The sequence below is a fragment of the Dermacentor albipictus genome, chromosome 1, assembly GCF_038994185.2.
Source record: "Dermacentor albipictus isolate Rhodes 1998 colony chromosome 1, USDA_Dalb.pri_finalv2, whole genome shotgun sequence".
NCBI classification, from domain to species: domain Eukaryota; kingdom Metazoa; phylum Arthropoda; class Arachnida; order Ixodida; family Ixodidae; genus Dermacentor; species Dermacentor albipictus.
The window spans coordinates 209,968,060-210,028,551 of record NC_091821.1 but is presented as its reverse complement, the minus strand read 5'-3'; the positions used below and the strand labels follow the sequence as shown (position 1 = coordinate 210,028,551).

Below are 60,492 nucleotides of genomic sequence, written 5' to 3'. Positions count from 1 at the left end.
CCTAGTCTCTGATCTCACTAAAGCGCATGTGTCCCTTCGGCGTGTACGAAGCGACAAAAAAAGCGCCATGGTATAATACGAATCTGAAACGTTTGTGTAATAAAAAAGAAATGTGTTTTCCGCATGTCCAAGTTGCAAAACACTTCAGACCGCTGGGAAGCGTATCACAATGCCGAAGCAGAGTATACGGAAGCTGTATATACTGCTAAGAATCATTTTCATAACCATACATTACCTGAGCTTTTATCAAGGAACCCAAAGCAATTTTGGAACGTAATCAATTCCAACGAAAGCACCGAATCGAAAATGAGTCTGGTGAGCCGCTACCAGCATCTGAATGTGCACTTTTATTTAGCAATATTTTTTCCGCCAATTTCTCGGGATACACCGCCGTGCCTGTTGACACAGTTGTGTGCCATGAATATTACCCAATGTTTCCTATGATTTTTGAATCTGCTGGAATTGAGAATTTAATTAATTCCTTAAAAACACCCTCATCATGTGGTACTGATAACATTAACTCAAAGTTTCTAAAACAGCCATGCGCATATTCTTCTCTCTTTTTGCACAAGATCTTTCAGCAGTCTCTTGATCAAGGATACTTGCCGCTCGATTGGAAAATCGGTAAGGTGGTTCCAATACATAAGTCTGGCAATAAACAATGCACTCTCATCTACCAGCCCATTTTATTAAAAAGCATTCCGTGTAAACTTATGGAACATATATTGTACCAGCATATAGCTAAATTTTTAGAATCTAATTCATTCTTCGCATCGGCCCAAGATGGTTTCAAGCGTACATTTTCCCGTGAAACCCAGTTACTTCTGTTCGCTCATCATCTGCATACTATACTTGACAAACACTCAAAGATAGACTGAATTTTTTCTGACTTTGCGAAGGTCTTTGAAAAAGTTAGTCACGCCTTGCTAATGTTTAAACTCCTCGCTCAATCTCGACTGTAACATACTGTCTTTGCTCGAATGCTTTCTAACAAACCACCTACAGTACGTCACAATTAGTGGTCATAACTCGCCTGAAATAAGTGCAACATCGGGAGTACCACAGGGTTCAGTTTTAGGCCCCACTTTTATTTTTGATATATATATTACCGATTTGCCTAACTGCATTTCTTCTTCTGTGAATTTGCATGCCGACGACTGTGTACTTTACAGGGAAATCCGTGACGATGATGATAAATATATCTTGCAGACAGATTTAAATAACATTGCAACTTGGTGCAATAACTGGCTAATGAATTTAAATCCTAACAAATGCAAACTGATGACTGTTTCTCGGCAGCACGATAGCTCCTCAACGTGCAAACTAGATGACATCGAACTCGACCATGTATCATCACGCCGGTACTTAGGAGTTACTATTACCTACAATATAACATGGAATACTCATATTAATATGATCGGTAACAGTGCTAACCACACGTTAGGATACTTATGAGGTAACTTCAATAAAGCCCCACCTCCCCTCAAAATGCTTCTATACAAAACTCTTGTGAGCTCGAAGTTAGAATACGCCACTGTAATATGAAACCCTCATCACGCAAATTTAATTAGATCTCTAAAATTATTTCAGAATAACGCCGCGCGTTTCATTCATTCTAATTACCATCGTACAAAAAGTGCAACAGCAATGAAACAAGCTCTATCACTGCCATTTCAATCACTGCGTCGTAAGTATTTCCGCCTTTGCTTATTTCACAAGGTCTTCCATCATTCATCACTACATACCGAGCTTATCGTGTCTAGCCCACTTAGTACTCATCGCGGATTGACCACAAACACATTATATTTTTTCTTCATACCGCACACATCAAACAATTGCAACCACCTACCTGACGATATTGTTTCCATTTCTGATCATTCTCTTTTTTCCCATTCTTTATCTGCGCGCCTGCATTGTGATAGCCCTGCTTAATCATCTCATGTATCTCTCCTCGATCCCACTCCTTTCTTTTTCTTTTTACATGTGTCACCATGTCTGCAATTTCTTTTGCTTTTTCACGCTTTCTTTTATTTATCCTGCTTTTTCTTCACCCTTTCCCGAATTTCTCTTACGCTTATATTTGCCACTAGCATTTTATAACATGCTGCGTTTACTTGTGTTCAGTTCAGCTGTATTTATTTTGGTACCTTTCTACCTTTCTGTTATATTTTATTTCAGATTTACAATTTGTCCCTAATATTGTATAACGCTGCACGTTTCATTCTGTTCTTTTCTTTGTTTGTATGTTGTCACCCACTCCCCTCTGCGCAGTGCCTCGGCGATTGAGGGTATCGAAAATAAATAAAAGTGTCGTCCCAACACGTGACCAGGTATACAGGCAGAGCAGCCGAGGAGCTGCCGGCCGAGCGCGTATCGACGAAAAACTACCCATAGAATAAAGAACCAACTATTGGGCACCAAACGTCTTCTTACTTCGTGATCCTGACATGCGAGGGGGCACGTGTTTCGCCTTCGCCGCGAATTTGACCTTCATTTGACCGCAGCTGCGCCGTAGCCTTGGCAACGCATCAACGCCGCCGCGTGCGCTGGCCGCCGCAGCCGTCGCCGGCTTGGCGCATGCGCTCTCCGCAGCTGGGTCGCCGCCTGACCATGCGACTCGCCGCTTGCCTGGGAGGAGCGCCGCGCTCGCCTAGTCAGTGCGAGCTTGGCCATGGATGAGAGCGATGCCAGGCCGTCGTTTCTGGGCGTTGCGCGAGAGCGGGAGGCTTTGAGCCGTCCTCTCCAAGCGGCATCTGACCACTCCGCGGATATCGCCGCCACCCGGCGAGCTGCATCATTGGAGAAGGTCCGTTATGCAACAGACATCGCACCGTCAAGATCAATGCAGTGACCGCGTTCGCGCCCTGTCCGTTTGTGCTTCGACGCTGCGCATGTTCGGCGTTTCCTTGCATGTCTAGCACTTTCATTTTCCCTGTGGCACAACAGGCGTCGCACCGTCGAACGATGCGTGCCTGCCCAAGCCTAATCACAGTCATGTCTAGCCACTGACCTAGGCACTGCCGTCATACCTGGCTTAACGATGTTGTATCATCATCATCAGCCTGGTTACGCCCACTGCAGTGCAAAGGCCTCTCCCCTACTTCTCCAACTACCCCGGTCATGTACTAATTGTGGCCATGTTGTCCTTGCAAACTTCTTAATCTCATCCGCCCAACCTAACTTTCTGCCGTCCCCTGCTACGCTTCTCTACCCTTGGAATCCAGTCCGTAACCCTTAATGACCATCGGTTATCTTCCCTCCTCATTACATGTCCTGTCCATGCCCATTTCTTCTTCTTGATTTCAAGTAAGATGACATTAACGCGCGTTTGTTCCCTCACCCAATCTGCTTTTTTCTTATCCCTTAACGTTACACCTATCATTCTTCTTTCCATAGCTCGTTGCGTCGTCCTCAATTTCAGTAGAACCCTTTTTTTAAGCCTCCAGGTTTCTGCCCCGTACGTGGGTACTGCTAAGACACAGCTGTTATGCACTTATCTATTGAGGGATAATGGCAACCTGCTGTTCATGATCTGAGAATGCCTGCCAAACGCACCCCAGCCCATTCTTATTCTTCTGATTATTTCAGTCTCATGATCCGGATCTGCGGTCACTACCTGTCCTAAGTAGATTTATTCCCTTACCACTTCCAGTGCCTCGCTACCTATCGTAAACTGCTGTTCTCTTCCGAGACTGTTAAACATTACTTTAGTTTCCTGCAGATTAATCTTTAGAACCACCCTTCTGCTTTGCCTCTCCAGGTCAGTGAGTATGCATTGCAATTGGTCCCCTGAGTTACTAAGCAAGGCGATATCATCAGCGAATCGCAAGTTATAAGGTATTCTCCATTAACTTTTATCCCCAATTCTTTCCAATCCAGGTATCTGAATACCTACTGTAAACACGCTGTGAATAGCATTGGAGAGATCGTATCTCCCTGCCTGACGTCTTTCTTTATTGGGATTTTGTTGCTTTCTTTATGGAGGACTACGGTGGCAGTGGAGCCGCTATAGATATATTTCAGTATATTTACATACGGCTAGTCTACACCCTGATTCCGTAATACCTCCATGACTGCTGAGGTTTCGACTGAATCAAACGCTTTCTCGTAATCAATGAAAGCTATATATAAGGGCTGGTTATATTCCGCACATTTCTCTATCACCTGATTGATAGTGTGAATATGGTCTATTGTTGAGTAGCCTTTACGGAATCCTGCCTGGTCCTTTGGTTGACAGAAGTCTAAGGTGTTCCTGATTCTATTTGCGATTACCTTAGTAAATACTTTGTAGACAACGGACAGTAAGCTGATCGGTCTATAATTTTTCAAGTCTTTGGCGTCCCCTTTCTTATGGATTAGGATTATGTTAGCGTTCTTCCAAGATTCCGGTCCGCTCGAAGTCATGAGGCATTGTGCATACAGGGTGGCCAACACAGAACAATGTGCCCACCATGCTTCAACAAATCTCCCCCGCTGCCTTCCCCCTTTGCATAGCTCCCGAGGCGTTATTTACTTCTTCCGGCGTTACTTGTGGGATTTCAAATTCCTCTAGACTATTCTCACTCACATTATCGTCGTGGGTGCTACTGGTACTGTATACAGATCTATAGAACTCCTCAGCCACTTGAACTATCTCATCCATATTAGTAATGATCTTGCCGGCTTTGTCTCTTGACGCATACATCTGATTCTTGCCTATTCCTGGTTTCTTCTTCACTGCTTTTAGGCTTCCTCCGTTCCTGAGAGCATGTTCAATTCTATCCATATTATACTTCCTTATGTCAGCTGTCTTACGCTTGTTGATTAACTTTGAAAGTTCTGCCCGTTCTATTCTAGCTGTAGGGTTAGAGGCTTTCATACATTTTAGTTTCATACGCCTCGCCATTCCGTAGACGCTTCTCGAGCAAAAACGGCGCTGATGCACGGCGCGAGGGCCCACGTGATGCAATTAGGCCAATAGCGACGCGGCGTCGGCCTCGGCCAGAGGGCGCGAGAAGGAGGCGGCATTCTTCAAAGCGAGGCAGTACTTTACGAAGTTTAAGGGGTTTTACTCCCCGAACCCCCGGGTGTAGTTAGGAAGGCAAGGATATCGAAAATTTTCGTAGAAGGGGGGTCATGTTTCAGCACCGGCACAGCCGCCTTAGATACCGTGCATGTACTCCCCTCCCCCCACCCCTCCCTTCGCTTTCGTTCCCAGAGATCGCGAATGTAGCAGGTATACACGCTGTTTTATTTTCTGCACCACATAACACAGAGTGCTGTACAGATAACTTGTGATAAGCGCATTTGCGCATCTGCTGTCAGACAGTAATGCTTCGCAGCCAATACAGATTCGGCATTGTGCAAGATATGGCTTACAAGTAACAAAAATATTTTAATAAAGTTTGAATTAGTGATTTTAGAGGCACTATTGCATTTGCAAAATTGAAGTCCGACAGTCATATGTTGCCGAACAACAACTTCACAGAATTCGTCGTAGGTATACTATGGCGCGCAGTATTTTGGCTGTGGGCAGCCCTGAACCCAAACAAAATATTGAATAACGTGTCAGTGACGATGATCTCCCCATCTTATTAGAAGAGGCCACATGTTTTCCTGCTGCGCGGTCGACAATGCTATGACATCATCAGTCCTCTTCATTCTGAACCATAAAGCTTTTCTTTGCCTTTCTTTATTTGCTGCTACTGGCAAACGTCGTTATCCGAGCTACAGTACCGCCACAAGGTTGGGAAGGGAATAGAGCACGCTTCGCGTCGATTCCTGGCGTCACAATGCAAAAAAAAAAAAAGAAGAAGGCCGCGATGAAGCCCGCAGTATAGAAAACTTACACTACTGTTGGTCTGCACTCGCAATGGACAGGATAGAGAGATCGACGACTCTGGTGCACTAATTCATATTTCTTTCGGTACTGCCATACTGGGCCGTCCACAGTGCCAAAGTACTGCAGGCTGTAGCACCCAAGACGATTTTGTTTAGGGAAAAACATTTGTTCAGTCAATAATTTGACTTAGGGTCCTCAATTTCCGAATTGCAATGTTTCCTCTATAATATCTATTTAAGCACTTATTTCAGATACCAATTTAATATAGCGTGGACTGAACGGAAAAGGGACCCAAGAGCCACATCGCCAGACTGCATGTTTAGCGACGTCAGCTCCGATCATGAGCTCACCGCACGAGCACACGGCGAGTGGTTTAGCGACCACTGAGCGAATTAAAAATTTTAGCCCGCACATTCGTGCAATTATTACGTAGGATGTTGATAAAGCTGCAGCCGACAATTCTGCGGCACTACACATCTGGTAGTTGGCGTACATGAGCTCTAGCTGCTGGTTACCGGAGCATTCTTTACCATTTGCGCACAGTCAAGCCGGCGGAAAGAGGGGGCTCTTCAGACATATATGACACCCCACACCCCTAAATGGCGCCTGGCATCCAGGGCCCACGGCTCTCAACTCCCCCCCCCCCCCCCCCCCCGTTACTACGCTACTGCGTATAATTACATTCCCATAATATGCGTTTGAGTCAGGCACGTACCCAGAATGTTCTTTCGGGAGTGGGGGGGAGGCAAACCAAGGTAACTTTTCTATGCAAATAAGGGGGGTTACTTTACTAGTAAACATATGAATAACGCCCACCGTTCCCCATAAATACGCGTAAACCCGCAAAAGAGAAATGAAATAGGGTGTATCTCACAGATACGCCTGTGAGATACACCTCTACTTTACTTGGCAAACAAGGAACCACTTCAAATGGACTCGCGCAGGAAAGAAGCGCAGGAAGAACAGTGCCAAGAACAAGTAAACAAGCGAAATTGTAAAATAAAGATTGCTGTAGTAGAATACAACTACAGCAATCAAACCTCATGGTTTGATTGCTGCTGCTGGCTTGATTTGCAACAAAGTGAACCTCATGGTTCACTTTGTCAAACGCTTTAGAGAAGTCGAGAAATATACAGTCTGTTCAAAAACCAGAATCTAAATTGGCATGTAGGGCATTAGTGAAGAGGATAAGCTGAGTGTCACAGGAGAAGTTTTTACGGAATCCATGCTGCATAGCTGTGAAGAAGTATCTATTTTCAAGAAAATTAACCAGATGCGTGTATATTATATGCTCCATAACTTTGCATGGTACAGATGTAAGTGAAGTAAGTCTATAGTTCTGTGGATCATGGGTTGGTCCAGTTTTGTGAATGGGGATTACTTTGCCAATTTTCCAATCATACGGTAAGGTGCCAGAGTTGTAAGATTGTGAGTAAATGCATTCTAGTAGGATTGAACAGTACTCCGCTGTGTTTTGTAAGAATATAGTGTTAATTTCATCTACCCCACATGATGCTTTAGGTTTTAAGTTTTGTACTATGGCTTTGATACCAGTTGAGTCGAAAACGATGGGATCCATAACATGGTAGTTAGTTGATTTTATCTCGGGCATCGGATCAGGGGTCTGAGGTGAAGAGAATGACTGAGTGAAGGTATTGTTAAGCACAGTAGAACACAATAGGTCAGGTACTGGGTCCCCAGAAGTTGTTAGCAATGATATTCCAGTTTTATGGTTGTTTCCTCTTATGGCTTCCCAGAAGCGCTTTGGATTAGTCTTCAATAAATTTGGAAGTGTACAATTAAGGAATGAAAATTTGGCTGACCTTAGGGCTTTTCCTGTCGATAGCATTTCCTGTCAGCAATGCTATCATGCTGATAACACGCGTGCCGTTCGTTACTGGAAAGTACCGGGCTCGCAGCGTTAAAGAAAGGAAACGCATCAAGGCAGATGACGATTATCGTTGTGTGGCAGAAGGGGCACTCCAAAGGGTGTAAACTGTTCTTAGAGTGCAGGTTGAGCTAACTTGAGGGGAACTACCGTGAGCTTCGTCTCAGGCGTTGGTTTGCCGTCTCTTACGTCAACTAGTAACTGGCCGCTCAGACGCGGCTGGGTGGCCCAGGCGATACTGGACGGCACTAGCTCCTCGACGCTTCTCAGCAGATAATATAGGCTCAGCTCCTAGACAGCTTAGCACGGTCTAAAACCTGCGTTTAAATAACTTCTCCTTTCCCTAGTTCCCTGTCTCGGGAAACGGCAGATATTGGGGACGATCCAATCAAGTTCACCCAATTCTATCGCGGCTCCTCCTAAGGCATTGGCCGCGCCCCTTTTAATCGCACGCGTAATGCGAAGACGTGGGATCGTTCCCCACCTACGGCAACTTGTTTTTTTTTTCATCCACTTTCATTTAGATTAATTTATCATTTATTTAATTAAATTAGCAAGTACAAGCAATTTCTCCTACGTTTGCCTTGGTGTCTTTGCTTGTTGGAAGTGGTTCTTGAAGGGGAAACGAAAGGTTCACGCTATTTTCTGCAGCCCTTGCGAGAGCATCGCCAACAGGGGTGGAGGGAGATAGTTGGAACAAAGGAGATAGGATAGTAGGGGGCTAAAGTGGGGCCCCTCGGTTAGCCTCCCCCCCCCCCCTTCTTCTAGTACATACACTGTCCGCAATTCGTGGACACGGGATTGCACAGAGGCACCACATATTAGGCAGTTTTAGTGTTGGGGACGCAAGCGGCTTGCGTACGCAAGAACTAGGGGCGACGTTACTGCGCATGCGCAGACCGCTACGTCTACTTGCGTCCTTGGGTGGTTGGAGCGGCCGAAAACATCGCTGCCCCTAAGAGGTCACGTTACCCACGTGACTCTTGCGGTGTAGGAGAACTTGCGAGCAGCTAGCGGGTAGATAATGTAATAAATCTTTCGCCAAGTGTCGACAGACGTCGTTTTTTATATACATTGGAGAGGTTTAGCATGTCCGGTATGCGGATAAACGCAGTTGGGGCGTTAGGGCGGAGCTATAAAGGGGAGCGTCTTGCAGGGTGCATCCACCTGGCGGCGTAGAGCTAAAACTGACAAAATCAGCTAATATTGCTGTAACCAAGTCTATTCTACTTCGCTGCTGGTGTAAGTTATCGGCACTGGCTTAACTGTGTTGCTGCCAAAAATTTACACCCGCAGCAAAGTAAAATACACTTGGTTACTGCAATATGAGCTCTTTTTGTCTGTTTGAGCTTTGCGCCACCAGGTGGCAGCACTATGCAGGCCGCTCTAGTTCATGGCTCCGCCCCAACGCCCCAGCCTACGTTTACCCGATTCCCGGACGCTGTACACCTCTCTATTAACTGCTTCTAATAAAAAGAGTTTAATGTACTTTACTTCATATGCTTCATTTCATATTTTATAACATGATAACGCAGCAACGACCAGACGTTGGTGGTGCTTCGAGCGCATGCGACCTCATTGCGGTTTGCGTTTGGGGCCGCTAACCTATAACACGTTTCTGCTTGCGTACGCAAACGCAAACGCACCCAGGCGCTTGGGGCCCCAACGCCTTGCGTCCCCAATACTAAAACTCTCTATTTCGGGGTATTCGCACCCCTGCCGTCTTAGCAAGCTTCTCAATGCACGCGCGGGGCACAGGTGTTCCTACAAAAAGCTGTCGGGGCGTCACGGTCGCGCCAACAACAAAAAACAATCTCTAAACCTGCCTTCGACTTTTTTTTCGGCCGCTTGCCCAAGTGGCCGGCAATAACCGTCTTGCTCGCCGGTTCCTCTTTCCACGACCTTTTGGCGCCCGTTGATCGGTGCTTCGCCGAGTTGTTGCGGCTTAGGGTAACGTTAGGGCAAGAAATCCGCAAAGCCCATCGACTACCTAATTCAGGTTGTAGAAAATGAAGGAACAAAAGGGTTATTGGCTTAGTTACACTGCTCCAGTACGGAAGCCCACTACCCGCTGCGGTTACTTAGTGGCTGTGGTGTTGGGCTGCTGAGCATGGGGTCACGGGATCGAATCCCGGCCACGGCGGCCGCATTTCCATGGAGGCGAAATGCGAAAGCACATGTGCACTTAGATTTAGGTGCACGTTAAGAAACCCCAAATGGTCCAAATTTCCGGAGTCCCCCCACTACGGCGTGCCTCATAATCAGGTCGTGGTTTCGGCACGTAAAGCCCCATAGTTTTTCTTCTTGTTTTTAACGGAAGCCCACTTCATGCAGGAGCCAGTTAAACGTCCAAGTGCTCATCAGGACCCTCTGTCCTCACTCTCGAAAGGTATCCGCTTTTAATACCGTCGTCTTCCCTAGGTGAGTCGACTAGGGAATCTGAAGACTGTACAGTATACAGATCACTATCGTCGACTCCGTTGCGATACCGCGCCCATGCTCGCAATAACCCGCAGTAACTCCGCCTCCGAAGAGACTGGTTTGAGATATGTGGCAAGAAAGCAACCTGCGCCTGTTACGTCGTCGACATTGTTACCCTCTTTTTCATCCTTCGCTCAGGCTGCAAGGTAAAGGGCGGGGTTAGGCTTGAAGGCCTTTTGTGGGATCCGTCAAGAGTCGGTGTCCACGCTGCGTTGACCTCTGGATAGGCGCTGATGGATGGGTGGTGGTTTGAATCGTGGCAGTCATCCGCTTAACGCCTTTGTGGTGTTGAGATGTAACAGAGTATATAGAAGACCTCATAGTAGGAGGCAGTTAATTTTCACAGCGTGTGTCTCCTCGCCCCATCAAGAATCTGGCGTCTGTCGGTGGTGTAATCTTCCTTCATGAAATAGTTTTATACTTCGCTATCACTAATACTCCTTCGCCTTTCCGGAGAAACTGCAGCATCTCTCTCTCTCTCTCTCTCTTATTTTTTCCCCCTGTGAGTGCGAATATAACCCTATTGCAAAACCCAATACCCAGTGTCCAGTGCCATGCCAGATTATGGGCCCAGTGTCGTGCGCGCTAGATGCTGGGGTGCTGGGCAGGCACTGCATCTGGGAGGCGCTGGTGCAAAACACAGCTGTAGAGCGTGAAATACGCGGTGCCTGGCCACCGCATATATACATATATATATCTTCTTTAAATACAGGAAGCAACAGAGAGCGTTTTAATGCAATAATAAAAAAAAAGCAGATCCCACGCACTGTGGGAATCGATGTAAGCGAAGCTTTCCGTGCTGGATGCTTTGATTGACTATAATTAGCGGTGATGTTGACGGCTAAAGCTTAATTTCTTCAACATTTTGTCTAACACGAGAGTGGCAAGTTGATGTTTAACGTTACCTTGCGGGCACCACTGCTGTTTGTCTGCGTAGTACACAGAACACACAGGGAGAGGTGATGGCTTGAGGCGTTGTTGTGCGCCATATTTTCTAGCCTCTTGAGAGGGATGAGCGTTGTCATTGCCTCACATGGTACATTGCATCGGGGCATATAATTGTGCTTTTGGCATGTGCAGCCTCATAATCCAATTCAAGTTTAATACTTATGCAAGTATGAAACTTGAATTGGATTATGGGGCTGCACGTGCCAAAAGCACAATTGGATTATGAGGCACGCCGTAGTGGCGGACTCCGTATTAATTTTGACACCGTGATGTCCTTTAACGTGTCCCGAAATCTAAGCGCACGTGCGTTTTCTATTTCATCCTCGTCGAAATGCGGCTGCCGCGGTTGGGATCAAATCCGCGACCTCTATCAATGCCGCAAAGCTAACGCGGCGGGCACAGAAGTGTTGACTTGACGGTCGACAGCTTCCGTCGTGTTGTCCTGCACCCTGCGGTGCGCTTTAATCCGCCATGTTCATGGCGCGACGGCGCATACGCCCTGTCACGAATCGTTTTGGAAGGGTCGCGCACGTGGCCGCGCGCCGTATAGTTCCCCCGAAAAAAAAAAAAAAGCGCTCGGACGCGCGCTGCTGCCAACACTCGTGCTGTGTACCGCGTTTAACCTATTGGTAGCTGGACGTCGGTGCGGTGCCGAAAACGTGTGTAGCGTAAGACTGCAACTTCGCTTTAAAACAGAAAGCGGCCAGGGCTTCGTCCGAGTTGTCCGGACTGCACCGTGAGCCAGGTAGTTGCCGCCTTTCACTGATGGCTACCAAATTCCACGAAAAACCGGTGCGTTACACTTGGGCGACACTTAAGTACATCGCGTTCTTGACGAAGTCATCTTGCAGCGTCAGTCTTCACTTGCCGGTGGCAGCGCGTGCCTTACACGTGGGTCGATACGAGACCGACAAGGCGCTCGTGCCAACGATTGACCGACTATTGTGCGTCACTGAAACGATTTTATCACACCAGGTCGACAACGACGCAACCGACGAACGCGAGTTGTAATGCGACGGGCTTTCTTGTCGACGGCACCGGCAAAATCAGCGTGCCGACCATCATTCGACCGAACCCCGCGCGATCGGCCGTCGAGCCGACAACACGATAGCGACAGCGTTTTCGCCTGTATTTGTAATTAATCGTACTCAAGATGAGTAAAACACGCCTAACAAGTTGAAATGCGCAGGCTTCAACCCCCTCAAGCCGTGCCCATGAAGTTTGAGCCAATGGCGATCATGTTCAGCGAAGGTTAAGCCTGGCGCCGTCGAGTTCGTGTACCCGCTACCGGCGCACCTGAACTGGAATGTAAGCAGTTAGGTCAAACGAAACTGCTTTAGTAGCTCAGTTCTGGCCTTAGCAATTTGAAATCACCTACACTTCATGCAGACGAGCTACAACAAATGATTGAGGACCTTAACAGAGAGAGTGTAAGAGTGGAGTTGAAGACAGAAGACAAAGAGAGTGATGAATTAATGAACAGAGATTCCACAGCCACCTTAATTCTAAACAAGGAAAGTAGGAAGATACCTACAAAGAAAGGAGTCAGTCAAGGAGACACAATCTCTCCAATGCTATTCACTGCGTGCTTGGAAGAAATATTCAAGCTATTGAACTGGGGATGCTTAGGAGTAAGTATCAACGGCAAATATCAGCAACCTTTGGTTTGCTGATGACACTGTTATATTCAGCAACAATGCAGAGGAGTTACAAAAAATGATTGAGGACCTTAACAGAGAGTGTAAGAGTGGTGTTGAAGATTAATATGCAGAAGACAAAGATAATGATGAATAGCCGGGTAAAGGAACAAGAGTTCAGGACCGCCAGTGGGTCTCTAATGTCTGTGAAGGAGTACGTTTACCTAGGTCAATTAATCACAGGGAACCCTGATCATGAGAAGGAAATTCATAGAAGAATAAAAATGGGTTGGATTGCATACGGCAGACATTGTCAGCTCCTGACTGGAAGCTTACCATTATCATTGAAAAGGAAGGTGCACAATCAGTGCATTTTACCAGTGCTGACATATGGGGCAGAGACTTGGAGACTGACAAAGATGCCTGAGATACCGCGCAAAAAGCGATGGAACGAAGATTGCTAGGCATAACGTTGAGAGACAGAAAGAGAGCAGTTTGGATCAGACAGCAAACGGGTATAGACGATATTCTATTTGACATCAAGAGAAAAAAATGGAGCTGGGCAAGTCATCTAATGCACGTGTTAGATAACCGTTGGACCATTAAGGTTACAGAATGGGTACCAAGAGAAGGGAAACGCAGTCGAGGACGGCAGAAGACTAGGTGGAGCGATGAATTTAGGAAACTCGCGGGCTCTAGTTGGAATCAGTTGGCGCAGGAGTAATTGAAGATCGCAGGAAGAGGCCCTCGTCATGCAGGGGACATAAAACAGGCTGATGATGATGATGATGACACTTCATTTTGCACGGCGCGTACACCCTGTGTACGTCACCGTATCTGTAGGCTGTCGATAGCACTCGCTACGTACATGGGGGGGGTCTGTACGTGTTGCTTTGCCGACACATTTCTCAATTTCAGAGATGCGCTGTTTGCCTCTGCGTCAAACGGCAAACAAGAAACGGTGCATTCGGTATGCAGTAGCATGAACAACCACCTCGCTCAGTTATACCAACGCCGTGTGAGCGATGGCATCCACGCGTTTTCGCGAGAGAACACGGCCCATAAATGAGCACTTATGCGAGCACGGTGTTCTCTAATAATGCTCCATGGCACACGCAAACTGTAAGTACGATGAAGTTAAAGAAAAGAGAGAATCAGTAATTAATTAACACCCCTTAATATATGTATCTGGATCGCAGTTGCCGTCGTGTAAGTGGTTCGGTCGCTCATACTGACTCGTTTCAGGGTGGAACACGACACATATGCGCAGGTATGTATGTTTTGCTATGTTTTGACATTATTTTATATCAGCGGTGCACCTTTTCTACTATATTTGACGATAACAACGATCTGCGGCTGTACATGTCGATGTAAACAAATGCAGCGCTTTCGTAAATCCGACGAAGACTTCTTGAATATGCGAAATGTCTTCTTCTTCGCGATTTGGGAGAGGGAAAATACGCTCAATTCTGCAGCCCATATGGGAGCATGGCGCAGCGTACTGGGAAGGGGGGCGGGGAATGAAAGATGAGAGGATAGAGGAGGAAAGGGAGAGTAGGTTTCAGGCAGCAGACGTCAGCATGTGTAAAAAGAATTCAAGGAGCGAGCACCAAGTGCACAAGTCAGCGACAAATTCCAAGGCAGCCGTGTTGGCAAACGGAACTCGACATGCCTTTATCGCTCCGCACTGTTTGCAGAAAAGCGCACTCAGGCTTGCTGACCCAGGAGTCGGTGAGTGCTACATTGCTTCCAGGAACGACATGCTGTCCCGGAGAAGCCATTAGTTATGATTCGCGATCCACGAAACGCACAATCGACGCGCACTCAACGTGGGCGCAGGTACACAAATCAAACCAGCCAAAGCCCCGGCACCCTTCCTAAACGTTTTCAGCGGCGTGCGGCAGAGAGCAGCACAAGAAAATGAAAAAAAGGCGGATTAATGCTGCTCTGCTTCTGCACGGCCTGCGTAAGTTGCCCGCTTGACATATTTGCATGGCGTTAATTTTTTTAGAAATAGCAGCAAAGTACTGTAGCGTACCTTGAACTTAAGCTTATCCTGTTACCCCGTAACCACTGTCGTATAGTAGTGGGGTTTCCTTCTCAAGTCACTTCCCCCTCCCCTCTCTTGTATGGGAACTGACTCTTCTCACTCTCCTTCTGCTCTTCTCTACAATTCTATCTGCGTCCCCTCTGGCCTCGCACGTTAGTAGAAAGGGAAGCGCTGCAGTTTCTGCAAGGCTTCTGAGAGGAGTCACGGATAAGTACAACTGTCAAGCGGCTAATGTGGGGATGGCCAGGGAGCTCCAGAGGGCATTGTGCTCATTCGACACGGTGGGATTAAAACGCGTTTCTAGTATCGTCTCTCCTCTCTACTGGCGCCTTTTCATCGGGTGAGGAGGAAAGGGCGCGTGGCGAGCCTTTCCTCCTCTCTGGCTTGTGCTATCCGGCGCGAAGCTGCTTTAACTCCCCCTCTCCCCTCCCCTACGACGCTGCGCCGTGCTCCCTAAAGGGCTGCAGAATATAGCGTCTTTTCCCCTTCTTATAATCACGCACGTGGTGTCACGCACGTGGTGAGCGTCACCGTCACACACTCAAATACTACGCACACGGTGGTTGTAATTCGAACGCGCACAAACGCAACACCGGCGAATTTTGCATAGTTCATCTTAATTGACCAATTAAGCGGAATGTAAAAAGATGCTCTAAGGATCGACACATGAAGACAACCCATATGCCATTAGTTTCAGTCAGCTTCGGCTAAACACTTTAAAATACTTGGCAAAAGTTACGTGAAAGATCCTGTATATTTGTGGCCAGTCTGTATATTTGCAGCTACCAAGGCAAGGATCATATTTTTCTTCTGCTCATTAGAGAAAGACGTACATGGCCACTGGGACCAAACAATACACACTTTTAATCCTTTTCACTGACTTTGTCAATTCGGTTTTGTGGTGATAGGTTTTGTGGCAAAAAAAAGATTTAAAAAATAAAGATCCGTGCGCTTTACGCTAGGACAACATATATCACGGCTTCTTTCAATCTAACACCAAACGCGACGTGTTACTGCAGCCGGGGTGCGGCAGATAAGGAACTAGTTCGATCACGATGTTTTTCTTTATTTCCCTTATTTCGTTCTGGCTAACTCAGAGGAAGCTTGTTCGAGGGCGCTGCATTATGATGCGGTTGGGAGCGCAGTCACGTGGGAATTTTCATATTTCGCGGGGTTTATTTATTAGGCGGAAAAATATTAGTAAGCAATTAATGCGTCGCTGAATGTACCGCAATTAGATGCCCTTGGCTGCAGTGGCGTAGCTAAGTCGTCTGGCACCCGGGGTTTGCATGACAAAGTTTGTGCGCCCAAAGATACGATTGAAGCTGCGGTTGTTGTGTAAACGGCAAGGCGTTCGTAACGGTTGGGAGAGAGGGAAAGCGGTTTGGTGCTGACGGTTTGTTATTTTACGAAATAAGCGGATTAGAGCAATCTTTCTGCGTGACGCCAGTGGCGTAGCTAGGTCGTCTGGCACCCGGGGCCCTTAGCTCTTCTGTCACCCCCCCCCCCCCCCCCATCCGGGTGTAGTTGAGGAAGGCGAGGGTATCGACAATTTTCGGGTGTCTTCAGACGTATATGACTACCCCCCCCCCCCCCCCCCCCCGTTGCTACGCCACTGCGTGACGCTAATGAGTATAAGGACAGAGAAGATTAAATATTGGTACTACTGGAATGACGGCTGTAGTCTTTGGCGATGAAACGGGCAACACGATTTTGAACACGTTCAAGAGCGGTGATTAGATAAGTTTGATGAGGTAACCAAATTGATGACGCGTATTCAAGTTGAGGACGGAGGAATGTTAGATGTGCTGGTGATTTGGTCGAAGTAGAAGCCCCGTAAAGGTTTCGTTTAAGGTAGCCGAAGGCGCGTAACGCCTGTGCTGTGAAGGTACTTGTAAGACGTTGTACGTGGCGTAGTTAGATGCTGGATCTGATTTCTTGCGGGTAGTCAGTTTGAGATTAGGGACTTGACCTTGCTGTTATTTTGTGGCCCAGTTTAGGCTACTACAGCAAAGCGCAGTACGAGCTCACACCTGCTGTATCGGACAATAAGCGGAAACGAAGCACGCAGGTGGATTCCGCGAAGAGGGGACGCGGGAAGCACCCACGCGTGGAGAGAAAACGGATTAGTGGCTGCGCTGTAGAAAAGGCACTAGATCTGCACCCTCGCTCGGAACAAAGGGGCAGACGGCGCGAGCTGAAGGGGAGCGTTTGGGGAGACGGGCGTGAAGTGAAAAGGTAGGGGCGCTTGCGAAATGTCCCGTCGACCTTGTCGGTCACGGAAATTGGGCGACGCGACACTGCCCAGCCGGTTTGATGTTTGGTATCCGCGTGCGCCTTGTGAGAATGCCCGTGAAAACAGCGGTAGCTTTAAAATCACTTAGCCGGCTACGACCGATCGATGCTTTTGTGTGCGATCGCCATCGGGTCCATTTCAAGCGAACCGGCACACAGCTGCACGGGAGACAGTTTTCTCAGTACTGGCAGGGCAGCCCGCTGTCCGGCAGATATGCAGTCGTGGTTTCATGAAAACATTCTCGGGGGGGGGGGGGGGGGGGGCAGCTTGCATGGCGGCCGCTTGCAGGTGAAAACTGGAGGACATCACGGGCCGATATTCGCAGCCCAACGTAGGGGAGAGGGAGACGGCACGCGTCTTTGAGAAATCCTATCCCTTGGCGTGTTGTAAAGAGTGCCACTGTTTCCACCAATGCCATGTTCGGCACGAAAGAGGTTGTGCTATTTTTTACAATGATGTGAACTCGCATGTCCCTCTCAAAGGTCAAGGTCCAGTTGACCGCAGAAATGTCAAGATGGAGTGCTGAAAACCGGAGACATCTCTGGCAACCCTTCTAGGAATTTGGCAGTTTGTTGAAATCCCGTTCTCCGAACCTGATCGGAGTCGAAGCATGGAGACTGCCAGTGAGTGGCCCTAAATGTAATGTCCCCCGTATCGTTTTCGGTTTCTGAAGGGAGGGAGTTACGGTGCTGGGCGCCGGTGGTCGCATTTCAAAGCTGCTGGTTTGGCGGTGAAGCATCCTTGTCCAGAAGGACCATCTGGCACAACAGCGCCCAATGAGGTACTACAGTTATCTTCAACGACCACACCAGATCTACAAATATATCTTCGTGTATTTGAGGCATACCCTTAATTTAGTTGCTTTATTTTTGTCCTTATAACAGTGCACTGGATAACTTAAAGAAGTCGTTTATAATACAGAAGCTGCTTAGTTGAGCGGACGTACAGTTGGTAACGGCATTATATTAAGGTATATGACGTGCAAGATTAGCGCAACATGCTTTGAAGTGAAGCTTTCTTTGCCTCTTCGACTTTCCCGCCACTACTGCTGCTGCTGCTGTCAGGCACACCGCGTCGGGGGCGGGGGGGCGAAATAGAAAACGCACGTGCACTTAGATTTCGGGACACCTTAAAGAACATCACGGTGTCAAAATTAATGCGGAGTCCGCCACTACGCTGTCCTTGATAATCCAGTTGTGGTTTTGGCACGTACAGCCCCATAATCCAATTCAAGTTTAATACTTCTGCCATGATGCGATGTGCCATGTGAGGCAATGACTATGCTCAACCCACTCAGACGTTATGAAATATGGCGCACAACAACGCCTCAAGCAAACGCCTCTCCCTGTGTATTCTATGTACTACGCAGACAAACAACGCACGTGCACTTAAATTTCGGGACACATTAAAGAACATCACGGTGTCAAAATTAATGCGGAGTCCGCCACTACGTTCTCCTTGATAATCCAGTTGTGGTTTTGGCACGTACAGCCCCATAATCCAATTCAAGTTTAATACTTCTGCCATGATGCGATGTGCCATGTGAGGCAATGACTATGCTCAACCCACTCAGACGTTATGAAATATGGCGCACAACAACGGCCCCATCCCCAATACGCTGCGCCGTGCTTCCATATATGGGCTGCAGAATTAAGCGTACTTTCCCTCTCCCAAATCACGAAGAAGAAGAGTCTGCCTAGGCACAACAGAGGAGGTTTCTTAACTCGTGTTGTATGCGTTTGTTTCCTATGCCGGCATTTCGGAGCTAGTGCGGTCTAGTTTGTTTACGCTCCGCCGCTGATTGCCCGCGCGGTGTGGCAGTGGACACCGACGCCCCATTTGGTGATCGCTGTGTCTGATGGGGCAAGGTTCTTACTAGTGTTATAAGTCGCGGGCCGCTTTTTTAGCCGCGACGATAGATTGTATTTTTACAAGCACTGCTCCAGGAGGGCACATGTAACCGGCAAACGGAAGCCTCAGGAGAGCACCTGAGGCTATATTAAAGCAGGTGGCGCAGGATCTCCGGGGCACCCAAGCGATAGCGGGGGGATCAAAGCTGGAAGCAAGGTGGCCCGTGGGTTGGGGCCGCGGTGGCCAGTGCCAGGGGGCGGTCGCATAAAAAATTGGCTCTTCGCGACAGCGGAGCCAATTTTATATACTCCCCTATCTTATACTCCCCTGGCACGCGCAGGCCTCTGCGAGCCACAACTCACAGACCAGTCCGCGTTCTAGCTTTGATGTCCCTGTTGCCGCTTTTGTGTCCTGGAGGCGCCGCCAATAATGCAAAATAATTACTCATTGTTTTAATTAGTAAAAAAACACGAATGAATAAATATAATTGCGTCGAGCCGCTAACTTGCGATGCTGAGTTCAGCACTACCGCGCCCCGCGACTTATGCCGGCACGCCTATGGACAAGCGCATACAACACACGCTATGAAACTCCTCCGTAGTGCCAGGCAGAGTCGTATATTCAGGAAGCAAAAGTCCCCACATTTCCTCTCTCGCACCCACTCTTACTCGCGCATGCGCGCCAACGTCCGTCGTTTCCGCACATATTTCCGCAAGTGCAGCGCCTCGCTGTACTAATCACTCTTAGGCAAAGTTACACCCTTTGGCTTGCCCCTTCTGCCACACAACAATAATCGTTATCTGCCTTGATGCGTTTCCTTTCTTTAACGCTGCGAGCCCGGAACTTTCCAGTAACGAACGGCACGCGCGTTATCAGAAGGGGCACTCCAAAGGGTGTAAACTGCCCTATGCTGATAACGCGCCTGCCGCTCGTTACTGGAAAGTACCGGGCTCGCAGCGTTGAAGCACGGAAACGCATCAAGGCAGATAACGATTATTGTTGTGTGGCAGAAGGGGCAAGCCAAAGGGTGTAACTTTGCCTAAGAGTGTACTAGCAATGGGAAGAAGGCTTCCTCAAAGTGTAAAGTAACAAAAACAAATCTCGAAGGCCATGCTTTTGCGTACTGCCGGAAGTGCCAGTAGCATAAAATTAGTAAAATGACTAAAGGCGGTGTTGAACCGCCTTGTCCTTCTTATTGTCATACTTATATAACTGGAAGCAATGATGTCATCGGTCTTAACCAGTGCCGACTCTACGTAGAGAAGGCACTATCTTGACCATAGGGGATGTCCAAAGCGTCAAAAACCCAACGTCTGTGACGTCTATTCGACTCCTAAAGTTACTTCCGCCGCATTCAACTAGCCAATACATTGCCTTTAAGATTGCCATTTTAAATCTAGAGAGCGCCACCTTATGACGCGTGAATTTCGACATTACCTATTAGCAGTAGGATAAAACATTGCCTTTGTGATGTCCTTCGTTTATATTGATAAAGCCCATACATAAATGTGAATGCCTTCGTTGGTGGAGCCATAAAAACTCTATGAGTGGAGCGATGTTGACGCCATCTATATGTAAAGAGTCCTTGACGGCGCTGCTGTAGTCAATACCTCTTCCGTGACGTCAATCGAGTGGCCGAGACAGGCCGAGGCACACAAGCTGAGGTCTTTCATTCTTTGAAAAGATGTCTGACGGGAAGTTGTACGATGTATTAGGTGTTTCAAGAAACGCCACTGAATATGAGATCAAGAAGGTAGGTGTCTGTACTCTTGCTGCAGCGTTAAGCCGACTGGATGTTTGTGCTGCTGTGTTCATGATAGGGGAAGCGGCGTCCAGAAACTTAGCCCTACTCCTGAATAAGCCTATCTATTCCTTGGAATGATATATGTTGTCTGCGACGCTTTGTTAATGTTTGCATCGGCACTGATGTCCAGCGAAGCGTGATGTGCGCATTTCAATTGGTTGAATGCTTCGACCGACGTAGTACTTCTTTTTTCGAGGTTTTGCGCATTATCTTGCAATCCTAGTTAAGCTGTAGTGAACGGATAGCTTCGATTTAGTGATGCGGCATTGAAACATTCGCAGCGCTTTAGTCACTTCAGTAGATCGTCTTTTCGCCAGTCTGCTCTATTACTTAGCGTTGGTCGTCACACTTTGCAGGCATACAGAAGATTGGCGAAAGAGTACCATCCGGACAAGAATCCACAGGAAGGAGAAAAGGTATTGGAGACGATTTCTGTACGATGTCTTAGGGGAATGGGATTTCAAAAAGATTAAGTGGAGGTTCGGTTCGCATTGAACAATTAAGTTATAATTGGAAAAAAAATATCTGCTGTCTGTTTTACATGTTTTAAGAACCAATCTTGCATCGCGCGTCTGTGCCACGGCTGCCAACGGCGAGTGACTATCGCCATGAGGATATCTCCACTGAACTTGTTCTTTATATTTATAGTTCAAGGAGATCTCCTTCGCCTACGAAGTTCTGACGGACCCAAAGAAGCGAGAAATTTACAACACCTATGGTATCAATGGACTCAAGGAGGGCGTCCACGAAAGTAAGCATAAAAATATTGTTTTTCATAACAGGTATTGCTAACATAGTAAACTTTTCATGAATTGTAAAGCGATCGGCGAAAGCGCCTGCATGCAAGAAGCCACATGGTTGCTTACCTTTATTAATGTAGCCCTCACCCCTCTCTCCTTTTTTTTTTGTTCCTAAGCTTCTATAAGCACTAATTTGCATGCCTGAGGCTGTGAGAGCCGTTGAGATTAATACACCTACTTTGATTCATCTGTAGCCACGCTAGAAACTATAGCTGTTACAGTGGTCATTTTTATTTCATGTCTGAATTGTATGTTCCTGGTGTAGATGTTTGAAATTTGTTTGGTGTATGTGATGTGCATCCGATGGGTGTGCAACAGCAATTGTTTCACACTCATTTGTTGCTGCATGAGCTTGGGGAGACCACCTCCCTTTTACAGCATTCATCAATGCAAGTGACATAGTGCTACGCTTGACATGCATCAAGTGGCAATATGCATGCAGAGTGGCTAATATTGATTAAAGTTGTTTTTTCAAAAATATGCTATATTCTGTTTCACACATGGCAGGTAATGGTAGGAGTTCACGCGAGAAGATGCGTCATATGCGAAAGAAAGGCATAGGGGCGTGTCAGTAACGCCTGTAATTCAATGTGACGTTAAGTCATATACTTTTGTTGCAAAAATGATCGTGGAGATAGAAATACTTTAGTGCTGCGAACCCGTGATTTCAGAAGGCGAGTGTCACCACCAGCACAGGCGCTCACTGCACTTGCCCTTGTCTAGCCTCCCTCTGCAAGCAAGTTTCCTTCCCGGCATTCTCCCATACCAGAGCTGGAGGATCGCATGACACATATCTTATGGGCCCCGCCTCCTTTTTAAAAATCTCTCCTTGTTTTCTTGTTGCGCGGCGAACTTCTGCCAGCGGTCTCGTGCGTGAGCTGTTGGTGTTTCTCTCGTTTTGCAGAGCGCATGATTTTGCGCACTGTGTATGAGAACCCCTGACTAGCGGTGTAAGTCAGTGCTACATGAACACTGAGGCAGGCGCAAGGGGATCACAGCATGATCGTACACTGGAACACAGTATAAAATGACATAATAGTTTCGCTCTCTGCGCCTGTGACTGCACGACGTGGAAACAAGCAGATGAAATGGAAGTACATCTCTCTTGCTATGGTAGAGTAAAATAAAGACAGGCAGACATTTGGGTTGTACGTTTTATTATTTCTCTAAACCTTATTCATCTATTGAAGCAACAGATTAAACAAATAACTTGAAGTAATTCTTGAAGTAATGTATCACTGTGAGCGACGTCGCAGCACTGCCATGTACATAGGTGCACATGCGCTATTGATATGGACTCTCCATCTGGGAGCGTGGCGCCGATGAGGAGAAGGCTAAATTACATTTATCTTGAAATTGAAGCTCGTTCTGTGGCACATAGAGATGTAATACTTAGTTGACACGATCGTCAGCCCGCATTGTATGCACTGTGCTTGTCAGCTCAAAATTACAAGACCTCGTGAGGGGCGCTTTAAGTACTGTAATTCAAAATATTATAATAAACAGCAATGTCAGCAACAACTGGATATTATATAATGTTCTTGACAGAACAGTAACACAAGTGCCAATGGTTTGAAGCATAATTGCGTAGTATTTTATTGATGTGACTTTGTTATTCTTTCTGGTGCTGGTTTTTGAAAGCAGTGTCCTTCTGAGTACTCTGCATGTGAGCGGTTGGCAGAGCTCTCAATGACAGGTTTTATCATCCTGACCTGGCATATTGCCTTGAACATGCCACAACTCGAGCTACAGCTGCTTCTGTGGGCTTTGCTTTGGTCGCCTTTCCCCCTTTGTTGAAAATAGAATGCTTCCTAAACGTTCCAATAATACCAATACTCTGCACTGTGCTTTTCTGTCTATTGGAACCCCCCCCTTCCTAACGGCACGCTTTATGTTCTGATTAAAGTAACCCGATTCACCGCAAAGCATTGGTCATCGCATCCTTAATCAACAGGTGTGAGAGTTGACGAAATTGGCGGATGTTCCTCGGGAAACCAGAACCAGTGTTCACTTTGGAGAAATTTTGTCTCCAGCTCCTCGTGGATTCCATGGCCACTCCAGTGTGCGAGCTAAAAGCTTTAGGACATTAGCAGGAAACATTCATTGTTGCTGATTTCATGGGTATTTTTTTTGTGTGTGAAAGTGCAAGTGAAGCACATTAATGTTGTTTGCCTCTGGTGTAGGTCCTTTTGCATCAGAGGACATCTTCTCCCACATCTTTGGTGGGAGCCCTTTTGGAGGCATGTTTGGCATGGATGGGTCAGCTCGGAGGCGGCGCCAACGGGGTGAAGACACAATCCACCCTCTGAAGTAAGTCTCCCGACATGTTTAATGAAACCTGAATCTTTGTTGTTTAGCGGTCCAGCTGTTTAGCATAATTTCCTGATGAACAAGTCTGTGACTCGTGTTATAACCATTGATCTATGGTTCAGTATCCTTAATTCAACCAAGCGCAAAAAAAAAATGCGCAGTTTTTTTTCCTGAATTCTCTTTTAACCAAAAACAGCCAGTGAAAGCAAATTTATTAGAGAGCTACGACTGCGATGGGTGTGCACCGGTGAGCCTGCGTGCACTGTAATTCAAGAGCCTGTCTAGGTCAAAGTTGAGGGGCTGCCTGCTGACAAAAAAAAAAGGGCCTGCAAATAATCGAATATCCCCAAATCGAATCTAATAGTGAACGTTAAAATTATTCGATTCTCGAATGGAATATCTACTGTTCGATTTTTAAATATTCTGTGTAATTGGTGCGGGGAGACCCACGCAGCTGCCGCGTGCGCTGCAGAGCCCCTCGTGCCCGATGCTGCCCAAGCGGGCGTTTCACTTCGTTTGCGGCACAATAGCAGTGCCGAGCACGCCGCGGACGAGCCACCCCGGCTGACGCGGTAGCGGATTACGTCGGTGCGAGCGCTCCCCGACGTCGGCCACGTCTGCCTCTGTCGGTACAAGGTTGCGCCAGGTCGACGATAAGCACGCCGATTAGCCGCCGATAAGCACGCAGATCGTGTTGGATATGCGGCGACGAACTTACGTCGCTTTCCAGCCGCTTATCAAACCTCCGCACGCGTAATCTCGGGAACGATCACTGATGAGCCACTTGTACGAATACTATCGGCAAGCATTCCGCATTGGCTTGCGGCCCCTTACCACCAGCGGCAAGTTTTCGTCACGGCCGCAGTGCCCAGGTCATAGGCCTAATCGGCGCTGCTTCATCGGGCGTTGGCGACTAAAGTTGCGGTTCGGTGCTGAATCGACGCAGCTCTATTTGCAGCAGCTGCGCGACGCTAGGAAAGCCTACCAATTGCCTCGCAAACGAAAACGAGAGACGGCAGATGAACGGGGAGGGAGGGGGAGGAGTGGGGCGGGAACTTGCCGTGACTCTCCAGATTCTTTGGCAGGTTGCAAATCACGCCGAACCTCATAATGAAACAACGCGGAGGGTGCCTGCTCTTAACCGTCGGCACCGGCTACGCGCGAAGTGGTGATTGAGTCACGTGATGCGCGGTCCTTTCGTCTGTTGCGCAGATAGGCCTTACGATAACCCAACAGCTCTAAAGTTCGTTTAGCCCTTCTGTGTTTTCGGAGGAAAACTGTAAAGAAAAAGTTCGGAGGCATTAAACAAAAGATCGCTGCATCACACAGGACCATTGTTATACTGAGAATCTCAATGGTATTCAGTGCAGCAGAACGTCACTAATTCATTAATTTCAAAGAAACAATAAAGGCACTTGAACATACGCATGAACATTTATTTAAACAAATGGCAGGTCCATAAGGAGAAACCTTCTGCAAACTTGCACACCGGGAGGCTTCAGACTGCCTTCACAGTGGTTAGGATACATGCAGAACTGTGCATCATACCTTGCCGTCGTCACATATGCTATGTATAGTTCAGTACGCATTAGCAAGAATGTACATGCAATAGTCTGTGCTAGTTAGTCCCAGACCAGGACGAATTTTTCTTCAACTGGGAAGCTTTTCTTTCGAGGGACCCGTATGGGTTTCCTTTGCAGCACTTAGCTATGTTTGGGTGGATGTCTCATGTTCCCTTTATTAATTTTGTTATAATGTTGTCAAACTTCACTTTTGCAATCAACGGTTCAGATTTGTATTACAGTGGAACCCCGTTCATACTTTTTCACCGGACCGAGGAAAAAAAACGTAACAGCCGGGAAAACGCAACAGTGAGGAAAGCTCCAAAAATGAATGAAAAAAGTGCAGCTTCAACTATAGACAATTTATTTCCACAGAGTGCGCTTAGGACTTGAAAAAGTCTAGACTGGTGGCTTGCCGTTTCTTTCGCTCGCTAGAAATCACCACACGTTTCTCAATAGCCTGGAAGGCCACATTGCTGTCAGCGTCGCTGTGAGGTGCGATGTGCGTGCGGGGGAGGTCCAGAGCCGCGACGGCCTCTCCAAAGCTGGGATTTGGCAACTCCCCGGCATCATGCGGCTTGTGCTCCTCGTCGTCACCGCGCCACGGCAATGGCAGCGGACAAAGGAATATCCGCGGGAAATTTTGCCCTCTTTGGCGTAATCATGCTAACGTGCTAACGATTGTTTAGTGTTGCTGCAAAGCGCGCGTGCGTTTGAGCAGCCCGGTTGCGCGCAACGCGGCGTAGTTTCGCGAGAAATGTAAACAAGAGGAGAGCTGGCCCGATAGGCGGAGCAACGCCATGAGCAACGCCACCTTTCGGCTTCCCTTTAGCTATAGCTTCACAAAGAGTGACGTCAGGGCCTCTCCCGAGTTTCCTTCTTCCGTGAGTCGACCCGTCCAACAAACCATGCGGTGGCCGTAATCACAGTGATGATAGTGAGAGCATTTTTCACAAATGGCCACCTAGTGGCGGCCTCTCGAACTGGCGTGTGGCTTCTTGCAGCCAGTTCCATAGCCACGCCCGGTCAAAACTCGTCGAAAGCCAAAATGGCAGTTGGAGTGCGTTGCCTACTTTAGCCCAGGCGGGCTCGGGTTGCGACGCATCATGCGGGAACGTTTTCACAGCCACTATGTAACAGCAGGGTTCCTTATACTTTGGATCCTATGGAAGCTATGCCGGGACCGGATGAAAACGACGTAGCAGCCAGGAAAACGCAGCAGTGAGGAACAAAACAGCGGGGTTCTACTGTAATAAGCACTTAAATTATTCTCTGCATTGTTTTTCATAAAGGATTCGACAGTTTAAAAATGTGTCTAGTATGTTAGGATTTGATGTATTAGTGTGGCATGGCAGAGGTTAATATTCGCAGAAGTAGGTGGCGGTGCCACGGGGCTGTTTGAATCCGAAAAATTGAATGGCTGCTGTAAACTATGCTGTAAACAAATTCTTCATATTTAAATTGACCTGGCTATCAGTTGTCAATGGAAACATGACTTGCACATTCAAACTCAAGCTGTTGACTGTACATGTTCAAATTTATATTTGTTCATTCCGAATGCTAAAATTCAATTCGAAGCAAATGCCAAATAGCATAATATTTTATTGTATGTTCGTATGTATAAAATATTTGTCCAAGTTTAATAAGAATGCATTAAGCAGTTGTTTACCATGCAGTATTTCTTCTACTAAATCCTCGTGATAGGTTAGGGGAGATGCTGCTCAGACAAGTTTTTGATATATTCATCCTAGTGATATGAAACTTTGGCTGTTTATAAATAGTTTTTTATGCTGATTTGAAATATATAATTAGTCTTCTTGCAAGTTGCACGCTTTTTGTTTTGCACCATGACAAAGTGTGAAACGCAGGCCTCTTGCTCCCCCCCTTTTCCACCATTAAACTTCCACGGACCAATGATGGTTCATATTCCTCCAGTTGAACTGTAGAGTGCCAAAAAATAAATTGGAAGTGCCTATAAAATATTTAATACATGAAAAATTCGAACCTGGGAAGTCCACAATACCCAGACCCCAGTAAGTGTTTACTTGCAATTTTTTTAACACGTATAAATAATATTGAGTGTTAAATGACATAACGGCATTTCTCACACCTTAGAGGAAACATGGGCAAAACTTTTTGCAGGTCTGAGCACCAGGGCCATTACCTTGTATATACATGTTTGAAAAGCCGATGTTCGATTTCGCCTCACGCTATTGGACTAGATTGGCCTAGGCCGCGATATCGGCGCAGCCTAGACAATCGCATGAGGTGAAACCGAACATCAGCTTTTCGAACGTGTACAAGATAGCGGCCTAGAAGTACCAAAAACAAAATGGGGAAACTCAGAAAGTTGCCGAGAATTGTGTTTTGAGAAAAAAAATTTTTCAAGTTGAATATTGAAAGCCGCAGCACTTGAAAAATGTGGTAGACGCATGCTTCCTTTTATTTACAATAGCCGGTAACAGTAGTTGGAACTCGCACATCTCTCATCTCTGCGGCTCAGCTTTTAAAAAGCTTTGCTGCCTCAGGCATAAATTAAGACGCGCACCTTCTGAAACCCGTCTTATTGCCTACACCTCACTTGTCCGTCCTAAACTCGAGTATGCAGCCATTGTATGGGATCCCTATACTAAAGCTAACATCGATGCGCTAGAAATGATACAATGTAAAGCAGCAAGGTTCATCTTCTCTAAATATCGCTCAAGTGATTCCCCAAGTCAATTAATGGCTGAACACAATATTCAGTCTTTGCAACTAAGAAGAAAAATTCACAGGCTTAAATTTCTCTTCTTACCGAGTAACAATAAACTATCTCTTTCTCCCGAACCTTATATAACACCCCTTACTGCCCGCCGAACAAGACATCGCCATGCCTCATTAATGCCTTATAATGGTAGAACCAATGTCTATGTATTCCTTTCTTCCTCGCACAGTAATGGAATGGAACAGCCTACCTTATAGCAAACTCGTCAGCACTGACTAAATAGCGTCTATTACTATCTAAAATTAGTGCTTGCTGTTACGAAATATTGTTTCAATTTGTATTGTTGTGCAATATTGATTTACACGTTGTAATAATTTTGAATTGTACACTTCTCTTTTTCTCTATTACATTTCCAATGCTTCGAAATTGTGCTTATGAAACAGTGTTTCAAATTGTATTTGCCACTCTTTATGCATTATCTAGGTGCTTTACTCATCATGCATTCCTACTTTCTATTACATTTTTCCGGAGCTTTTTCTACTGCTTCGTCAATCTATTGCGTTTTCTTTTTTGTATGTACCTTTCCCCTCCTGCCTGGCCCTTCTAAGGCCTGCAGTATTCCTAAATATATATAAAATTTCTTGTGCCTCAGCAGCCTGGGCAACCATGGTTATTGGGAGAATGAGGATTGGCCAAGCTCCTCATGTGATCCGCAATGGCAAGCGGCTGCGCTATGGTGGCTAGAATAGCTGCTGCGCATTGTTGACTGCAACACGCTAGAAGATGGCACACTTTCGGGCCTTTAACAACCATCTTGTGCTTTTTCTCATTTCCAGATCTGTCTTGGCTTTAATTTTTATTTTCATAACTGTAGAGATACTAAACTTAACAGAACAAGTGGAAACGAAAAATCGATAATTTTTGAAAAAAAACTTCTGTTTTTCGAGTAGCATCTCCCTTTAAAGAAAATGTACTGATGTGAGAGAGTGCTTTACATGAGACCTGAAAATTTTTTACAGGGTGTCTCTAGAAGATTTTTACAATGGCAAAACGGTGAAACTGCAAATAGACCACACTGTTATTTGCAAGACCTGTGATGGGTACGTCACATTTATTTTTTACTGATCCATGGCATGCCTTGTCTACAGTATATGCAGTAGTGTTGGTTTTTGACACTTTGGGTGGTAGTATCAGTTCTCTGAGCAGGTTTTAGTAACTTAGTGATAAGTCCTTCACACTTCTTGAAACGTGCTTTGTTTTCTAGGCTTTAGTGTTATTTCTAAATATTTTTAAGGCGAAAGCCTTAACGGGAAGCATTTGCTTGGATGCTTCTATCTAAAATATATACACGGGAAAGAAATCGTTTTTCTCGGCAAACACTGCAGCAAATTTGATAAGGTTTGTTGCATTTTTAAATGAAAAACTAAATTCTAGTGACTATTGGTAGGTAATTTTTTATTTAGGTCGTCAATATAACTTTTAAAGTACGTTTTGGCACAATACTTTCACGCACATTTGCACAAGACAATGGCGTTCCACAAGGTTGCATTCTGAGCACGACACTCTTCGTAGTCAAAGTGAACTCTGTTAAGATCATCCCATCATCTCTTATGCACTCAATATATGTCGACGATTTGCAAGTAGCTTGCCGCGCCTCAAGCTTACCCACCTGTGAAAGACAACTACAAATAAAAAAAATTAGGCATGTGCGAATAGTGCTTTTTCACTTCGAAGCGAATACGAAGCGAATAGTCATCCAATTCGAATAATTTCGAAGCGAAGCGAATATTTTCGAATCGAAGCGAATATTTGGGACTCCTAGTACACAACAGAAAAATTGATGGAGTGACAGTGATCTCTGCTGGCTGTTTTATCAGTTATATTTTCTGAACCATTATAAATGTGAGGCAGTGAGAAACAGACATGAGGCATGAGACCTTTTCATTTTTCAATTTATTCAGACCACTGTGCACTGCTCGCCCAGCCTTTCATCCTAGTGCATGTTGCTATATATAAACACTAACTGCTCAACATGCTCGGGGAGAAGGTGTTCTCTTCTAGTGGTGACATTTCCTGTGGACGAGAACAACCTCTCACTTGACACTTGGGTTGTTGGCACCGACAGGTATAGCCGAGCTAGCTTGGACAGTGACGGGTACTTGTCTTCGCCGAAATTTTTCCACCACAGGAAAGGATTTTCCAAGCGGGGCCGAACAGGTGCATGGAGGTACTCCTCGACCTCTTCCATAAGTCGCTGGGAACCAGTGCTTGAAGTGGTGGTAGAGGCCAGAGCTCCAAAAACATCCCACACATCACTAGAGACAGCTTGCGCAGGTGCACTGGGCTCTTCACTGTCTCTCCCCTGAGGCAGGCTCTTCTCCACATCTGAGCAGAGTAGATTTTTCAGCCACCGTTTCTCACTTGTGGTGTCGTAACAAACGGCTTTAAATCGGGGGTCCAATGCAGTGCTCAAGGCATATGTCACCTGCAATTTTATATCAACAAACCTGGACTTCATGCTGTGAAGGAGGTTTCCTGCAAATGCAGACTCCTCCCCACAACGCTGTTGTTGCTGAGTGAGCAGAAGTTGCATGCAATGCACTAATGGCACCACTTGCGAGAGAGTTGGGTGCTTTTCGGAGCAAGACTCTCTTGTTGCATCATCAACACATTTTAGCACTGATGTGATGGACGCCATCAGATGCCATTCACTTGAAGTCAGGTTTTCTAATGTGTCCTGTTCCGACAGATTCAAGGAAATTGGTACACGGAGCTTTAAAAGGCGTGACATCATTTCATATTCACTGTTCCATCTCGTCGCAACATCTTGAATCACTTCAAGGGGCTCTAAGCCCATGCTAACCTGAACCTCTTTGAGGCGACTTCTGGCTTGGGAACTCCTCTTGTAGTGCCCTACAATTGCTCGGGCCTTGACACACAGCTGCTCAAAATTCTGAGTGTCCTTCTTTGCACACTGGATGCACAATTGTAACGTATGCGCGAAGCACTGTATGCTTGTCCATCCCATTCGCGATGCGGCGCCCAGGAAGTTTCTGGAATTGTCAGTGACAATGAAAACTGGAACATCTTGAGGCAGTCCCCACTCCTTTGCCAAGTCAAGGAGAATGCGCTTCAGGTTGTCAGATGTATGGCCTTCCGGCATGTGCCGGCATGCAAGGTGATAATTGTGAAGCCGGAACTCTTTATCAACGAGATGGCATGTAAATGAGATGTAGCTATCCCCGGGCCTAGACGTCCACCCGTCGGTCGTCACCGAGTAGCATGGCGTCCCGTCAGTGAAGTGATGGCGCAGCTCACTTTTGATCCTTTCTTTTTCTTTGGCGTAAAGTTCTGGCACGACACTCCGAGAAAACGTAGTCCTCGATGGGACCTTGTACTCGGGCACTGCTGTGTGCATCAAAGACAAAAAGCCTGGCTCCTCAACGATCGAATAAGAGTGCAAGCCAGTGGCCAGGAACTGTGCAACCTTCGTTGCCAACGTTTTTGCGTGCTGACTGTCGCCTTTCAACGTCGGCTTGAAATAGCTACAGCTAGCAGCACTTGCGTCTGCCTTGTTGGTGCCCGTCGTCTTTTTCGGGCCTGCAGGCTTTTTTGAACTTTCGGCAGCACGGAGCTTCTCGAACTGCTTGAATGGATCAGGGTGACGCTTTAGGTGATTGACGATGGTGGTTGTAGTGCCCGTGGGCGTCTTAAGGCGCATCTTGCACGTGCGGCACGTCGCGTCACTGGCTCCGCGATCGAAGAACTCCCAGATGGCACTCCGGAACACCCACTGCGCCGATTCGTTCATGGTTTGGCTACTTCGGCTGCGCGCGCAATCGAGCAAAATGAACAACTAACGCGTGACTGAACTTGATAACTCGAAGCGACGTACACATCCGGCGACCACGTTGGCACGCGCAAGCATAGAATAAAGAACGCAAGCCTAAAAAAAGAAGCTATAGAAAGCACATGGTTGCTTCACCAAATACCTGCTACCGCTAAGACTAACTTTTTTTTTATTTGTCGGTGTTAAGGCGATTTATATTATATCTTACAATCACAAGGTATAATATGTACTTTTAGGTAGATAAGTACCTACGGATATTATGACGACGTTACAGTTACGTTACATTTAGTTCCAAAAAATGCAATAGCAAACGCTTTTTTTAAAACTTCCGAAGAGCCATCGCTATCGTTATCAATATTGTTTACGTTCGTGAATTCGTATGCTAGGTTCAAAGCTCGGTCACGCTTGTTTCTTTCAAGCGGTCGTGGCTCTGTCAGCAAAGTGGCATGAAAATGCCCTACCCAGGGTAGATATAGAAAGACAAACTTGCAAAAAATGTACGCGTACCGGTATTATTAAACTTCGAAAGACTTCGAAGATATTCGAAGTTTTCGAATAGCCCTATTCAAATCGAAGGTCGAATCGAATATGACATTATTCGCTGCGGTATTCGAATGTTTCGAATATTCGCCCAGCCCTACAAATAATGATAAATAAGCTTATACAATGGGCTGACAAAAATCGTTCCCGATTTTCAACACACAAAACTGTTACAGTTCTCTTTTCCCAGAAGCGAGAGTTACACTGCAGTCCAGTTCTCACATTGGATGGTACAACGCTGCCGGTAAAAAGACTACAAATTTTGAACGTAACTTTTTACACAAAACTGAACTTCCTGGCCCACATTAACACAACTAAAATTAAAGCAAATAAAGCACTAAATACCATCTAGGTTTTATCGCACCAGCACTTGGGATCTGACTGAACATGTCTACTACGTATATACCGGTCCCTTGTACGTAGCATCCTTGACTACGGTAGTGTAGTTTGTGGTGCAGCTAGGCAGTCCTACATTAAGGGGGTAGGCTACCCTGGAGACCAAACTTTTTTATTTTTTAAGATATCCGGATGAAACTTTGAGGGTACATTCACACCACAAACTATGAGGAACTGCAAAGTTTCGTGAAGATGTGTTTATTTGTCCCAGAGTTATTGAGGTCTAACTAGGTGGTTCATGTTCATGAGGAAGAACCTGGAGAAATGCGAGGACATCGCAGGAAGCTGAAATTCACTGTGATGATCCCTTGATAGATATCCCAGGAGGCTACAAGGCCCTTTTCTTTAATTTCCCCTCCAAAAAATGTTGACACACCTTAGAATTTGATGTAGCCAGTAATGACCACATTCATCAAAAATAATTGCTTATTATAAATTAACTGCACCAGCTCGCAAAAAAAAAAAGAAGCTTGTTACACCCTGGCAAAGTCATTCAAAAACAGAATAAAAAAAAAGGCACACAAATCTGAAGAGCGGTTCTTGAGATATCGCCTTCCCCAGCACCACTACTAGCCAAAAAATCAATTCTTAGAAAACAGGCCTTAAAGGGCCCCTGAGACGGTTCGGACAAATTTTGTATATGTTTGGGGTACAGCTAAAGTTCGCACCACAATTTGTGTGAAACGTTACATTAAGAGAGCTACGGACGATTACAAGTTACCCTCCTCCATAGGCATGCATTTTCTCCTCAAATTGTTTGGCGAGTGATCGGTGCTAAGCTCTGCCTTCACTGGCTCTGCGTCATGATGGCGTGTCGTGTCGACTTCCGGTTCTTTAGGAGCGCGCGCGCGAAGGAAGCCTCTCCAAACTCTCCACCAGCTGCTTGGCAGTTGACCCCAAGCGAGAGCTATTGAAGTAGCATGCGTTGCGACCATTCTGTCGCGCCGCCGAACGTGTCTGGTATTCTGGTAACCACAGGCTAGCTGGTCGTTTCGACGGAACGGTGGAGGCATAAACTCAAGCTGATAAAGAAATCTTAGCGTAGACGTACGTGAGCTGCCTGATCAGTCTCCACGGTCCAGCCACCCGTTGGCACAGAGCTTAACCAGCCAAACAAAAAGCTAATGTTGCTCTAACCAAGTGTAAAACATTTTAAACATTAAAAAAAAAAGACATGCTAACGATTACACTCCTGCGAAAAATTTACACCAGCAGCAAAGAAGAATACATTTTGTTATTGCTACTGTGTGTGGTTGAGGTCTGTGCCACCAGGTGGCTGCACCGTGCAGACCATTCACATTTGCGCTTCTGCTCATCCTGTGAAATGGCATGCAAGGGGACACGGCCAGGCCCTGTCCTCTTGCGCTTGCATTTACCCTAATACCGGACTGGCGAGACGCTATTGCGTTAGTAATCTTTCGGTGTAAAGTGATGGCCGCAAACGCACAAATCCTTGCGCCGATTGGATAGTGGCAGTCCGATGCGCTGCAGCCACCCTAATACCGGACTCGCAAAACGCTATTGTGTTAGTAATCCTTCGGTGTAAAGTGATGGCTGCAAACGCACAAATCCTGGCGCCGATCGGATAGTGGCAGTCCGATGCGCTGCAGCCAGTCCGCTCGTATGCTGCCTTACGGAGAACTATGTTGCCACAGCTTGACATATTGCCAGTCGCTATGTTTGCAGTCCCCAACGCAGCAAAGTCGAATCATAGTGCTCACGAAAAGACTGAGACCGACTCTGACTGCGGAGCTCTTGTCAAAATGGAGCATGTCGTAACACAAGCAGACGATGCTTGCTGTGTGCCGGAAGTGCTTAATTGTAGTGAAAAATTGTTCTTGTGCATTCCCTTTCTGTTACTTTCTTTTTATAGAAACAAATTAACTAACATTCCAACTATTACGAACATCATTTGTTCACCATAAAGCTGGAAAAATTGTTGATGACGCGCCTTGGGCAGCCAATCGGATAGCTCGCCCTACTGATGTCAATTGGGTGATTTATGTCATATGGGTAAGGGCGGCTGAAAATTCCACCAAGCAGTGCTTTGATCGGCAGCGATGTACATTTTCAAAACCTTACAATAATTTACACGCTTTACGCGGAGTGCTTAGATGCGTTAATTAATCGGAAGGACCTACTCTAATGACTCGGTACGTTTGTAGAAAATCGTCAAAATCATTTCAGGGTCCCTTTAAGAGGAAGCTTTAACTCATGTACTCCTATCTAAATACATGCAAAAGGAGAATTCGGTTTTCTCGGCAACCACCGCACCAAATTTGGCGAGGTTGTTGCATTTAAAAGAAAAACTTGAAATCTACTGACTGTTGGTTTCGAATTCTTGATTTATTTCATCAATTTTTTATTAAAAAATGGCAAAAATCGCAAATTTTCAGTAAACAAAACTATGAAGTTTAGAACTCTGTAACTCAACATGGAAAAATAATACCACAATTCTGTGTATTGCATCTAATAGTGTACATCTAAAGCAGACAAAGCGGACACGTGAATCTGAAAAATTTAGTGATATGAAAATACAACTTTTGGAGAACCCTTGTACACAACGTAACGAATTCATGTAAGATATAAATTGACATATTGAATTTGTCCACTTTGAATGATCTAATGGATGCTGTTTACAGAACCGCGATATCTGTTTTTGATGCGGAGCTATTAATTTGTAAACTTCATGCTTCTATTGTTTTTTTTCAAACTTTAGAATTTTTGAAAACTCTTGTAACAGTATTTAGGCCATTAATCGGAATTCCGCTCCCAGCAGTCATAAGCATTTAGGTTTCTCTCTCAAAAACAGCAAATTTAATTAAAGTCGATCCAGATGTTATGTCAGGAAGACGTTTTTGCGTTTTACATGTATTTGAATTGAATAGCCCGCGTCGGAGTTCGGCCCGAGCCAAAGCTTCCTCTTAAAGTTGGAACACCTGTGTTTTTATTAGAAAGCTCCTGCGGAGCTTCTTGCGGCTTCAGGCACACTCAATGTGTCGAATTCTCGACTGGCGACAGCCAACAGCACAGTTCCGCCACTGCAAGCGTCTACGCAGTCGGCACTCGCTGCGGAAGATCGGAAGTTCGATGCTCGTACAAGTCGCATATTGCGCTTCCGCTTACCGAACATCTGCACTGTCTTGGGCTTCGTTGCCAGCATCGCGTGCTACAGAGAACTAACGGAAAAAAAATGAAAAGCTAAGAAAATAATCTAAGAGATAGCGCAGCTCACAAGCAGACGTCTGTTGAGGCGGACGTTGCAAAGGGGCAACGACGACACGAGCGCGACAGGCGCGGCATCGAAGGGAAGAGCAGTCGCCGCCGCACGCGCAGCAGCCAATGGCAGGCGCGCTTTAGCCCGCGGGATTCGAATGCGCTGTTCTGGCCAATCAGCGCTCCGCATCGCATTGCGGGAAAACGCCAATAGTGCCTCAAACGCGCTGACGATGCCATTTTGCAAAGCGGCAAAACAGAGACAAAGAATTCACGGTCAAAACGACACCAAGATGGCGCGGGCAGGCCGCATGGGCCAGGAAGCGGGGAATGGCGTGCGCGCGCGATCATTGACTTCATTTAGGCATTTGCGCGTGTTTTGTGGGCCGTTGTGGCCTCGAAAGTAGCGTTTTTTTTTTTTGCACTTTGCGGTTGAATTAAGTGCTGATAATTACAGAACAAATCGTTTGAGACATACAACCCAAAAATATTGTTTTTCAAAAGTTGACTTTTTCGCGGTTTTCGAGGCCCCCCCCTTTAAGCGACTTAATGCAGTCCATAATCTCGGCCTTTGACTGCCGAGCGGTGTCTACAGAACATCGCCTGAGGAAAGTTTATACGTTGACTGCAATGAGCCCTCCCTACAGCACCGCAGAGCACTACTTACACTTTGTTATGTACTGAGAATTCGGTCGTCACCACAACATATACGCCTCATGCATCACCTATAGAGGTGCCACCCTGGCAGGCGCTTCCAACAGTATGCGCGGGAGCAGTCTCAGACGACAACCCTTTGCAGCAAGGGTGGCTGAAGTTCGCGGCTGCTATTTTTCCTTTGTTCGGGTGCCAGGCTGCTTCTGCAGTGATAGCTGTAAGGAAGATATTGACCTCTGTGGGAGCGTTTATGAACACTGTTACTGGTGTTTGGGACAACTTGGTCCACATACGTGCCAGGTGTGTCCCACAGACAAACGCCATGAACCCCATTTACATGAAGTGGAGCTCATGTTAACTACCCAATAAATTTTGTTAAGTGATGCAATCTCTCGATAGTTTCTTTTTTAAAATTCTACCCTTGCCGTAATGCTGCTTCTGTACCTGAATATTAAGCACCCATCGTTAGTGCAGACTTATATCAAACAAATCCGCACGGTGTGATGTCTGCATATGCTGTTGTGATTCTTCTGCTGATGAATACATGTCACATCGCCAAATAAGTGCAGTCGAAGTCGCCTCAAGAAAGAGTAATTGCGAATTTATTGATGGAAACGCGTACCCTAGCCAACTAAGTAACCAAACCCACGGATTAATAAAAGTGCGTGTTAGTGCTGTACCACCGATGCAATTCTGGTGTATACGCTGATGAACTGCCGTTCCCGCTGCAGTTTTTGCAATCTTAAATTCCCCAAGGGAGCTGCTTGGAAACGTACAAAGCTAAAGACTGACTAACTTTTCAGTACTTTTTTATATTACTAGAGAGAGGTGTCACATGATATATTTAAAGGCAGAGCAACACCAGTCAAAGTAGATGAGCGCTGGCGGCAAGGCCCGGTTTAGTCGTCTGCAGCGTAAGTATAAGTAAGAATTCAGTTGAGTACAAAACTCACATGCAAGAAGGAACTACGTTGTGAAACAAACAAATCACTCGGTGTGTTAAGTCTGCTGAGGCAGCATCGAGGTGTGATGACTTCCCAAATGTGACATGAACTTTTCAGCGAGACCAGGGGCCCGATAACGTAAAACTATTCCAATATGTTTCTATTACAATCTCCTGACGTCAAATTTGTGTAACCACCAACGCAAGCACCGGGCGGTCACCCGCAGGGTTGTCTGAACAGACCAATCAAACGCTCTCCTCGTTCATAGGAGGTCACTTTTGTTTGCTTGAAAAACGAATAACATTGCCTACACTGAGCAGCTTGTCGTATCTAATTGGCTGACAAGAGGCTAGGAGAACGCTCAAGTGGAGAGGGATTCCAATATGTTTCTATTCCAATCTCCTGACGTCAAATTTGCGTAACTACCAACGCAAGCACCGGGCAGTCACCCGCAGGGTTGTCTGAACAGACCAATCAAATGCTCTCCTCGTTCATAGGAGGTCACTTTTGTTTGCTTGAAAAACGAATAACATTGCCTACACTGAGCGGCTTGTCGTATCTAATTGGCTGACAAGAGGCTAGGAGAACGCTCAAGTGGAGAGGGATTCCAATATGTTTCTATTCCAATCTCCTGACGTCAAATTTGCGTAACCACCAACGCAAGCACCAGGCAGTCACCCGCAGGGTTGTCTGAACAGACCAATCAAATGCTCTCCTCGTTCATAGGAGGTCACTTTTGTTTGCTTGAAAAACGAATAACATTGCCTACACTGAGCGGCTTGTCGTATCTAATTGGCTGACAAGAGGCTAGGAGAACGCTCAAGTGGAGAGGGATTCGATGGGGCCGAGCCACTGCACTGAAAGTCGATAACCGTATGAAGAGGGTGGTGCCGGCGTCTACGATTGGTTGGCTTTCCCTTACTTAGCTTGCAGTGGCTGGTCGAAAATCGCGGCGACATGCAACGGAAGCTCAAGAATGACGCTAAAACGGACCCTTAGCAATGAAGAGTTGGCAGAATGAGGGGGTAAACGTGCCGAAAGTGCTCGAAAACGTTACACGGCCACGCAAGAAGTTTTATAATACGCAAATACACCCATGCTCTCCGGCAGGTGCAAGTAGCCAGCGTCTGAGCGATCGGCGGCAGCCATCTTTTATTCCTTTCGGAACGGGGCAGCCTGCGGCTATTCCGAAGAAAATTCAGTTTTGTTTGGCATATCAATGCATCTTTATCGCGTACACGTCACTTTGACGCGGTGAGTTCTTGCAGTTTTGTGACGTCGCGTGACAGGCAGGTGAAGTGGGTGCTGCCCGAAAACCTTTTACCAATAGCCGAAGGCTAACGACGAAAAGGGGTCAAATCAGAAATAACTGTTTTTCTTTTTTTCTGTCAAATCATGCATAATCAGTCTGTACACATCATATTAGATGGGGAGGTATCGTGGTTTTTGTGACGTCGCGTGACACAGGTGAAGTGGGGGTAGTCGAAAAAAGTTTTTGACCAATCGTGGGGGGCTGATAGCAGAATTGGAATAGAGAAGTTTAGAATAGTTTTACGTTATAGCGCCCATGGAACAAAAATACCATATGCAGCAACTATTAGCGATTCTCGCTCTGAACTACCTATTTTCTAAAAACATTTCCCCCCCAAAACAATATCTAGGATGCCCTCGGGCAAAAAGAATAAAGGTGTTAAAAAAGAAACAGGGTGAAAACCTCGCAGCTTAAAAGAATCAAGAGTTATGCATGGAGCAGCTAGCAACAGTTCAACATGTGCGAAGCCACGCATAAAATAGATGTAAAAACATGAATTGCGCGACAGCTGGTGTGAGGACTTACCGGGCCACATAAAACCAACAATTTCAGTTCTTGCAAACTTCATTAGCTTTAACGTACAACACAGTGCGCTCGTGCAGTCGTGCTGCCTAGCTAGCGCAATGCGGTAAAGAAGCGGAAAACAATATAAGCAGCAAATGGCATTCCGAACTTTAGCGAAGTGCCTTTAAAGTGAATGCTGCACTGCAGACGAACTTCGTCGCTTACGCCTCTAACTATGATAGAGTGGAAAAAAACACCGACAAAATAAAGGAAAAGATGAGAACAAGAAATTTCCCGCCGAAGCGACGATCCATTTTTGCTACCGTTGCTCCTACTGATAAGGCTTTGCAGGGAATGATTAGAACCGTAGTGCCGGTATTTGAGTCCTCCACCCTACAACAATTCTTCGACATTCCTTGAAGCTTTGGCCACCTCACACATGCGAATGGTGTTGCCTATTTTGCTCTGAAAATGTGAACAAGACAGAGAAGTACTATCGACACAACAAACTACGGTGCGTGCCTGGCTCATCGCCTGTGTATTCTGCGCAAGGCCGCCACCAGTGGCATGTCCATTGGCGCGCACTACGCATATATGCTACGTGTTGACACAGTGCAAATCATGGGTTCACTACACAAATAAACCGAACATGATTCAACCACTTATCTTATGACATGAAGAATACTGTCAGACTTATGATGTTCCTCATGAAGTCCTGCAGGTTGCTGAAAGGCCCCCGAGATTGCCCCCTGTGGTGCAATTTGACACAGGTACGTGACTGGACACTAACACATCTAAAGAAAAAAAGACATTCCACAAGAACACATATGAGTTCCGAGCTGTTCAAGAAAAATACAAAAACTACACAATTTTACACTGACGGCTCTAAAACACAAGAATACCTAGGTGCGGGATCGTAAGGATGAATTGGCAAATTAGCATTCAGATAAATAATTTTTCTTCAGTCTTTACCGCTGAAGTTTATGCAATATTAATGGCAGTTAAGAATATTACTACCGACAAGCAGAAGAATGCTATCATTTATACCGATTCATTAAGTGCCCTGAGAGCCCTAAACTTAAACTCCGCATCTGAGCCCCTGCTTGGCGATATCTTAAACATGCTCTTTAATAAGAAATATGGAGGAGCCATACGATTCTGCTGGGTCCCAAGCCATGTTGGGATACGAGGGAATGAAGCAGCAGATAGAAGCGCATCCATGGCAGTGCACAGAAGCATAACTCGCATAACACTTCCATACAAAGACAGTATCCGAGTGATTCATAAGGCCCTAGCATCAAAATGGCTACAAGAATAGAACTCGTGCATAAATAACAAGTTACATATGACTAAACCATTGCTTGGCGAGTGGAAATCATGCAGTCGCCAAGAGTGGTTCTATGAGGTGATGTTGTGTCGACTTCGAATTGGACACGCGCATCTAACACACAATTTTCTATTTGGATAAGAAAACCCACCAACTTGCGAGAAATGCCATGAATCGCCTACAGTAAACCACATCATTCTGTCATGTCCACTCACTGAAGCACACAGGCGGAAACATTTCAACAATTTGTATCACTTGCACATACCTTTACACTCTGCCTTAATATTGGGCGATGAGCCGCTAGCGGCATTCACTAACTTGTTCAAGTTTTTAGATGAAACTGGGTATTTACATCGACTTTAAGGTAACCCAGCTATTGCTGCCTTAACGTCGGATCTTGATTTGTGACTGGCGCAGCATGGCCTTAGTCACTTTTGCGCCATTGAACTCGAATTAACTAACTTAATTGTTGAAATTAATTGTTAGCTAACTTAATTGTTAAAAATTGTTGAAATTGCTAATTTTCAGAAAACGAAACTATGAATAACTTGTAACTTGGCAATGAGAAGCATCACAATTCTGTAAACTGTATCTATTCGTACTTCTGAAGCGGAGAAAATTTGTGCATTATATATGGCTGTGAAATAGACCACTTCAGTGAAACCTCGTTAAACTGTAGTCAGCCGGAGCTCCAAAGAAAGTATGTTCTAAATGGTAGTACTGCTTAACCAAAATAGTGAGATTATCCACTTGGGTGTGAAAAACAGAACTACGAGAGAGTGCGATGAAAGGGTAGAAAACATGCAGTATTTATTCCCTTCACACGGTAAAAGTATTATTTTCATTTGATGCTGTGGCGGGCTAGCAGCGGTGGCGGCGGCCTCAAATTTGCTCAAGCTACGAGCCAGCTTTTCCGCAAGCTCCCTATTCTCTGCAAACACCCACAGGAGGCTAACGTAACGTGCAGCATCTGCCACTGTCGGGCCTGAACTGCCTGTGCTGTCGCTTTCCGTGTCGTCCTCATCACTTGTTTGTTAGGCAACACTTCGGCAATAACAGAGGTAGCGATAGCGAAAAGTCGAACCTCGTAGCCGATGTATTTTCACGGTCACAGCAGTAACTTCTCCTTTGTATTCCAAATGCTACACACCGTAGTCGAAAGTAGATCCCTCTCGCGTGCCAGCACTGACTTCTTCGTGTCACGTTCGATAGCACAAACGATGTCCAATTTTTCTTCTATGCTGAGCACTCGGTTTTTGTCCTAGCCTGCATGACACCACAACATGGGCCACAGCGCTCCTACTCTTGCATGGGGCCTAAATGATGTTGGTGTGGCTTCACCCAAGCGCCCTCTGCGTTTGCGCTTGGAGGCCGTTCCAATCTCTGAGGCTTGTTTTGCGACGAAAAGGGGAAACACTACGTGTTAACCGATACGTACGCAATAAGCGGGTACGGTTTACGCGGATGCAAAACGCATGATGTTCAATGGCCGCTGAGTCGAGTATCTGACTTTACTATTTTTGAAACGGAACTACTGTTTAAGCGGGTACAGTTTAATGAGTTTTTACCATAATATGCGAGTAGGACTTTTGCAAAACCCTTGCAAACAATGTAACAGATTCACGTAAAATGTAAATCTATAATTCAAATCTGTCCGCTTTGGATGTTCTAATGGATTCAGTTTACAGAACTCCGATATCAGTTCTTAGTGCAGAGCTACAAATTTGTAAGCTTTGTGCTTCCATTTTATTTTTTTCAAACTTACCAATTTTTAAAAGCTCATTCTTAAAGATATGTGCTCGAAATGAAAATTTCACTTGCAACAGTTACTAGAATTTAACATTATCTCTCAAATGCAATAAATTTCATTAAAGTTTGTTAAAAACAAATTTTATAAAAATAAACCAGGGGTTATGTCAGAAGTGTTTCTGCATTTTACATGTATTTGAATAGGCAGCATCAGAGTTGGGCCTGAGCTAAAGCTTCTTTTAAGTGGTTCGTTGCAATGGCTCATACCTAAAAAATGCGTCATCTAGCCTAGTGGTACAAAAAATATAATCAGCAATGACTACCGTAAGAACCTGCTTATAATACAAACCTGCATATAGTACGAGGTGGAATTTGTGGGACGCGAAATGGGAAAAAAAATTTTATCTGCGTATAATACGAGTTGGGAAAACTCGAGGAAAACATTTATTTAAATTGCACTCCGTACTCCAATCACTGTCTTCCTCGGCTGCGCTCTCTTCGGATAGTTGTTCGTCGGACATATCTTCCCAGAGGTACTCATCCTTTGTGCCATCAAGCGTTTTTGAGATGCCGCACTTCTTGAATGCGCGATGCACAAGGTCCTCTGGTATGCTGGCCCATGCGTCCACAATCCACTTGCATAGCGCGGCTGGCGAAGCCCGCGTCAGCCGCTCGCTCGGTGTCACTGCAGGCTCACCTTACCGCATCCAATCTGTGTAAAACTGCTTGACTGCATCCTTGAACGGCGTGTTCACGAAAACATCTAAAGGCTGCAGCTGAGACGTCATCCCACCCGGGATAATGATGAGTTCAGTGTCGGATTCATGCAACAGCCTCTTCAATGAGTTGGCCAAATGGCGACGAAATGCGTCCAGCAACAAGGATGGACAGGAACGACAACAGTGCGCCGGGCCGCCTACACCAGACGGACTTTATCCAGTCGAGCACGAGATTCTCGTTCATCCAGCCTTTCTCATGGCATCTCACGACCACATTTTTTGGCAGCTCCTTACCTTTAGGCACTATCTTACCCTTGAAGACGACATAGGGCGGAAGCTTGCATCCGTCTGCCATGCACAACAACATGACGGTAACTCGCATTTCTCATTGCCAGTGGACCGAACATGAACTCGTTTAGAGCCCTTTTCGTGCACGGTGAGGGGCGATGGCATGTCCAGATAAACTGGCGTTTGGTCAGCATTGCCGATTTGCCCTAGCTGGAAGTTCTTGGATTTGCGCAGCGAAATAATATGGCGCTGGAAAGCCACAAGCAGCTCTTCGAACGATTTGGGCAGCTTTTGCAAAATCGAAATTCGGCGGTGTGAGGAAAAACCAGCACGGCACATGTAGTGATAAATACAGTGCTTGCTCGCTTTGAAGGCAGAGCTCGGTAACCATTTTTTTCTTGCAAGCCCCTTAGCTTTTGCCTGCAGAAGCTCCACGCTCACAGCTAGATGCGTGGCTCGCTGTTGCCGTACGAACTCCATCAGGGCGAGTTTAATTTCCGGGAATGTCCCACTCTTTGAGCCGCGAGAGCTTCTTCGCGTTCCGCTGCACACGAAAAGGGCTTCCTTCTGTCGACGCCATCTGCGAATGCTTCCCTCGTTGGTGCAAAACTGCCTCCCGGCCGCACTGTTGCCGATGTCCTGTGCGGCTAAAATAACCTTTCTCTTAAAAGCAGCCGAGTACTGTTCTTGTGGTCCAGACATTTTGGTCCTTCAATGCGGAATAAAAAAAGATGCACTTTGCGAAACGTGGTTTGCACGTGTGTTGCCAAGGTGCGCATCCAACAATAAACGATGCTGTAGTCGCACAGCAATAACGAAACCAAGCTGGAGCCTTGCAGCAATAAGGAAGCCAAGCCGTAGCCACGCAGCAATAATGAAGTCAAGCCATAGCCACACTGCAGTAACGAAACCAAAGCTTCTAGCCCACATTTTTGATGAATTTTCCTTCGGATCCGCATATAGTATGAGGCGAAAATTTGGAACGCTAATAGGAAAAAAACCTCGTATTATACGCGGGTTTCTACGGTAATACCGTTCAAGCAAGCAAAGATGCAATGGTTCATTTCACCACAGGCTACGAGTGCTCGGCAAAGGGAAGCAAACAGTGCATACATTCATTGAAGTCATCCATACAACACGCAGAACAGCATACATTTCAATAAAGAATAAGCTCAAAACAAGCATCTGAACCATCAATAAAACATAGCATTCCCCCCTCGGAAGTACGCTACAGCAGAGGATGCTTGCCAAGCAAGATACGAGGTGCGACAGGCGAAGCGGCGGGAGCAAGGCAATCGACTGTGAGTGCTGCTTTCCCCTGCTGAGAGGATGCAATGTAGAGTTGGAAATGTCATTGCCGCGTCTGGACCGGTGGCTATACGAGTACGCGGAGCTGCAGCTAAGCATAGAAAATGAGCTGAAGAAGCCGAACTGCAAAAGCAGTAACTCGACAATGTGAGACATGAACATAGAGAGTAGGCCAAAGCTTGCAGACGACGACTTTACTTCACACTGCGTCTCGTTATGTCTTGCAAAAAGTCTGACCCTCCGATCGTATAACATGCTGCAGAACTTTTTTTTTTCTTTCCCAGAAAGTGAACTTTTCAAAAAAGGAGAAGTCTATTACACAATATCTTTGCATGCTTTTTACCTTGTCTGTGTTTTCCCTTCATTTCAAAATCGCTTTGTTAGAGAACTTTCATGGTGGTACCATTACTAGTATTTACTATATTAAAAACTGATTTTTGTTTTCGCTCTAGCTTCAATATTTTTTTCTTTATTATATCACTTGCAACAAAATAATCCATTGTGCAGTTTTGGGAAGTTATTCCACAATTAATTTTAGAAAACATATCTTTTGTTCATACTTGTGCTAATATTTTGTAGCTATTATGTAGTATCTCTCTCTCTCTCTCAACTGTTTTCTCCTTAAGAAACTAGATAGTGGCAACAGGTGGTTTTCAGAGTTGGTAAATTGAATGGTTGTATTCAAGAGACTCGTGTGCTATCTCTCTTGATACATAAATATGTATCGAGACACAATTCAAGCACACATGGATGTGCATTGTGTGCTGAGTATTATTAGAATGCATGCAAAATTTCATTACTTTCAACAACACGTAGAAAAAACTGACCACACTTTTACACGTGTGCGTCCATGTAGTGCAGAGTCAGTCGCATGGCATAGAGAAACAAGTGTTCTTGTAGTTTCTATAGAATATGAGAGAGAGAGAGAGGGGGGGGAGGCAGGGAGTCTTACTGCAGGAATGTACTTAATTTAGAAATACAGCTTCGCAATAGTCTTTGGTGTTCCCTTGATGGACTCAAAACAATTTTGCACACTTTTCACTCACTATCGGCAAAATCTAAACCATGATCCCCGGCATCCTTTGCGTTAACCAGAGGCGAGGATATAGAATATGAAGTTGAAAGGTAGCTGTCTGAACTATAGTGCTCAGTTTTCTCCACCTCTGACTCGTTTGTACTGGCCATTGTTACTATGTGCACTCGTGCAAGACCAGATTTCTGGCTTCTTGAACCATGATGTTGAGCATTTTTAACCTTCTTGCAACTAAACTTTCGCTTTGATATTCACCCACATCCCTTAAAGTAAGGCACTTGGCATGACGAGACAAAAATGTTGCATGAAGAACCATATTGTCAAAGGATGCTGCCTGGGTTGAGTGCCTCATGTGCACAGCATATGTGTGCTTCATCCCTGGCAAAATGCTCAAATGACGGAAAATGTGCAGTCAGCTACGTTATGCTTAAAGTTTCGAATTGCCAGTTCTCATGAATTTTCTTGTGGAGTGTATGCTCCAAGTTGTAATTGACAAAAGATAGTAGGCCATTTTGCTATGTTTTGACGAATATTGTATCTTTGTCTCTGACATTCGTGACCAATATTCTCACTGTGGCATCACTTAATGGGATTTCAATTTAGTTTAGATTGGAAACATCACAAAGAAACAAGACAGACTTGTCCTATTATTTGTTCTGTTTTCTTTCTAAATGCCATGTACCAACTAGTCCAACAGCAAACTCTCTCGAAGTTCAGTTTAATACATTGGACAAATTCTGATAACTTTCTAGTTTATTGTATTCGTTTTATATAAAACGGGAAATAGTTTTTAGAATGAGTTTGAGGTGGTAGGTAGCACTGCTGCCTATCATTCTGTGTTCTCACTGTCGCTTAGGCAGGTTTTGTGTCTTAAATGGCGTTTGTGATTTCCCTCTTAATGGTAAAATGTATGAAATGGGACCATTCTGACTGCAGTACTCTGTTGCTGTAACATTTGGAAATGGAATTTGCTTGCATCCTCATTCTATTCTTCTGTTTATTGATGTTTGCTCTCCTGTAGGGTAACAGTAGTACAATGCAATTTTCAGGGTAGGAGGCCGAACTGGCTCAGTGTTGACTTGCCAAAGCTGTCGAGGTCGGGGTGTGAAGGTGACATTCAAACACATTGGCCCAAACATGATGCAACAAATGCAGTCCACTTGCCCTGACTGCCGGGGTGATGGTGAGTGTCGTCTATAAGTATGCATTTATGATGCACTTCCTCATCATAACAGCAACATTGTCATCGAGTAACGTCATCAGTGGCAGAGTTGCACAACTTCTAAAGCTCACTGAGATGTTGGAAAAATTAAAACCCTCTGTCCTCCAGACAACTCAACCAACCACCACTGCAAGTAGCAACTATGTTGGGAGACTGGTGCTGGCACTCCTGTCCACATGGTAGCCTGAAAAATGGCTTGTCAGTTTTAAATGACAAGGGCATATTCACTTGGCCTTCAAGGTATATCTTGATCTGTCTGGAAGCTAGCTGGGCATTGGTGCCTTACTATAGCATGCAATACCTGGTCTGTTGTTCTTGCCAGTGAAAATGCAGCTGTAACCACTAATATATGTATGTACCATTGGTATTTAGAGTGCTAAGGCTTAGCAAATGACGCTGTAGCAGGCCATGTACTATGTAATTGGTTTTCAACACAACAGTGGGAGTTGCATGGTAGGCTTTAGCTTTCTGACCACGAGCGAAGCTTTCGTTAAAGGGCAATGTTGAATACTGCCTTCATAACACGCACAATGCCACTGCAGTACTGGTGCAGGCAAAGACAGGGTCTTTTGTTATTTTCCGATAGATTTTTCAAGCTTTCAGTTTTTGTGTGTAAACAATGAGTGCATTGGTGAGCTGTATGCAGAAACCATTCCATATGTGATTTCTGTATTTTTGTGTGTGTTTGAACAGGGGAGGTGATCAACGAGAAAGATGCTTGCAAGAACTGCAAGGGTCGCAAGGTGTTGAAGGAGGTCAAGTACATAGAAGTCAATGTTGACAAGGGCATGAGAGACAACGAGCGCATAGTCTTCAGAGGTGAAGGTGACCAGCTGGTACGTCTACTACCTGCCTATCTACTGAAGAATAATTGTAGACCGTGCTGTCGCTTTACTGTATACAGCCACAGGTGTCGGTAACAGCTGTGAATTATGCTACCTTCTGGATTTTAAGCATGCAAATGGCACTGAAGTGTCATCATCATCATCATCAGCCTGGTTACGCCCACTGCAGGGCAAAGGCCTCTCCCACTGAAGTGTCTGCACTTCTAAATATTGTTTCAGCAGGAACTTCAGGAGTGTAGGGTTCAAAGAAGACCCTGCATTTACATATCTTGTGTCAGGCTAGTTTTCATTGAGCACATAGTTGCTTATTCATTGTTACAGCCCTTGAATGTTGTTTTGCTATTGCACTGTGTGTCATGGGCCTATATGTCATTTCATCAAGCCGTAGTTCTTCTGCTTGTGGGCAGCAGTAACTGTTGGGTGTGGCTTCTGTGCACATATGCCAAGCAACTATGGCCAAACTCAGTATCCCGAAACATTCTCTTGAATTTAGAAGTCTCCCCGATGAAACTCGGAGGTGGAAACTCGTGCTTCAGCCGCTTCGACGCAGACTCAGCTTGACGCTTACGAGTGGCCTCCAGTGTGCAGTCTTCATCGGTAGCTTGCGTTCGACGTCGACGATTACTCGCATCTGCTCTTGCTGCCGTTCTGTACTTTCACACAAGCACGTTGTCATTGGTTATAGTCGTGTCTGCGCTGTCGGTGTCTCGCCTCATACTCGGCTTGTTCTTTGGCTGTGCAAACAATGCGTGGTCTTCCCATTTCCCCCATTTTTGTTGGAGTTGCAACTCTTGCAATAATCTACCTCTGCAATGCACACTCTGATTCTTACACACCGCGGTGGCTACAGTGGCGCACATCCCAGTGTTTTCCGCCACAACTGCTGCGCCGTTGTATAGAGGGCAAACAACAGCAGACGCTGCAGCCGGCAGCAATGGCGACCAGCGTGGGTGTACTCCCCTACTGCGCAGGTGCGGTGCACGGTGAAATCATGTGTCCTTTCTTTCACCTGCGCCATACTATTCGTTGTCTTTTTTTTTTTTTTCACTTTATGGATGTTAGCCAGCCCAGATACCCCCCTTATGAGACCACGCAGCACCGCCATATTTTTTGTTCACTTTACGGATGCTAGCCAGCCCAGATATCCCTTCTACGAGACCACATATAGTGCTCATTCATACAGGTCTGTCAGGTAAACAGCTACGCTGTAAAAACTTATCAAATTGAAGCCTACCTGTCAACGTTTACAAAATCTTTGCCGAGTAAAATTGACGATTGACGAAATGAACAGCCAACAGCTTGAGCAGTAAGACAATTTATTGCATTTTCCTCCAGAATTTAGTATTCTTTGCCTTCGACTGTAGCGTTATTCAAATTTCTAGATTGACAGGTCTGCAAGAGAGTTCAGTGAGCTTAGGAAAGTCTTTTAAAATGTTATGCACCTCTCATAAATAATCTATTGTTACTGGTTTTAACAATACTTGGATGTAACGATGAGCAGCCATAGCACCGTGAACTTTAGTGCGGGCTCAAAAGGAGGAAGAAGTTTCTTACTACAATGTTCTCATGCCACATTATTGGCCATTAAAATTAAATCTGGTTGCTAGGTGTCTGCACTGAAAGAAACAAAAAATGTGAAATTCCAAAGAAGGTTTTTTAAAATGCTAGTCTGCGCATGTGCTGCGCATCCCACACTGCACGAATTTGCTACATCACCAGCCTCGTGTACCTCTGTCCCATATCCCTTCACGTCGTTTGAAATGCGAGTCGACTGTGCCGACGTCCAAGGGGTGGAAGGGAGACCAGAGAGGCGCGCGAGGGTGACAAAGATGTGCCATGTCGGGGTCCAGAGAATACAAGTGCGGCGACTCTCGGATTCTTCCCCCCTCCCCCCCAAGGAACTTAAAAAAAAATTTTTTTTCCTCTTTGGCACGCGCACTCAGTAGCCAGATTTGTCATAACTGACAACTCTGCATGGGAGCATTGTAGGAAGCTGTTTATCTTACAATAGAACTCAGAAAAGTTCAAACGATGGCCGCTCATAGTTATATTTGATATGTTAAAATCGATGTTGTTATAAGTGGGTTGGACTGTATACCATTAGGGCCTGTCGGTGCTGCATTATCCAAGTACGTAGTGTATTGCCAGTTGCAGTGATGTGATTACTGCGCCAATTGCTCCACGCAGCATGATGATGTGTCTAAAATGTGTCTAAATTTTGGAACAATTCTTATAATTTCTTCCAAGTCTACGTCACGACGCCATTTTGCAGTCTTTTTTCGAAAGAAAGGACAAGCACTTGAAATCTATCGTTCAGTCTCCCACTACGTTTTGAATGTTCTTGAGAGTCAAGAGGCTAGGGCTCTGTAGTTTAAAAAAAAGATGGTCATGATAATGCAGGGGGGCTATGACACCTCAAAAGGCCACTGACTACATACTGAACAGATTTGGATTACCGTATTTACTCACATAATGATTGCACTTTTTTGCAAAAAAAAATGACGCAAATTCAGGGGTGCATATATTACGTGCGTTAAATTTCCAGTGAAAAAGAAATTTTTTTTCATCCCGCGTTTGCTGCGGGATTTTGAGTCAACAAGCAGGCGGCTGCCGCTGAACAGTGTGGGACACCAAAACAAAAATGGCGGCCGGCGGAGCAAGCCGAACGTGGCAAACTCGGATTTTTTTTCTTCTCGTGAGTACATTACGCGCATTGAAACAATTTCATTCCATATCAGTAATGAATAATATCGTTAATATCGGCAAGTTTGCAACAATAACATAGCCATGTCCACTTTGAGGGAAAAGAAACAGAGATGGGCGCGCATAGCTGCCAGGGACATAGAAACACGCGGCAGGCATGCTGCGGAAACTGCGGCATTTGTCTTTACTACTTATCTAATATGGCACGTTTCCACTAAGGGTGGGCGAATATCTTAGCTGTGTTACAAGTGTCGGCATATGAATAGGGTACACTGCTAATGCATCAGGGTAAATGCGGCCACTATCGTCGCTCGCGATTTGTTGCGTGCCCATAAGTGCAGACGAGAAGAATCGAAAGGTGCCTTTTTTGTTGTTGTTGACCAAAACCATTATGAAGCCTACAAATAAAGCCAAGGCAAGTTTGGTTGTAGCTTGTTTTTTTTTTTTTTTTTTCATGGAAGTGCGGAAAGTGATGAAAGGAATGAAATGGGGCATCTGCTTAACCCTTTGAAAGTCGAATTATTTTGAAGAAAACTTTCCCAGCTGGTCAAATTACTTTATTGCGGATCTTGAATGTACAAGATGTATAAAGTTGGGAATAAATTGTAACAAAAAATTAGGAACAGTATTTTGGTGTCGGCATCACTCAGAACTGCAAAATGTTCAATAGTATTTCAAAGTGTGGTACTCCTTGAAACACGAGTCTCCGCACAGCCGCAGAGAGCGAGAATACCTCATGAGCGGCGGTGATAAACGAGCTAAGAGCAGCGCCAATCAAGATAGAAATCAACTTTCACCGCATCTGCAAGAGAGTGCCGACAAAGAGAAAAATGACGTTTCGCGCGCCTCCGTTGCGATCACGAGGCGAAACCGAAACCGCAAAAGGGGGGTTGCCGCAGTCTGCGCGACGACACGCTGAAGCTAGAAGTCAGTTATGTTTATCTCCTCAAGAAGGTAGCACAAATTTCAAAGGCTTCTTGCAAGTCCAAAGAGGTGGCAGCACCTCCTAGTAAGCGTGCATCGTCATTATGGCGCAAAATTTCAAACGGAGGGTCGAAACCGTACCCGTACGGCAAAGACCTTGCGGGACAGAAAACCGCCGCCGTACATGTACGGCGAAAACCGTCAAAGGGTTAAGAATGTTGGGTGCATGCAGACCGCTTGGTCTTTTTCACAAGTATAACTGGAGCAGTGCACGGGCTTGAAGATTCCTGGATTACCCCTTTCTGTAGCATTTCACGAGTTTGTTTGTCGATAATCTTGCACTCCAGCAGTGATGCTCGATAGGGTTTTTGTCGAATAGGCTGCGCCGACCATGTGTTAATTCTGTGCTTGGTTTGAGACGCAGGAATAGACGGCGCGTTATCCTCCTGGGCTAAGTCGAAGATACTTAAGTGCTTAGTTGGAATGTTCACTAATGTACGGCGCTCATCCGTGCTGATTGACTTGGTAATCATAAGAAGAATCTTTGAGTCTTCTGAACAAGCGCCAGCTGGTTTATGTGGAACATCTGCGTGCACGGTGACTGGCGTCGACTTGTGCTCTTCGAAGAAAGCAAGCATCGTGCCAGCGGGTACCACTGTGTTTTTCACCTGAAGGGTTCACAATCCATAATTTAGAACGCCGATATGCCACAGATGCAAGAGAATGTGGCAGAAAAATGTTCTTCATGCACGTGACACGCACAGGCTCTACTGTGGCATCAAAGGCCTGATGATTGCTACTAGCACAGCCCACCAGAACGCACACAACGGACAAAGCAGGCACGAGAGTGTCCTCACAGGCATGAAATGCACCGTACCGTCCTTGCTTGGAGCATCCTGCCTGAGTTCGTACCAAATGTCGCCACTTACAAACATCTCCCCTGTCTGGCAATCAACTGTGGCACCGCAAATTTGTAGGAAATCAATACCTAATATAACATCAGGTGAGGATTGGTGGAGAATGGTAAATTCCGTCATGAAAACTTGACCACCCAGTGACGCACCGCGCAAACACCACCAACAGGCTGCAACAAATCTCGACTTACACCACAAAATGTTGCAACTTGGTTTCATTGAAAGACCTCTTTGCGTCCTAATAACCTTTCATATGCAAGGCTCATCACAGAAACAATAGCACCAGTGTCCACTAACGCCATTGTAGACACACCATCAACAAGGACTTCCACTTTGTTCTTCAACATAAACACAGGTGGAGGCGTAACTTTCAGCAACGAATCTCCAGAGACCTCACCTCCATAGGCTGCGCTGTCTAGTTTTCCAGCAGTGGTGGCCCTGAACGACATTGTGGTGAAGGAGACCGGTGCAGTCGAGGAGCAGGAAGCGGCATCGCGCTACGGTGTGAAGTGGGGGAGCGGTCCCAGAAGTTTCTTTGCCAAAACTTTGTGTCAAGACGATTGCGCCATTGAAGGCCATAGGGTGTTGGGCGCTTTAGCTGCAAGTTGATCGTGCCGAGGCCTTTGAAGATGAGGACAAAATCGGAATATGTGGCCAAGAACGCTGTAGATGTAGCATGTATGTAGCACGTAGGAAGCGAACGGCTTCTCTGGTAGTCGTCGGAACAGTCGGGCGCTTCAGCACACCTAGGACGAGTGACTGGGTCGTAATGCGGAGCACTGCTACTTGTATGTCCAGAGGAACAGGTGTAATGAGGGTTGAGGTTCAAATCGAGTATCTGAAGTGCAGTTCCTGCTCAATGCCAGTGGGCGTCGGTACTCTAATAAATCTGTGTCGTTGATCGATGGATGCCACACTTTTGGAGGGGGAGAAATGGCCGGGTCTTGCGAAAAGCAGGCGTCGAACATCAGGCGGGTGACGCGCCGTCTCGTTGTGGCTTTATAACTCTTCGCAAACGATCTGTCTTATGGTCTGCGCCAGGTCAAATGAAGAGCTCAATTCTATACTGACCACAGTGGTAACAATGGCCAATCGGCCAAACTTTGGTGCTATTTGGCGCATCTTCAGTGCCTTGAACATGTGGCAGTGCTTCATGATGTCTGACATTGAAGTGAGACTGTTCTTGCCGATCAGGACTGCTATACCCTGAAGTAGGTGCCCGACTTTGTCTTCCTCCGACATTATTGTGTTGGCTTGCTTGCACAGTTTCAAAATCTCCTCAATGCAGGTAGTGCAAGTCTCACCTGGTAGCTGTGCTCTCTGTGCCAGTCTGTATTCTGCACTTTTCCTTTTTGCTGAAGCATTTCTCACTGAATCACTGAAGCATTTCTTTAGCTCAACGGTGATACGCTCCCACGTCGTGAATAATTGATGACTTTTCAAACCATGTCAGGGCAGTGTCAGTGAGTGCGAAGACAATGTTGGTTAGTTGGTCGGTAGTGTCCCAGTCGTTGGACATGCTTACTCATTGGTAATGCCTAAGCCACTCGTCCACATCTTCACCTGCTTTCCCGGAGAAAACCCAAGGTTCTTGGTAGGAGCGCCACGTACCAGCAGGCAAGGATCCCCGAGAAGCAGGCATTAAACCCTGAATGTCACGCCATTGGACATGTCGGCAGGCAAAGGTGGTAGTCTGGCGAGGCAACGAATCTGCCGAAGAATAAATGGTTCCTGGTCCGTCATTACTTCAATTACCCTGCAACCTCCACCAAAGCTGTTAAGTCACGAAAGAAACAGGGTTTACTTAAAAGGAATCGAGGCTAGCCTGAGATGGGGCAAAACGTCCTTCTCTTCCTCGTGTTATCCCCCACACTTCTTCTTCCAGTTATGCGCTACATTTACTGTAATAATATGATCAATGCCATATTTTCTCAACTTCAGGTGGTCAGTTGTGAACGACAACAAACTCGGGTTTGCCACATTAGCTGTAGTTCACATATTATGACACTGAAATAGTGTTAGACAGTTTCGTGCTGTAGACTCAAGCTTTTTAAACTATCGCTGAAAATTTGCTTGTTTCAGGGCACAGCGGCTATCATCGCCATCATGCCAAATGGCTTTAAATGTGCACATATGGCAGCAGCTTCGAAAAAAATATTAGGAAGATTAAAGCATTAACCAATCAATGTCACTGTTCACCCATGTGTGGCACAAGTTATAACAAGGCACGGGAAGGCTGACTTTGCTTTTGCATACCATTTTGTATGGTGTTCGACGTGCTGTGCAACTGTTGTTCACTGGAGGGCTTAACCATTAACGTCTGATATACATTTCTACCACTGTTTCAAAAATTTTAGGCTTGCATGATATCTGTTTTAGGGTACCAGCTGTCCATTTTGGTAGTATAAAGTAAAGCATGTATGGTGTGACGGTGATAGGCACTCAAGGAATTTACAATCCTTTTTTGTGTGATGCAGCCAGGGGTGGAGCCCGGAGACATAGTTATAGTGCTGCAGACGAAGCCACACGAAGTGTTTCATCGAGACGGTTGCAACCTGTTCATGACCCACACAGTGTCTCTGACAGAAGCCCTCTGTGGATTTGAAATGGTCCTGAAGCATCTAGATGGTAGAGACCTCATTGTCCGGGAAGTACCAGGATCGGTGATCAAGCCTCGTGAGTACTTCGCCTTTGTGGTATTTTTGAGCTCTGAGTGTGCATGGCAAGTAATGACCATGTGATCGTGTGGCTGCTGCTTGCCAATTTACTAGGGCTTGCGTTTTGTGATTTGCGATTTTATTGCAAATGTTTCTACCAAAATGTACTTTCTGGCATACAGTGTGCCCAATGGTGACTATTAAAATGCTTGCAAGTTCCTGCAATTCCATTACAGCTGGCACTTGCAGTGGTCAACACAGCTACATTAATGAAATGGCTCAAACAATCCCTATGTAAGGCCAAAATTGTAATGGTTAATGAAAGCATCTAGTCAAAACTAAACGGCAGAGCATACATTTATGTTGCACACTCAGCCATTTTCTTTGCATCACATTTTACAGCTTAGCGAAATTGTATCTGTGCTAAATAAGTATAGGAACAACAGTAACAGTATATTATTCCGATGCACACAACAGACATTCGTCATTAATTTTCATTCTCTATTTGATAGTTTGACATTGGGATAATTCCGGCATTTTTTTCTAATGCTGTGGATTTCTAATTGCCGAGCTTTTCTACTGTGCCACAACTACCGTATTTATTCGAATCTAGGCCGATAGTTTTTTTCAAATATTCATATTCCAAACTCTAGGGTCGGCTTAGATTCGAGGATTTTAAAAAAACATGCCAGTTTTTCATTGAAGCTGCTAAATATGGTGCATAGCTAGCGCCATCTAGAACTAAAGTCAGTATCGCAGCCGCTACTAGCCGTGCCAGTAGCCAACCGTACACAAGCGAGGTCGCCATTTTGACCTGTGTAGTGTCGGTTGCATCGGTGTGCAGCACGGTGTCACGCGACGGCACCAAGCAGGAGATGCCACTACAGTGCCGCTTTCAAGTGAAAAGTTGTGATAGCTGCAGAGGCATCGTCAAACCTTCAAGCCGGGCGGGACTTCGGCGTTGACGAGAAAAACGTCCGTCGTTGGAGGGGACAACAACAGCAGCTTTTCGCGTGCGCCGCAACGAGGATGGCATTTAGCGGACCAAAGAAAGCCGGTCACCACGAAGTGGAGATAGTTTTGGCCGACTTTGTTCGGACGCAGAAATCAGCTGCCCTTCCAGTGACAACAGAAGAGCTCCATGTGAAAGCTAGGGAACTTTCGAGGGAGTGAGGCCTAACGCCAAAAGATTTCAAGGCCAGCCGGGGCTGGCTTCAGAAATTCATGAAGCGCTTTGGCTTCAGCCTCCAACGTCGCACTTCAATCACCCAGAAGCTGCCAAGCGATTTCGAAGAAAAGCCGATAGCTTTTCAGCGCTACATGCTGCGAAAGAGAGAAGTGGCAGGCTACAACCTTGGGCAAATTGGCAACGCTGACCAGATGGCTGTGTATTTTGATATAGTGCACTGTTTGAAGGTAACAGTGACAAGGAAAACAGCGACGAGTCTAGCAGCGACGACGACGTTGAATGAGCTCTGCATGTTCAGATTCGATAAATGCTGTTTGCATTTTGTGAACGCTGTCCTCGCTTTTTTTGTTCGGCCTACACTCGAGGTAATATATATATATATATTTTTTTTGGTTGGCTTCGGACTTTAGGGGGTCGGCTTAGAATCGGGGTATAGATTCGAGTAAATACAGTAGGTAGGAATGGCGTAGTTCCACATTAGAATATGTATGACTAAAGTTATTAGCCAAGAGTATGCTGACTACAGTTGGTGTAATTGAATTTGCTTTGTACAGGGTGTATAAAAGGCATTCGAGGAGAAGGCATGCCTGTCTACCGGAATCCCACTGAGAAAGGAAACCTCTACATAAAGTTTGATGTGGAGTTCCCTGAGAATCACTTCACTGGGGAAGCAGAACTTAAGGTGAGCTATTGGTAGCGGTATTTGAATGCTCATGATTTCAAAGGAAACTGCGAAAATGGCCAAGTAAAGGCCATTCTAAAAAAAAAATGTTGAAAAGTAACCATCTCATTTTTCAGTGATATCTGCTCAAAAACTGTGCTAACCAACATTTGCTTTACTGTGGTACCTACTTGGAAGTTTTGTGATCCGGTTTTTGCACAAGCCTGGTGTAGCGTAACATGCTTTGTGCATTGGTGTGATGACATAAAGTGCAATGCAGTCGCCGACCGATAATTCAGTCGATGTGCCAAACATTCCGAATAGTTGGGAGTCGCTACGGGATATGCCCGAAAATAAGTTAGTTTATTCCACGAGTAGCCAAAAACGGTCAGCCGTATTCTCAGATGGTCACTTTTGGTGATACTTCTAATTTTGCGTGACTAGAGCAAGACTGGTGACTGCAAACTTCGGCATTCTTGGCACAGTGCTAATCACGCCATTTTAGACTAGTGCAAGACAAGGTGGCATCTACAAGCGACTGCATTCCTAGCATATACTGCGGAGCTGCTGCCGCTTGCCTACATGTCCGGTGCTGATCACACAAAATGTTGAGAAAATCGAATTACAGTATTTTCGAAAGTAATTGTCCAAGAATACGGGCAGACTTTTTCAGTATACAGTGCGTCCAATGTTGACTATTAAAATGCTTGCAAGTTCCTGCAATTTCATTACAGCTGGCACTTACAGTGGTCAACACAGCTACATAAATAAAATGGCTCAAACAATCCCTCTGTAATGCTAAAATTGTAATGGTTAATCAAAGCATCTAGTCAAAACTAAATAGCAGAGTGTACATTTATGATGCACACTCAGCCATTTTCTTTGCATCACATTTTAAAGCGTTGTTGCGTGCACGTACGCTTGCTTTTGGCCTAGATAGCCTGTGAGCATGATTTTCGAGCAATGCCTTTTGTGCTATTCCTCTTCATGCTTTTTCAGTGGTCAGCGCTACCTTCAGCACGCATTATCAATGGGATCAGCTGGCCATGAATGGTGGATGAGAGTGGCATAGAATTGAGCGGAAGGCATCCCTACAAAATCTCACCCTTTAACTCAACCATTGTCATGCTTGCTGCCGCTACAAATAGACAAAAGTAGTTAGTGCGTGCACTGAATTTTCATTAGCAACTACTGGTTGACTAGGCTTCACCAGTTTCTTATTTTAGGAGGTGCCAACGACTATGCAGGCGATGTATCAAAACGTAAATATAGCTATTTCTGCTTCACTTGGTGCACAAATTAATATGCTCTCGTGCAGTCGGAGTTTGAATTATGACATTGGGCGCTGTAAGGTGGCTGAAATTATGGTCATGCTATGGGGTCAGTGGTGGTGTTACAGAGCTGTCTGAATAATCAAGCATGCGTGAATTATCAGATGCGATTGTAGTGTTGTTTTCAGTTGCATGCTTTTGCAGGCTTTTGAGGCTTTAGGAGAGTTAACTGCTGGGCTAGTTGGTGATCTTGCATACTGAACAGATTTTGTGCCAAAGAACAACACACACAAGAAAGACGACGACGCCACAGGTGCTACTTCAACTGTTTAATGAGGGTGAAAGCACTCGACATGCAGGCTGCTTGCCATGTAGTAATTAGTGTGAGGGTGATCACAGTGGTTTTCAGCTGAGCTTGGCCATCTGATTTGCAGGAGCTTGAGGCCTTGCTAGGTGACCGGCCAAGTACTGGGCTGGGTGGAGTGCCTGTTGGGGATCATGTGGAGGAAGTGGACCTGCATGATTACGATCCCAGCTGCCAGAGCCAGCGCCAGGAGGCATACCATGAGGATGAGCAGCAGCCACGTGGCAGTGTGGAGTGTGCACACCAGTAGTTGCATACCAGAAAAATTCAGCCCAGGAAGCATGGACAGTGGAGCACAGAGTGCCGTTTGAGAACCTGGTGGAACGGGTGGGGTTAAAGCTTCCCACTGATGGTGGACTCTACACTAGGGTCAGGGAGCAAAGATTCCCCGTCTCGATAAGCTCCTGCTGTTCATGTTAACAGAAATGTCGTTCCACATGGCTTTTTGTTCCTGGTTAGCATTGAGCTTTTCTTTGTGTGCTCCTATAGCCAACATACGTGCATTAATTGAACATGTGCTGCTGGTGCCTGCTTCCTTTCTTGTAGGCCAGCAGCTGACCCATGCTGACCTTGTAGCCTCTAAATTCCTAGGTTTCACCTTCTGATCCTTCCCATGTAATATTCTTTATGTGCATTGAGGTTTTGACTATAAAATAAAGATGACACATAAAGTATCTTTCATATGTATCTAGGACATGAAAACTAAGTTTAAATGCTGTCAGCCTAATAAAGTGAACTCTCTGCACTTTGCATTTCTTGTAAAAAAGAAAAGGCTTCTGCCACTTTATGAAAGGTTTACAACGGAATGACTAGAGAGTACAGTGTCAGGTATAACTGTGTATCTGTAGTTCTTGTTCATAGTGCAGTTGAGCCTGTCACGAAATTAACTTACTGTGCAGTAGGGGAGTTTCAGCATGTGAGACTTCACTACAGTCCTGTTTTGGGAGGTGCCGTTTTGTAATGGTTTCTGGTGCATTAAATCGTTCGTCTTCTCTGTATGTTTTCCTTCAAACCCACTGAGAGCTCATGGCCTCAGATGCATTTTCGAGCTTTCTTGCGTGATACCTGTAGGGAAAGGTTAAAGAAACTGAGCAGTGCATTTCCTTCTTATGCTTGAATGCATATATCTAGGGGCGTGCAAGTATGGAAATTTAGGTTACAAGTCTTGGCCATTGAAGCCTTGGGGGAGAAATGGATCATTCACACCGGCGACTAGAGGAGGTCGCGCGACCATTTGCGACTCACGATCAAAAAGCGACCGAAGGCGACTGATGTTCACACCAGCAAGCCCGGCTGAGCGCGACCCACAAGTCACAATCCCGGAAATTGTCGTTCTCAGCGAGAACTCTTGGAATTTGCCGCGACGCGGGAGGAGGCCGGATGTAGACACATGAAAGATCACTGCCGGTGCACCCTTGATGGGTTTCAGTTTTGCGACCATGGTCGTGCGACTGAAAAATTGTGCAGAGAGCGACTAGCCCAAAATGGTCGCTTTTCTCGAAAAGCAACCATTTGCGATTGGTTGCTTTGCGACCAATTTGGTCGCGCGACCACTGTCAGTCACCGATGTGAATGAGCATAAAGACAAGTGGAAGTGGGCACTGTTCCAAATCATTCTGCTGCGGAAGAACTGTGGTGTGTAGAAGCACTAGTCCCTTAGCCAATGCATGAGAAAGACTACCCTGCTGAATAATTTCCACTCAATCAGTCGGGAAAGTCCCACCTTTAGGCAGCGTACAAATTTGTCTTG

The 60,492-nt window shown here is 45.8% G+C and overlaps 1 protein-coding gene across 1 annotated transcript; it reads left to right on the top strand.

The window, feature by feature from the left end:
- Window positions 1–20,568: 20,568 nt before the first annotated feature.
- Window positions 20,569–59,734, top strand: LOC135906637 (dnaJ homolog subfamily A member 2-like). Its single transcript, XM_065438128.1, has 10 exons — window positions 20,569–20,725; window positions 21,133–21,192; window positions 21,425–21,527; window positions 23,760–23,886; window positions 29,172–29,252; window positions 47,042–47,175; window positions 47,908–48,050; window positions 55,078–55,276; window positions 57,001–57,128; window positions 58,813–59,734. Exons 1-10 carry the CDS (start codon window positions 20,657–20,659, stop codon window positions 58,990–58,992), a joined length of 1,224 nt encoding a protein of 407 aa, XP_065294200.1. The 5' UTR covers window positions 20,569–20,656; the 3' UTR covers window positions 58,993–59,734.
- Window positions 59,735–60,492: the final 758 nt, after the last annotated feature.

Bases quoted from the DNA above. Each gene is read 5' to 3' on its own strand.
- LOC135906637 (XM_065438128.1), top strand. From the start codon at position 20,657: ATGTCTGACGGGAAGTTGTACGATGTATTAGGTGTTTCAAGAAACGCC. The intron at 47,176-47,907 runs GTGAGTGTCGTC...GTGTTTGAACAG, and splicing joins CCCTGACTGCCGGGGTGATG to GGGAGGTGATCAACGAGAAA. The intron at 48,051-55,077 runs GTACGTCTACTA...TGTGTGATGCAG, and splicing joins GAGGTGAAGGTGACCAGCTG to CCAGGGGTGGAGCCCGGAGA.